This window comes from Pleurodeles waltl, chromosome 10 (assembly GCF_031143425.1).
Source record: "Pleurodeles waltl isolate 20211129_DDA chromosome 10, aPleWal1.hap1.20221129, whole genome shotgun sequence".
Lineage (NCBI taxonomy): Eukaryota > Metazoa > Chordata > Amphibia > Caudata > Salamandridae > Pleurodeles > Pleurodeles waltl.
Genome location: NC_090449.1, coordinates 87,856,140 through 87,928,228, shown reverse-complemented (window position 1 = coordinate 87,928,228; position 72,089 = coordinate 87,856,140).

Sequence of the window (72,089 nt, the reverse complement as noted above, 5' to 3'; positions counted from 1 at the left end):
GTAAAAGTTTACTTCAGGTCTTTTTATACAATGTTACAAAATATTTTAAAATAAATTTGATATAATTACATTAATCAAACATTTATTATTTTAATATTTGTTGCAAAGACAGCTTAGATGTACTGTAGCATTTTTATTATTTTGTTCTACATTAAAAATAAACACTTATACTGAAATATTTAATAAACCTTTTTTAACTTTTCCCGAGAATTTAATATAGGGGATTCTCCGCTCTGGTGGCAGAGATCAGTCTATGTGTGAAAAATTACTAATAGTAACTTTACACTCATAAATTATACTCAAGCCCTTAATTCAGTGGGTGGATACAGCTAATCCACATTTTCTAGTAAATATACACTCATAAATGGTGAATAGCCAAAAGCAGTAATTTACTGCAAAGTGTAAAAGTGAATTTAAACTTGTGGATATACACCCACATAAATATACCTTTGCGATTAGGACCCTGAATGTATGGATGCATGCTGGTGGGTCTGGGTATATAAGTAGGGCTGAGTAGTTGCCTGACAAGGAATATGACAGTGTTTACTGGTGGTTATTAGGCATGTAAACTACGGAAGCGTGGTTATATATTTAATTTGGATGAGAGAATTTATTATGTTGGGTTTGTTTGAAAAGGTTGGTGATTAGAAACTGTGATGGGCTTGTTGACAAAAGTTGTTGGCTGTGTGGACATATATAAGCTAGTGATTGTGTTGTTGTGGGATGCTGTTAAGGTTTTGCATTCATTGCATAGTGTATTATTTATTTGTTTAAAATGGTGTATATCATTGTAGTGACTGAAAGTTGGGTTAGAAGTTTAAGGCCCAGATTTAAGAGGGCCTAGCACCTCCTTGCGCCACATTAGCGTCATTTCTTTTACGCTAATGTGGCCCAACGAGGCCAAAATCGCTGCACCAGATTTACAAAGTGGCACAATACATGCATGGCACCACTTTGTAACCCCTTGCGCCACATTATACCTGTGCCAGGCATAATGTATGCAAGGGGGGACATTCCCCTTTTAGGGGAGGGGGCGAATGGCACAAAGAAATCTAAAAGATTTCTTTGTGCCATTTTTTGGGGCATTTTAATGTTAAAAGGAGGCAAACCATTTTTTTAATGGGCCCCTATGTGCTGTTCAGGGTTAGCAGCCAAAATGTTGGCGCTAACCCTGAACAGTACATCAATAGCGTAAAAAATGCTGATGTTAATGTCCAGGGGATTCAATAAATAGGTACATTTTTCAGATTGCAGAGAGAATGCAATAGACTGACCAAAAATAGAATAGAAAAATAACAAAATTAATTGTTTGCAATCCCTGTGCACAGAATACAATAAGCAGAAAAACACATTTAATTACAGAAGCAGAGTAAATTAAACAGGACGTGGTGTGATTTTGAGCTACTCTGTGTTGCTTCTAGTTTGTGCTGTTTTCATAGGTTCGGAGAATAAAATAGGCACTGACGAACACAAGATTCACTACAGCTACTTTTTTTGCTGATAGAGAGCGTCATTAAAGTTTGTTATAGCGCTACACGTTTCTATCTACTCCCATTTAACTTATTCCTCTGACTTGCCTCCACTTTTAAAATGAATTGATCTTGCGGGGTCATGGGTCAAGTATGGTACATCTTGGTGAACAAGAAGAGGTACGGATGCAAAGAGGCATCTTTCTTTCATGTGACGCACGTGCTTTGTCAACAAGTCGATGTCATATCCTGTTTGAACAGGCTCACAGAGGCCCATCGATCTTTCTAGTCCATTCTTTTCGGCCTCGGCCTCCGGCGCCATGACGACTATCCGCGCGGTGTCACATGTCCACCACACCTGTCTGGTTTTATCTCTGAAGCTACAACCTAACAACTTCCTAAGAGTACATTTTTTTATGACTGACTTGTCAAAACTCGTCGCCATTTACCAAAGGGCCTTTGTTTGAAAAAACTTCTATAATAAGATAAGATCTGTTTTCGGTTTGCCCGTGACCATCTGCTGCAGATAGCAAGGCATCCCCCAGCCAAATGCCACCTTATTCTTTCAGGACGAATCTGGCAGTGTACAGCGTTCTGTACGCTTTGTACCTCTACACATTTACTTCATCGAGTGGAAACTTCCTCTGGAAAAAAAATCCATAAATCAATAAAGAGCTTAGCTGAACTTTTTAAAGGCGTACGCGGCAAAGGCCAGGTTTCATGTCTGTGTTAAAAATAGACTCGCATTACATTGTAATATTTTAATATTTAAAATATGCATTGAGTTCATAACATTTAAACAAATTTTTTTTATCTACTAATAAATGTTACACAGGATGTCATAAGATAAGAAAGTACATTATGGTGTAGAGATGGTTTATGATTTATGCCATGTAATTTTTACAAATTCAATTTTTTAAAGAAAATACATTTAACCAGCAATAGGATGTAGGAGCTTAAATTTAGGATGAATCGGGATATCACGTTGATGTGAGCATCTGATGATTAGGAGAGTTGGCCTACCTGTAAGGTAATTGCAATATGTAATCTGAACGGCGGTAAACAGTGCTTTTCTCTTGTGAAGTTCACTCTATCGCGGTTCTAAATTGAAGTTTGACCTTTGCACTGTAATAATGTTTGAAAGTGCATTTATAGCTCTGAAAAACGCATATTATTAGGCCACATGTAGGGCCAGATTTCATAGAAAATGAGGGTGCACTGCACTGCACCAAATTTGACAGGGTCACGCATAACGCTGGGATGCTCTGTATTTACTAGAATACAGGGCACCCCTGTGTTTCCCCCTGCGCCGGGGCTAAATTAGCTGCCTTGCCCCAATGCAGCAACCATTGCACCATAGTGCAAGGATGGGTTAGTTGAGGGGGATATTATTGTGCAGGAAGGAACACCTTCCGGCACAAAAACAATCTTAAATGGTGATTTGCTCTTTCTATGTGTGTGAAAGCATTTCTCCTCGTTGTGCCATGCTAACGCCACCCATGGGGTGTTAGATTTTGGCACTGCTTCAGGTTTATGAAAACAGGTAAATCTGAGGCGCGTCAAAATGCGATGGGTGTTGCTGTGGCACGGCCACAGCAACACCCATTGCACACCCTTCCATGCAAAGTGCTGCGTGTGAAGGGGCCATATTTACAAGGTGGCATTCAGTCACCGAAAGTGGCTTAACGCCACTTAGTAAATACAGCTCAGGGCATAGCACCACCGGAGCATCACGAAAAGTGACACTTGAGTAGCTTTAGGGGCTCTTAAATGTGCCCCACAAATTCACTGCCATTGTATGTATATATATATATATATATATATATATATATATATATATATATATATACACACACACACACACACACACAAATACACACAATATGTGTATATACTCACTCCCCGCCATGCACAGTTTTCACCTCAGTAATGTTACTAATGTTACTGCAAATGTTACATTGATATCAATGATGTTATGAAAGAAGTCACAAGTGCTGTAATATCTGGTGTAAAAAGCAAGGCATGGTGAGGGCATGAATTAGAGTCACCTTAGGGCATGGGTTATAGTTATTTGAAATAACTCTAATAGCTGAAGTTCTATGGTTTTGTACGTTTAAAATGTGAGCCTATTGATAACGTCCCTGTAACCTTTGATTTTTAAGTGAATTTGTATGTTTTTTTTTTTTTTATTCTATTTCCTATCTTTAATGCCCCTGTAACCTTTGGTCTTTGCAGTAAATTTCTATAGATTTTTTAACTTAAAGTAATTTTAATGACCTTACGTTAATCCAGCCACTACCGTGCATGGCCTATAGCTGTGTCCAGCAGGATTTGGCCTCAGGGCATTATCCTCAGATAACTATTTGAGATGCAACTGCAGAGAAAACACCAAAGAGTGTTTTCTCTGCAGTTGCGCATCAAAAGGTTATCTTTTCATTCATGTCGGCTTCCTGCCTCCTGCGGTAGCCGGTACTGCTCCTGCATGCAGGGAGCTGCTGGTAAAGCAGCTCCCTGCTTGCGGGAGCAGTACTTTCATCTCTGCGGGCAGGGAAAGTGATGAAAACTCCACTTCCAACAAGTGGGAGCATTTTGAAAGCTCCCGCTTGCTGGAAGCGGAGTGTTTGCTTTCACAATTCCCGCAAAGCAAAAGCAAACAGCTTTCTCCAGACGGTGGGCACCTCAGGAGATAGCAGGAGCTGGTCCTGGGTGGTGGCGGTCCCCATGGCCATATATGGCTCCAGAAAGGAGGTTGTGCAGCCCCTGTCCCGTCTTTAAAAATGTAAAATGCCCCTGGGGATGTGGTCATCGTTGGTGCATGGGTGGGGTCCTTTTGAACCCCCACAATAATGTTGTATTTGCCCGCGAAGGTGGTGGTCTCTGGGGCTTCGGGGGTCCCCGTGCACCCCTATTATTTTTTAAGCATTTTTTGCCCTGGTGGGGCCCCACAGGGATTTTTCTTTTTTGGGGGCATTTTCTTTGAGACCTGAAATCGAGTCCCAAAATGACTGTCAACATTTCCTGGTTGGAGTGTCCTAATTTTTTGAACACAATCCACCCTTCCCTGTAGGCCTTTAGGGCCTAACTTCGGGGTGCTTTACATATATTAAAAATGAAGGTTTAGGCTGGACAAAGGGTTTATTTTACCAAGTGGAAATGGCAGTTTACAAAAATTGCGCTACAGGCTGCAGTGGCTGGCCTGAGCATGCTTTCAATGGCTACTTCAGAGGGTGGCATAATGAGATCTAGCTTACTGCCACATTTGGCGTAATACTGTCCAGACGTTCGGGCTATTGGCGTTTCTAAAGACCCAATGGGAATTAACATGGGAAACATACTTTTTTTACCTCCTTTTTCTCTGCCCCCCATTTTAGAGATCACCCGAAACCTTCCATGTGCAACAAAGACCCTAGAGGACACTTTTTTTTGGAACATTTCATGAAGATTCGTCAAATGATGCCAAAAATATAGCCAAGTCAAAACACGCTTTTCCTATGAAAACTAGGTCCTCACTACAACTACCTATTAGCGACCATCAGTACATAATATATATATGTGTGCTCATCACTGGGGAGTTATAGTTAGGATCATGTTTCCATAGGAAATGCATTTTTTCGTATTGCTAATAACTTTGGCACCATTTGCTGAATCTCCACAAAACTTTCCAAAAATGTGTCTTCCTATTTGCTTAGATTGGGCATGGAAAGTTTTGAGGTGATCTGTCAGGTGGGGGCCAAGAAAGAAAGGATCCCAAAACATATTTTCCCCATTCATTTTTCCCACAGGAACCTTAGACACAGTTACAGCCTAAACAGCTAAATGAATTTGCACCACATTTGGCAGAAAGCTAGATCTAGGTCCTGAATGAGTGCTTTTTGTGTTTTGGTGTAAACCTGTTCAGTAGTTTCTGAATTATTAGAAAAAAGCCAACTTGGTATATATGGGGATGCTGGGACTCTGCGGATTCCTACAGATCTCAAATTGAGATCCGATTGGCTGCCACTACCTCAATAAGGAATTTGTGGTAGCCATCATATGACCCGGGATTCGGTCCTGAGTTCTAAAAGAAAGTAAAAAAATAACACCAGGGGGTAGAGTAAGAATACCCTGACGCCCTAGGCCTGGTGGTGGGGACCCAGAAGGACCCCACCTAGAGCCAATAATATCTATTTTTCAAATGTTGCTGAAAATTCAAGGAGGACATGTGAATCTGTGAATTTAAAAAAAAAAAAAGTGTGGTCTCATCTGCTTATATTTTTAAGCCCTCCAGATGGGCTGGGTCACCGGGCTGGGGGAATTTGTCCCCGGGACTCGTCCCTGGGAGCTGGCCACATAGTAAAGGGGGAGGGTCAAATGCCCCCAGGGACATTTTTGGCCCTGACACCCCAGCCCCAGGGCCTGGCCACATAGTAAAGGGAAGTGAGGCACACAGCCCTCTTCCCAGGCCTGATTTCAGCCCCAGGGGTCCCATCCATCAGGGCCCAACTGTAATCAGAAAGGCGGGCATGCAGCTCTCTTTCCTGGGCCACTTCTGGCCCTGGGGACCCCATCCTCACGGAAAGGCAGTGTAATAAAGGGCAGGGGCCACATGGCCCCTCTCACCTGGCTGATTTTGTCCCAAGTACCCCATTCCCTGGGATTCAACTGTAATCAGAAAGTGGGAGGAGGCATGCAACTGCTATCAATGAGCTGTTTTGGGCCCAGGGACCCTATACCCCAGGGCTCTGCCATATACCATAATGGCGAGAAGAGAAATGGACCCCGTCCCCTGGCTGTCTTTGGCACCGCAGATCCCATCCCCCCAGGCCGGCCGTATTTGTATAGGGGAGGGGGGCTGCCTGACCCATCTCCCTGAGCCATTGTTGGCCCTCGGAGACCCCCATTCCCCAGGGCCAGCTCATGTTCTATGTGCTGGGGTGCCCACACCGAACATAGTAGTTTCTCTGCTTGCACTGGTGTGAGGAGGGAAACCTGTGTTCGCTCTCACTTGGTGGGAAAAAGTTTAATCTCCTGCAAAGAGGGAACAAACACAATGTCCACTCTCAGCAGGTGGGAGCTTGACAAATGCTCCCACCTGCTGGGAGCATACTTGTAATCTGTTTCCCTGCCTGTAGTGAAGCAGGGAGGGAAATAGATAAAAAGATTGCTCCTGTATGCAGGGAGGAGCATTTTTAGCTACACCCTATGACCAGGAGCGATGCCAGCTCCTGCTGGATGTCGAGAGACAGAAGGGCTGTGGGGCATTGGGGCACCCACTGCAGAGCGCAACGAAAGTGTGGTGATTGCCCTGGGTGGCACCATGGCACCCACCCTTTGTTAGCCAGGCCCCAGGGCATGGAGTGCCCAGGGCAAAAATCTGCCTGGGGAGTGGGGCAGGGTGCCCCCCAACCCATTCAATATGTGACCGGGCCCAGTGGATGGTGTCCCCAGGGCAAAAATGAGCCTGACGAGGGGAACAACTTGTCCTGGTCCCACTCAAATGTGTTGGTAAGGATTGGGGGCCCTGAGGCCAAAAGCAGCCCAGGGATGGGATGGGTTGGCATGCCTCCCTCCCTCTCAAAGATGCTGTTGGTCCTGGGTGATGGGGCCCACAGGGACAAAAGCAGCCTTGGGAGGGAGGCCATCTGCTCCCTCCTCAATCACACCTGCAGCTAGGCCCTGGTGGATGGGGTCCCATTGGCTGTGCTCATTTGGGGGTTGGCTGCATGTGGGGTGTTGGATAAAGAGTCTGGCCACAAGCCAGGCCCTGTGGACAAACCCACTGTGCACAGTCAAAGGCTGTGCGCTGTCTGGGGTCGGCTGTATATAGGGGAGGGGACGCAGGGCCTGGCCGGAGTCCAAGCCCAATGCCCAATCCCTGCCATGCATGACCAAATGCCCTGTACAGCATGGGGTTGGCTGCATGTGTGTGTTTGGCTACAGGGCCTGCCCAATATATGTATGGTAACTGAATGTTACTACATGTAAAAAAAAACCTAGAAATTCAATGAAAAAAGCAAAGGTTAAAGCAACGTGATTCGTGAACTGTTCAGTTTTACACTCTAAAAACCACTAAAGTTCATCAGTTACAGTTAATCTAAGTTATCTTAAATAACTATAACTTGTGCGCTAAAGTAACTATAACTCGTGCCTTTGCCATGCAATGCGAATTTCCTGAGACGTTACATCACTCATGACATCTTCTTTAACATCATTGTTATCACTGTGCATGGTGGGGGAATGAGTTAAAGTTATCTTAGGGCACGATATATAGTTACTTGAGATAACTATACCTGGTGAATTTCAGGGGTTTTAATATTGTAACAGGATTTTCCACTTCCCTAAACAAACAAAAAAGTTAAATACAACATTTCTCATTCCTTCAGTGCTGGATAAAAAACACAATGATAATGCTGCTCCTAGGTTACTAATCAGCACACGTGATCATCTTGCCTTTCATAAACATCCTTGCTTCAAGGATCCACCAATGAATCCTTCCAAGTGTGTGAAAAGAAATGCAGTAAATGCAGAACTCTCTCAGCAAAAAGTTACATTTTACATTTTACTGCTGATGTAACATTGATTATGAATTATGTTATCAAAGTTGTAAAAAGTGATGTAATATGTTAGGTAAATAGCTGTGAACGGCGAGGGGGAAAGTTATAGTTACCTTAGGGCATGAGTTATAGTTATGTCAGCTACCCATAACTGCTGAATTTCTGTGGGTTTGTGCGAGTTAAATGTGAACCTACCTATAACGTCCCTGAAACCTTTGACTTTTATGCGAATTTCTATGTTTAAAAAAAAATCAATGACCTAACTATAACGTCCCTATAACTTTCGTTTTTTTTCTGTAAATTTCTTCATTATTTAACATTAGGTAATTTTACTTACATTATGTTAATTCAACCATCGCTACTCACGACCTTCGGCCCTGTGTGGCAAGGGTTGGTCGCAAGGCCAGGCCTTACAGCCAAACCCAGAGCCACTCACGGCCTTCGGCTGTTCACCGCACAGGTTGGCCTCCAGACATGGGTTGCTGCCAGGTCCTGCAGCCAGCCCCCTATAAGAACCAACCCCTGCCCCACGGAAGACCTTCAGCTGTGCACAGCAATGGTTGGCCACAGGCACTGGCCTGTGGCTAGGCCCTGCAGACTACCCCCCTATAAGTAACCAACTCCACGCCACAAACAGCCTTATTCCATGTGTGCTGAGGTTGGCCTCAGGACTTGGCCTGCTGCCAGGACCTGCAGCCTCTCCCCTATATGCAACAAATCCTGCATCCAGCAAGGCCTTCGGCCACACATGAGCCACAGGTCTGTGATTGTGTGCATGGTCTGAGTGGGTATGTGAGTGTGTCAGTGTCTGTATAGGTGCATTAGTGTCTGAATGAGTATGCAAGTTTTTTGTTGTTGTTTTATTTGGCAGTATTTGTGAATTTGTTGTGACTTTACATGGGAGGCCGCACTCAGCATCATGACGAAGTCACGAATATCACTTCTGGGAGAAAAAAAACCTGTTTTGGTGCGTATTATGCATATGGGGGTCTCTCCAACGCTTCTATATTTCAAACACCCTTATATTTCAGCCGTAGGGCCACAGTACCTCTACCCTTACCCCTCATGCCCCTAAGGCCATTCCCAGATGTCTACAATGGCAGCTACAACTTTCTGCTCTGGTTGTGGACAGACAATCACGGCATTTCTGTTGGCATGAGCATTCGCAACTTATTGCAAATTCGTCGCAAATTTGTTGTGACCCTAGATATGGACATTTGGATTTCCTTTAATATCTCCAAAACTACTGAACAGATTTACAACAAAGTACAAAATGCTTGCTTTATGGACCAAGAGCTACCTTTCTGTGAAATTTGGTGTAATTCCGTCAAGTGGGTCGGGCTGTAGTCATGTTCAAAATCCCTCTCCGAATTAACATGAGAAACATTTTTGACCATCACCTTTTTTTCTGGCCCCGCTTGACCGATCTCCCTGAAGCATTCCTTGTACAACAAGACCCTAGAGGACACTTTTTTTAGAAATGTTCATGAAGATTCGTCAAACAGCGCCAAACATATAACCAAGTCAAAAAACCAAACTAACTATAACTACCTAATAGCGACCAGAGATATGAATTTCTAAAGATGAAATTATAGAAATGTGCTTCCTATCGCATAAAAGTAAAAAGCACCACCCGTGACTATCTGGTCACACTGGACCCAGACAAAGTCAAAGTTTCAGGCTGCCCGTGATGGAGTCGGCTACAATGAAAGGTAGGGCCCAGTGAAGTTTTTACCTTCTGACTTAGTCACTTTTATAGATCTTTTTCTGTCAGCATCTAGTGGGTGGGTCCTCGGATCCAGACTTTGGTTTGACTGTGCCGGCCTCCTGCAGCGCAATGGCTCGGTGCTTCCTGGAGGTCTTTGACTTCAATGTAGAGTGCTTCAGAGCTTTCAGCAGGGCAAACCTGCACATTGCTGGCTTGACTCTTGTCTTTGATGTCGCTCTGCTTGTGGAGATTTTTCACAAAAGTTCACCAAAAGTTTCCAAACTTTCAGGAGTTCTTCTCTGAGACTTCTTAATGCAAGAAAGCCACCCACAACACCAGCCAACGGTTCAGAACTCTGGTTTGCCTCTTAGGATCTGGGACTACAACTCCCACTATGCACCTGGTCAATCCAAGTAAAATCCACATGAAGCTGGTCAGCTGAAGTTGTCATTGTTGTTGCAGGTAGCTCTTTTTTTTGTACCTGTTGCTGACCAGGGAGTCCACTCCTGAGTCCTTTAAGCCAGGCAAATTTATTTTGTTGTGAAGCCTTGTGAATGCAACAGGTGTAGGCCTTATGAGTGCAATCCTCTCTTGTGCAGTCCAAGGGTCCAGCAGGACAGTCCTTCTTCTCTAGATGCTTCCAAGTGCTCTGCAGCTCTCCCATATTGATTTCACATTTTGGGCTAGCAAGGAGGGTGCCCTCACCTACCAATGGGGGTTCTAGATTGCCCCCCTCTGAGTATGGCATATTTTTGTCCTAGAATGCTCATCTCTGCAAAAATCAAAATGGAACAAATCTTTCCTTGGAGTTCAGGTCTGGATAATCCAACCCACAGATGTAATTAACCTGTCACTACACTCCCCTTCCAGGCCCTCTCATTATCTAGCTGGAGAGGCTCCTATCTGGCAGGGGGTGCAGGAAGGGACAGATGGGCCTGGTTCTTGTACTATCTGTGATTCTCTCTTTGAAGACCAGTTTTGCTACACAAGCACCCTACCTGTTTTGGCATATACAGGAAACAGATCTCCACCCACCAGATGTTTCTATTGTTTCAGCCCAAGGTCTCTTCACACCTCATCAGGGAGCAGCTTAGCTCAGGCTGACAAAGGATTGCCAATCAGAAGAGGCTGCTATAGGGCTGGCAAAGGCAACTTCAGGAAAACAAGTTCCAAAACTAGTTTCCTGGAATAATGATAATAAATCAGACCTTGACTAGTTGTTGGATTTATTGTAACTATTATTTTAATACTTTGGATGACGTTGCTAGCTTACTCCTGTCAAAAGTTGATTTTATTAAACTTTAATAAAGAGTTTCTATGTTAGCAAATGGAGCTAGCAGCACTACAATGGAGAAAAATGATTTTGGCTGTTTGTTCCCTACCAGGGCATAAAAAACATATTCTATGCACTCACACAGCCCAGTCCCACGCTGTGCTCCTGATACACAGTGAAAGACTGCTTTTAGGCACATTACTCACCCTGCACTCAGACAGGCATGAGGCCCACACTCTGTTCAAGCAGGCACACCTTTCATTCTGCAGTCATACAGCACAGTCCTTGCCCTACACTCACACACTGAAACCCTACAATACTCACACCATGAACTCACACATGGTCACCTGTCACCCTGCACCCATATATAAGTGCAGCTCATCATACACTCTCACGGGTGTACCCATTACTGTACCCTTACACTGCACTCAGATACATGCCTCACTCTGTACTCACACAAGCATGAAGCTTACCCTACCCTCACACTGGCATATCTCTCATTGTACAGTTCACACAGGCACACAAACACTCCCCTTCCTCCGCCCTCCTAATAGATACTAAGACCTTGCACTCAGAAACAATACTCATTCCGCACTCACATTTGCATGCCTTTTGCACTATTTTCATGGGTACACCCCTCATTCTGTTGAAAATGGCAACATAAAAGTGCATAGAATACCTGTTTGCTCATTTTAAAATTCAGTTTCAACCATATTCAGCTTTACATCTCTCCTTGTGTTATTATTGCCTGCCTCTGCTGCAATAGTTAACAGAAATGCCATCCCTTCGGTGTATGAGAAAACCAATGTACTGAACTGAACATTTCTCCATCCAAGCACCAGCACCATGATCCATCCAACTTCATTTGCTAAATTTGAATGTGTTGCAAAATTAATTGTGGCATCTCACAAAGAATGGGGGACTTTCTTTACCTTATACCTGTAGTTCTAGTGGAAACATGACCGCATGCCTACACCAATGAAGCTGGTCTACCCCGTACCTGTTAAACCGTTGCCTCAAAATTCTTGAGAAGGTAGATGTTTAAGAAATTGATCATATTAAGGTAAATGGGAAATTAACACTTTTTTTGGAGAGAAGTAGGTTCAAAAAGCGAGTGACTCCATTACCATGAATGGATGCATATTTTTGTCAGGCAAGTCAATAGAAGTAAAAAGTGTGTGATACCCACTAAACATGGGTGAGTTCACCTGTATGCTATCCCAATGGCCCTTGGAGAGATTCGACTCATAAGAGGCCTAACTCTGGTAATGTGTGAGCCATCGACTAAACATGTATGTTCTCCTTACTCTTTTTTTACGCTCCCACCATGACAATGTAAGCCAAACCCTGCTGTCATTTATGCACTCACAGTGGACAAAGCACTCCGGATATCCTCTCCTTATAAAAAAGTCTAAAATAATTGGTACCTGGGAATGGTAGATTGGACTACAGCCAACAAAGAGACTGTCTGCCAGCCTCAGAACTCAGGAAGTAAATTAGACCACAAACGGGAGGCAACAAGACAGAAAAAAGGCTAAAAATCAGCATAGTCAAACAATGAGGCAATGAACTGGACACTTGGCCAATGGCTTGACCCAAGAATTGCTTCCTACCCAAAATGCCATTTCCGGCACTATATTCTAAGAGATTGTACATGTTATCATCTCTCGGAAGCAGCATTCCCTCTGTCACCCAGGTCAGCACGCCCCAGGGCTTGGATGGCAGAGATCTGGGCACAACCTTGTTCTTTTAGGCGAAGAGTGATTTCCTATGGCATACCAGTTATTTGCTCATTGATTTTTGTGCCCTCTTGGCCCTTTACATTACTGAAGGGCACGGATCTTGCTTGTGCAAAAAGTGTGCTAGTGCAGTCTCAAGGATGCAGTCCCAAATATGCATGGGTGTGTAGTCCATGCATATAAGGAAAGATATTTGCCCTTGTGTCCACCCATATTACAAATGTGGGTACAGGAACTTGTCAGTAATCTTGCTTATGGTGCACCACATATGAGGTGGGTCATGGTTAGTTCACCCCCTGACAGTGCCAATTGGGACAGGAGTACTGGGACCCTGGGGGCATCCAACCATTCCCCTGCAGGCGGATGCAGTCACTCACTAAACCCTCCTGTTTTGGGATACTCACCCTCTCCTCAAAGAAGTGCAGGTCCTTCATAATTAAAAACAGACCAGTTATTTCACATTGCACTCAGTGCTGTGCCTAGTCAGTGCATGCATAAACAAGCGCCTGCCCGGGACAGCGATTTCTTTTCTCCATAATTAAAGGTTATGTCCTGGTCTATGGTGGGCATGCCCACTAAAGGATACGCTGTGTCCATTCTGCATATGGACACCAGGATGGGTCAAAAATAATGTCCTTTACATCATTAGCACCACAGTGCACCTAGGCCCAGATGTAGCAAAGGTTTTTACCCATTCTGTGTCTATGGGAAAAAGTGTTCGTACATATGGCCCTAAGTGTACAAAAAACAGAGTTGAATGCAAGAGCAGCATGAGTAGTGGTGACGTATGAATTTGCAATTCAGAAATATGGAGAAAATGAAGAATGAATCATGAGAAAAGTTCAAGCCTAAAATACTTTGCTTAATGGTTACTGTGCAGTAATGGTCTCTTCAAGTGTGAGAATGTATAAATAATGCAGTACATAACATATCCATTAACTATAAGTATACACTTTGTATAAAACCATTCATGTCAATCTACTTGTTTGTCACTGTAGAGCACTAAGGGCCAGATGTAGCAAAAATTTGCGAGTCGCAATTGGCCCGAATCGCAATTTGCGACTCCCGCAAAATCGGAAATGGGATGCAGAAAACCCATTTCCGAAGTGCAAATTGCGATGCGAGCCATTACCGACTCGCAAAAATTGCGACCCCATTGTGCGACCCGCAAACAGGTAGACGCAATTTGCGAGTCGCAAACCATATGAAAAAGCCAGTTGCAAATTGCGACTAGTTGCAAAAAGCCCATTTTGCACACCCAAATTGCCACTAAGTCAGAGCAGGTGGTAACCAGAACCAAAGTATAAAAGGAGACCCAGAAGGCATCTGTGTTACTCAAAATGTCTGAAATATATGTGATAGCAAGGAAGAGGAGAGTCCACGCCGCACAGCAGAGGAGGAGGAGCCAGAGACAGGAGAGGATAAACAGAACCAGACAGACACTTTTCCAACAAACTGAGGAGGAGATATATGACAAAAAACAGACTCAGCAGTGCAGCAATATTAGAATTAATTGATCTACTCAATCCGCAGCGTCAACGACAGACTGTGCGCGGCAGTGCCTTCCCCACACATGTGCAAGTGCTATGCTCACTGCACCTCTTGGCCTCTGGTAGCCATCAGGGGGTCATTGCAGTGGCAGGTGGGGTATCCCAAAGTGCACTCTCACGGTTCTTCAGATGTTTCCTAGATGCCATACTCACACACATGTCCAGATACATATACCTACCCAGGAATGAGGCAGAAATCAACAGCACCAAGTTGGAATTCTACAGAATTGCCAACTTCCCACATGTGATAGGGTGTGTAGACGGGACACATATACAAATATGCCCTCCTGCAAATCTGGAATATCTGTTCCGCAATCGGAAGTGTACACACTCACTGAACATCCAGGTGGTATGTGATGCCCATTATGTCATCACTGACATGGTAGCCAAATTTCCAGGGAGTACACATGACTCTTACATTTTCAGGCACAGTGGGATACACCAACGCCTAGAACGTGGGGAGTTTGGAGATGGATATCTATTAGGTATTGCTGCAGACACCCTGAAGCCATACACACAGGTCACTGTAGAAACCATCCATGCCCTGCTAACATTGTTAATTTTTGCCAAACAGGTGACAGTGCATATGCGCTACGACCATGGATACTTACCCCATACCTAACACCCAGCAATGCGAATGAGAGGCGATTTAACAGTGCACATAGGCGGACCAGAAATGTCATAGAGAGGACCTTTGGACTGTTAAAGGCAAGATTCCGATGCCTCCACAGAAGTGGAGGTGCGCTCCAGTATGCCCCAATAACAGCTTTCAAGATAGTTGGCGCATGCGCCATACTTCACAACATTGCCACCAGACGTGGGCTACATCTCACCCCTGAAGACCCAGATTCGGAGGATGACGAGCAAGAGCTACCACATCGCCAGCCTGGGGATAGAAGCATTACAAATCAAGGCAGACAGAGACGGGACCACATTGCAAACCAATACTTTGGAAGGTACGTGGTAAGTGTCACCACACACACTAATGTCACACACAAAGAGCCCAGTTCTGAAGTGGATCAAACAAAACATTTTAATAAGTGAACTTAATAACAAAATAACTGAACTGTTGGTAAGGGGATGCACATGTCCACCCTCAATGAGGACACATTAACTGCATGTGCCTCATGAGTCCTGCAGTGTTTGGGCCTAACACCTCCTCCTGGTACGCCCAGCATGGCTCGTGCAAGGTGGGTCAGCAGACCCCTGACGTGCACTGCCACTCCACAAGACACGTGTGTCTGTGGCAGATGCGCTGCTGGTGGTGGGCCCCTCCTCACTGTCCTGAGGTGTCTCAGCCGTGCCCCTTGTCACCTGCCTGGCCTCCAGCATGTCCACAGCGTGGCTAATGCGGCCCAGTCCCCGCGCCACATCCCCTGCAAAGTGGCCCAGGTCCACCTGCAGGATCACCGTACGTCGTGACAGCTTTGTGGTGTTCACTGAAAGACGGACAATGGATGCTGCCATGCGGTCTAGTCTCTGCACTAGTTGGCGCTCATGGCACCTTGCACTTTGTCTCTCTGCCACCAGTTCCATCACCAGTTGGCGTATGGATAGTGCTAGGTCACTGACTTTGTCATTCAGTCTTGTGAACTGTGTGTTCACTTCTGCCAGGCCATGTGTAAAATTGTGCTCCATCCTCTGCATTGCCCCAGAAATAATCCTCAACTGCCTTGTTTGCAGGCGCTGACCAGATAGGAGGGATGCCTCAACTGCAGACATGGATGCGTCCCCTATATCCTTCTGGGACACTGCCTGGACTTGGAGTCTGCGTCTGCGACGCAGTGGTGCTTCTGGCTCTTGCTGTCTCACGCTGTGACTGGGACCAGGTGTTGTGTCTCTTTCCTCCATGTCCACTTCTTCATCTGGAGGGAACTGTGGTGGTGTGGTGCTGGGCCCTGTAGTGTCTGCTGCAGACTCCTGCCCTGCCTGTGGCCAGCTTTCTTCACCCTGGATGGTGTGGCTGTTGGGGGTGTATTGTGGGAGACCTGTGGGACATGGGGAACACACTGTCAGTATCTAACATCTGTTGTATGCCTCCTAATAAACAGTTCCCTAAATGCTGCCTACTGTACTACATTGCCCATAATGCACCATTCTGGTGGTTGCTAGTCTAGAATAGAGCTAGTCTGGTTGTGCCTGCTGCTCTGTACTGGGTGAGTGCGGGTATAGCATTTATAGGTGTACATGCATGTTTCATTTCATGGTACTCACTTTTTGATGTCCCTTGCGCTGACGTGTCCAGTGCTCCCATTCCTGACACTGCCTCAGGCTCCAGGGTCTGCTAAACCAATTCCTCCATGGCTGTGGGTGGTGGGATGGTGGATGGGCCTCCTCCTGTGCCCCTCATCTCCCTGAGGTGCCCTGCCACCCTCTCCTTTGTCCTGGAGCGCAGGTCATACCACGTTTTTTTATTTATTCGATGCTCCTGTGGCTGACCCTATGTCATTGATCCTCTCCTGGATGTCCTGCCAGATCCTCCTCTTTTCAGTGTCTGGGACGCTCAGGGATGCCTTTCTAAAAAGCTGGTCATGGTGCTGGCAGCATTCCTCTGTCAGCACCTCAAGTTCCTTTTCAGAGAATTTCAATTTCCTCTTCCTTCCTGCACTGCCTGTGTCTTCCATTGTTGCAGCTGTTCCTCCAGGTAGTTGCTCAGCAGTTTGAAAAGGGTGTGGTCCTCCCTCCTCCCAGGTGTATTTGATGTCTTCCTGGCTCTGATGTCATCAGCAAGAGCCAGGAAGTGTTTTTCCAACTGTATTGCTGCACCTGCATGCAATTTGCGGCACAGTCGCAATTTTTGTTACCCGACTCGCAAATTGCGAGTTCGTTTTTAGCGAGGTCGCAAAAAGCGACCTCGCTAATAGCGGACTCGCAATCTGCGGTGCAACATCATTTGCGAGTCGTAAATTGATGTCGCTTTTTTTTGTTGGATCCCATTTTGCGAGTCGGAAATTGCGAGTCGCAATGACTCGCAATTTCCGACTCACAAATCTTTTCCTTCCTACATCTGGCCCTTAGACTTATATTTATACTTTTTTTGTGCCACATTTGCGTCATTTTTTGATGCACAAGTGGCGCAAACTTACAAAATACAATTGTACTTTGTAATTTTGCACCACTTTTGCATTAAAAAGCAGCACTAAAAAAGTATAAATATGGGCCTTAATGTTTGAAGCAACAACATACATGGTTAGAAACGCTCAGGCAATTCCATAGCATGATAAACAAACACATTCAGACCTCAAATATAAGCTCATAGTTCAGTATCCTTTAAAGAGTGTTCCAGATGAAAGTATAAAGGACCTCAAACTACCATCTACAGCATGTGGAGTGCTTCATCCTCAGGTTTGCCCCAAAGTATGAATCGACATCTACTGGTACTAGCAGAATATGTACAGTGGTTTTTTCACTTATATGTGTGTAAGTATGCGGTTTGTTACTGTCAAACAAATTCCCTGTACCACCCTGAGTCTCACTGGAAAATGTAAGCTCCCCCTCAGACTACACTATGGGCATGTAATGTAAAAGTGGGCATGTCAATGTTATAACAAGTATCCTGCCATAAACCTACAAATAAAGATCAGGAACTTTATTTGCCCACACTGTGAGGTTATGTCAACATGTTTCTGCGCTTCTCGGCTGTTCTTATGGATCATGAGCATTCATCTGGACAAAAACAAGTGGCTCAAGGGGGAATTTTGCTTTCATCACAAAGTAGGATGAACAACTCCAGGCTTTTTTAAAAGTATTCCATACTGGTTCCACCCATTCAGTATACAAATTGGATGCTCGGTACCTGAAAAACACAGTTACACCCGTTGTCTGGACGCACTTCCCTGCTGTCGATTGTTTCCATTTTGTAATACTGAATTTAATAAGGTGTTATTTAAAAAATATAGCAAAACTGTTGATTGCCTTTATTAAATTGTAAAGCTAAGTTGAACAATAGAACATTCGAAAGAATGAATAAAATAGAGACGTTATTGCCATGGAAAAGGAATCTGTTTTAAATAATTGGGTTGGAGAAGGGGATATTTTCTTGCCTTTAAGTTCCGTGTATTCGTTCTTAAGGCATCTCTTATTGAAACTGTTATTTAGAGTTGAATGAAGAGGGTTCTGCATTCCGCAATCTAATTTTCCGCTTCATTTGATCATCTACTAATTCAATTACGTTATAAAATTACATGTTATAAAATTCATTGGGAAGGCAATGGGTGCCAGAACTTCAAAATCTCCGAATGCACCTGGAAATAATTATCGTTAGAGAAAAGGCCTTTGTCCTCTTCTAAGTCCAAAGGCAGCTTTTGCTAAGAATATTTGGGTAGGTAAAAAAGATTCTAATTTTAACTTTTGCCTTTATAGGTATATATATTGTCGTTTTAAAAGTATGTTTTTGTTCTACTCATTTATTTGCTATGCAAAATGTTTGCTTTTGTGTTTTGTTTATATAGGCAGTTTGCTGTAATATACTTTATTGAGATCGCTATGCACTGTAATAACTAATTGAATTATTCGTATGCTTTCCTATCTCAATGAATTTGATCTTTGAAAAAGTGAAAAACTTTCAGACGGATAACTATAAAAATCAGGTAAAATGAACTTAGTAATTCATAAGGAAGATATTTTCACGTTTATATAGTACATTTACAAACATGAGGACCTCAAAATAAACAATGTTTCATGAGGCCTTCTTGGGCCGGTGTTGCTGCCGTCCATTTTAGGAACAACATTTACACAATTTCGCTTGCACTATATTATTTCTAGAATACACTGCATATGCTACTTATTTTTACTTAGCCTTTCTCTGTATGTAAGCTGTTGTCAAAGCCCAGCTCACCTGAGTCCTTGTTCAGTTCTGATGGAGGTTGAAGACAATCCGACCCCACCCTGAAACTGCTTGTTCCAGCACACTAGTTTTTAAAACAGTGCACTAAGAACAGAAGCTCAAGGGAAGGGGGGAAGTGGATAAAATAAAATAAAGAGACAACACCGTTCTTGCGTTTCCACTGTTGAAGTGCTGCACAAATCTGCGGCCATCTCTGACTTCTGTAGAAACTGGTGCCTAATGAAACATAAACAAAGAACAGATAAGTACATCCTATTCCTAACTGGGTTCCTGACTATCCCTTTATTTATTAGAAATTTTCTTCTAAAAGTACCTCTTGGATCCTGGTCTCTAGTTTCCAGGTTTGGAATGTGTTACTGCTCTGGGATGTGCTTTCTATTACTCTAAAGCTTCTAAAACATTAAACAAATACCGTTATCAGAATTACCAATATCAAACATTCATCTTAATATAACTAAAGCCTAAATTGCCAATAGCAGACTCACTTTTCCCATATTTCCAGAATCTTTTATAAAACAAATACTGTACTTTTACGTCAAAATACAGCATGTAATTTGTGCAAGTCCTTGATTTACTGTTAGCCTTGCTGTTAATGGTTTCCACGGTTCGATTCTTAAAAGTTCCATAAAAAAATGTTTGCTTCACAAAGTTCCGCAAAGTATTCTTGTAACAAAGAGTTTGAATCACAATGTTCGTGGAAGATATCTTGTTTCAAATTGTCTATACACGAATCCAGAAATTGTTGTCAAAGTTCTTTCAGGTAATAAAAGTTTTGCACTTACTTGTTGCTGGCAAGAGATACTGATCAGTCTAACCTTGTCTTCTTTCTCTTTTGCAGGTTGCTTGTAGGAGAGAGGCTGAGGCAAGGAGGAACCGGAAACCGGAAGAAGGAAGAGCCAGCAGCTGCGCCCATTGAAGCCAATGAAAGTCTGTAGAGAGCAGGAGTGCCAGCGCCGAGGGATCTGTCCTCAGGTAAGCGGGAGGTAGACGAGCATAAGCACTGGGTGAGGCTCGGAGGCTGCCTTTTATAGACAGGGCTGGGTGTGGTCCTCACATGCTGCACATGTTCTTGAAAGGTGTGCAGAGCTGGGTGTGGTTTGAAGAGCTGGGTGTGGTCCTCACATGCTGCACATGTTCTTGAAAGGTGTGCAGAGTTTCAGTTATTATGCAATGAGTTAAATTAACACATGGCCTAGAGAGGAGTGTTTTAAAAAAGCCTTGGTAAAAGCAAGGCCCAATGTGTAAACAAAACAGCACATTAAACAACATACACAGAAGCCTGGGGGGGGGAAGGTGAGATAACAAGAAAGGCTTTCAATAGTAAGTTTAAAAGGGAGCTATTACAGAACCCACTAGTGCAGTGAGAGGGGACATGCTCTTTGCTGTGCACAAACCCTAACAGTTGCCCCCCTCAAAGGCCCTCCTACAGGACGGGGTTTTCCTGGATTTTTTAAATAAAACCGTCTAATCAGCTGTGGGGCATGTACATATGATGCTGGTTCCCATGAATTCTCAGATTCATCATATCCTTTCCATTCTACTAAATAAAACAGACGTCCACTAATTCTTTTTGAGTCTTTTATGCTTTTCACTTCATACTCTAGATTTCCCTTAATTGGTATGGGTGGAGGTGGTGGTTCAGGTCGGGTTTTTGGATTGTACGGCTTAAGCAAGGACACATGGAATGTAGTATGTACTGGATATTCTTTTGGTAAATCTAATTTTACTGTTACCGGGTTTACTATGGCAGTTATACTAAAGGGTGCAATGAAACGTGGTTGCAGCTTTCGGGATCCCTCTATGTTTAGGTTCTTTGTGGAGAGCCATACCTTGTCACCGATTTTATACATTGGGGCCTCAGATCTGTGTTTGTCTGCTTGTATTTTCATGCTTTCCTTGTACTTTAATAAATGTTTCCTGGCTTTGTCTTGTATGTCACCTAACCTTGTTAGTCTATCCGTTACTGCAGGTAACAGAGAATCTTCTAACAAAATGGGTATAGCTCTTGGATGATACCCCTGCAAGAAATAGAATGGTGAGCAAAGTAGAGCTGAATGCTCAGTATTATTATAAACAAACTCCGCTACAGGGAGAGCTTCCAACCATTCACTAGAATAATCAGCCAATAAACAACGTAGCGTTTGAAGTAAGGTTTGGTTCAGTCGTTTAGTCTGTCCATCTGTCTCTGGGTGGAAAGCAGTGGATAATGCCACATCTATTTTCAGTTTTTTACATAATTTTTTCCAAAATTTAGAGTTGAACTGGCTCCCTCGGTCTGACACCACTTTGCTTGGCAAACCATGTAAACGCACAATTTCCCTTATAAAAATATCGGCAAATTATGCCGCGGTGGGTAATTTCCGTAATGGTACAAAATGTGCCATTTTAGATCAAAAATCCACTATAACCAACACTGTTGTGAAAGATTTTACAGGTGGTAAACCTACAATAAAGTCTACGCTCACAGTGTGCCAAGGTTGCTTGGGTGTTGGCATTGGTATTAACAAACCGTCAGGGGCCTTATGAGAAGATTTATGTCTTGCACAAATTGGACAGGTAGTGACAAATTGCTTAATGTCCTTTCTTATAGTGTCCCACCAAAAGTGTTTTTGCACATTTTCCAGGGTTTTTACCCAACCAGGATGACCTGCCAACGGTGAGGCGTGATGCCAAATTATCACCTGTGTTTGTAATTCAGAGGTGGGCACTAACAGCATGTTGTCGTGATACAATAAACCTCGTTGTATTGTGTTATGGGAATCCTTTAACCAATCCTAAGGTGCTATTTGCATGTGTGCATTATATAGATCTGTGATGAAATCCTTCTGTTGTACTGGTGCCAAAAACTTTTGGGGAGGAATAATGGGTTCTCCTATTTTATCTTGTTTCATGTCTGAAGTATGTCCGTATCTAGATAACACATCAGATTGAATTTGTTGTGCACCTGGTCTATAGGTTATAACAAAGTCAAATGTGCTAAAAAAAAATAACCAGCGCATCTGACGTGGTGTTAGTGCTTTAAGTGATCCAAAAAACTGTAGGTTCCTATGGTCAGAAAAGATTGTAACTGGGTACTTGGCTCCCATTAAATGGTGCCTCCATTCTGAAAAGGCTACTTTGATAGCTAGTAGTTCCCTTTCAGCCACAGTGTAATTTTGTTCAGCTGGTAATAACTTTTTGGAATAGAAGGCTATAGGATGTAACTGGCCATCTACTGCATCTCGTTGAGAGAGAACTCCTCCTAAAGCTACTTGTGAAGCATCCGCTTCAACAAAAAAAGGCAAGTCAGGATCAGGATGTTTCAGAATTGGGGCTGAAGTGAACTTTTGTTTTAGGAGTTGAAAGGCGTGTGCCGCCTCATCAGTCCAAAGAAATCGTTGCCCTTTCCGCAACAAGGTAGTTATTGGGGCCGCAATGTTTGCAAAATGTGCAATAAACCTCCTATAAAAATTGGCGAAACCCAGAAATTTCTGAATATCTTTTACAGAGGATGGTTCTGGCCAATCAGCAATAGCACTGATTTTCTTTACATCCATAGTTATTCCTTGAGGTGACAGGCAGTATCCTAAAAAGTCCACCTTGCTGACATTAAAAGTACACTTTTCTAACTTAGCAAAAAGATGATTTTCTTTTAACTTTGATAATACTGCACGAACATGTTGGGTATGTTCTTCTGAGTTCTTAGAGTAAATGAGGATGTCGTCTATGTATACTATGACACAAACGTCCAGGAATTCGTGTAGGACCTCATTTATAAAGAACTGAAAGGCCGCAGGGGCATTACATAACCCAAAGGGCATTACTGTCTACTCAAATAAACCAAACTTTGTCTTGAAAGCTGTCTTCCACTCATCCCCCTCTTTTACTCGGACCAGGTGGTAAGCTCCCCGCAGATCTAGTTTAGTGTATACAGTAGAATGTCTTAATTGATCCAACAACACAGGTATTAGAGGAAGAGGATATTTATTCTTTATTGTAGCCTTATTTAGTCCTCTATAATCGAGACACGCGCGCAGGGATTTATCCGGCTTCGGGATAAAAAAGAGTGGAGATGACACCGGAGATGTGGAATGACGGATGAACCCAGACTGTAGTAGGTCATCTAGGTAGGTTCTTAAGTATTTGGTTTCTTCGTCAGTCAAAGCATATACTCTGTTATTAGGTAAAGGGGCCCCTGGGATAAGATCTATACGACAGTCATAAGACCTATGTGGGGGCAGCACACTAGCCTTTACTGGATCAAAGACGTCTTTAAAGTCAGAATATTCAGGAGGGAGACTTGGTTCATCTTGTATTCTGTCAAAGCCCAGCTCACCTGAGTCCTTGTTCAGTTCTGATGGAGGTTGAAGACAATCCGACCCCACCCTGAAACTGCTTGTTCCAGCACACTAGTTTTTAAAACAGTGCACTAAGAACAGAAGCTCAAGGGAAGGGGGGAAGTGGATAAAATAAAATAAAGAGACAACACCGTTCTTGCGTTTCCACTGTTGAAGTGCTGCACAAATCTGCGGCCCTCTCTGACTTCTGTAGAAACTGGTGCCTAATGAAACATAAACAAAGAACAGATAAGTACATCCTATTCCTAACTGGGTTCCTGACTATCCCTTTATTTATTAGAAATTTTCTTCTAAAAGTACCTCTTGGATCCTGGTCTCTAGTTTCCAGGTTTGGAATGTGTTACTGCTCTGGGATGTGCTTTCTATTACTCTAAAGCTTCTAAAACATTAAACAAATACCGTTATCAGAATTACCAATATCAAACATTCATCTTAATATAACTAAAGCCTAAATTGCCAATAGCAGACTCACTTTTCCCATATTTCCAGAATCTTTTATAAAACAAATACTGTACTTTTACGTCAAAATACAGCATGTAATTTGTGCAAGTCCTTGATTTACTGTTTGCCTTGCTGTTAATGGTTTCCACGGTTCGATTCTTAAAAGTTCCATAAAAAAATGTTTGCTTCACAAAGTTCCGCAAAGTATTCTTGTAACAAAGAGTTTGAATCACAATGTTCGTGGAAGATATCTTGTTTCAAATTGTCTATACACGAATCCAGAAATTGTTGTCAAAGTTCTTTCAGGTAATAAAAGTTTTGCACTTACTTGTTGCTGGCAAGAGATACTGATCAGTCTAACCTTGTCTTCTTTCTCTTTTGCAGGTTGCTTGTAGGAGAGAGGCTGAGGCAAGGAGGAACCGGAAACCGGAAGAAGGAAGAGCCAGCAGCTGCGCCCATTAAAGCCAATGAAAGTCTGTAGAGAGCAGGAGTGCCAGCGCCGAGGGATCTGTCCTCAGGTAAGCGGGAGGTAGATGAGCACAAGCACTGGGTGAGGCTCGGGGGCTGCCTTTTATAGACAGGGCTGGGTGTGGTCCTCACATGCTGCACATGTTCTTGAAAGGTGTGCAGAGCTGGGTGTGGTTTGAAGAGCTGGGTGTGGTCCTCACATGCTGCACATGTTCTTGAAAGGTGTGCAGAGTTTCAGTTATTATGCAAATGAGTTAAATTAACACATGGCCTAGAGAGGAGTGTTTAAAAAAAGCCTTGGTAAAAGCAAGGCCCAATGTGTAAACAAAACAGCACATTAAACAAAATACACAAAAGCCTAGGGGGGGGGAAGGTGAGATAACAAGAAAGGCTTTCAATAGTAAGTTTAAAAGGGAGCTATTACAGAACCCACTAGTGCAGTGAGAGGGGACATGCTCTTTGCTGTGCACAAACCCTAACAGCTGTACACTATTTTTAAAGCTAGGAATACAGTACAAGAAATCCTAGTGCTTGCGTGCGGTTTGGAGACAGCTTCTAACATCTAGACAAATCAGCGCATCAGAGCTTTCCCTTGTTAGCGCATCTGACCGTAATAAGTACATTTACAAGGGGACGCGAATAGGTGGATGAACCTTTTGACTCACAGTTAAGATGTTCTCACCATAGATCCAGTACAGGCAGATCAATAATCAATGACCAATCAGTAACATCAATAATCACTGATAATCAACAGCATTAGTAATCTATGGAGTCAGTAATTGTTACACACCATGACTTTTCAGTCATGAATAACCACTCCTTTTAGTAAAAGTTAGAATCTTTATTTCCCTATATTACCAATGCTAATGTCATGTAAGATAATCTCAAAATCAAATGATACACATACAGAAATAACACTGGCTGTCCAGATCTGCAAAAGAAACACAATCTAATCAAAACTTCAACTGCTACACATGCTAAAGTTACAGTGCAAATTAATAACATGAATAATTGAGCAAACAATGTCACATAAATTTAGATTCAGCAAAGAAAAGACATCACATGTTATTCCCTATGCAATTCCTCATTAGTGAGGATCCTTATCTAACATTAGATTAGCATCAGCATTTTGGGCGTCATGCTAAACACTTTAGTTAACACACATTTGGAAAACATCTAACTTTGGCTCTATCAAAACAGGGCAGTGGGTACCTAGAAAGAAAAAGCAAACAGACATAACAAACAGATGGGCAAAAGAATACCTCTCCTCAATTGGATCGGCAAACTAAGATAGTCTTCATCATCAGGACATCAGTTCGGTCAGCAAGGCATCAGATTCAGCATCAAAGTTCAGAAAAGGCAAAGCCGTTAAGCAAATCAAAAGAATAGAGGTAAACCCTCAAGAAAAATGGAGAGATTGGTAAATGCTGATTTCTTCTCAGTGCAGTCCTGTTAATTCAAATTTCCTAAAACTTTTTCCAAAGTCCCTGTTGGTCAAGGGTTTGCATGTTCACACTTTGTCCAATAAAACAAAAACATAAAATCTATGATTTCTACTAATACTCCGTTCACATGTCGCTGATTGGCTTTTCTTGCAATGTCCTCATCGTCCTGCTTGTCAGGTAACAATATTGTTGCAGCTTATACTCCACTTAGTGTCTCTATTTTTCTTCTGAGAAAGTCAGTCTTACACACATTACACTCATAATGTTACATTTAACAAAAAGAGCATCTTCTAGCAAGTGGTTCTCATGAGAAAGACTTTTAGCTACGGACACATTTGACGGTGAAGTGGAAAATCACAGTTTAATTCTCTAAGACAGCCATTTTATTTAATGTGCAAGAAATGCAGCTTGAAATGAGGCTGTGCAACTAGACCAAGGCCTCCTCTAATTTAAGGCTTTCAATTAAAAAAGCGAATACATAATGCATAACCCTTGATGTGACACATTACTACATTAATCAAACATATGCTTAACATTTCATATTAATAAGCCATTAATACGTAAACTTCATGAACATTGGTGGCCACTCATCGTGATCACATTTTCAAATGTGTACATTATTTTCTCTAGGTTAATACAGTTTCTACACAAATCCATTACTCAGAATACATGAATGCTCATTGATATTTTTATTAAAACTCCTGCGCTAGCCTCCTCAAACACAGTGTGGCTTTGATTATATAAATGATGCACTGACCTGGAGGACTCAGAGGAGCACTCCAGCCGTGACCGTCTTGGGATGAGTGCTGTGTTCCACATGCAGCTCTACTGGTGCTGATCTCTCAGTTTGCAGAGAAGGATTGCCATCTACACTACAGGACGATTTACTGGTAGAGTTCTCCAGGTATGAGGCTAAGACTATCCTCCTGGATCAGGTGACGGTAGAGAGTACACCCACTATGCTTTCAGTTTAGGGTAAGAGATAGGGATATCTAGAAAGTATTTGCCATGGTTGGACTGTTTATTCTTTTCACTGTGCTGGTAACGTTGCTTTGTTTCATCTGCCTTATTATCACAGATCATTCTCTCTATCCAAGACTATGATTGTTTCAATAAATGTATTAAAAACATATCTCATATCTCTTGTGTGTTCCTGTGTTGTTTTCCGCCTGGGCATGCATGACTATGACAACGAAAGGGTAAGATCTGTTTCCACGAGTCCCTTAGGGATCAGAGTGTCATATCCAGGTTGCAATAATCACCTTCCACTCACACTGGTAAGGTTGGGGGTTTGGATGAAGAAGTGTGAGCTAGCCAGGAATTGGGCTGAAAGGTTCTGATGGTGTTGATGGACTCACTCCCCGCATTCTGAAGTTCTGCTGTCCTCATACGCAGTCCTATTATTTTAGCTAGAACCATATAGGATGGTGCCACCAACGTTCATGGGTCAGGTGTTTAATCAACGGATCTCCTGATTAGTTTCCTTGCGTACCCAAGGTCACCTATTCACCTTAAACAGAGACTTCCATGGTGTTAAGGCAAAATCCTCCTCAGCATAATGAGAAGCACCCTTTTTGTCCGTAGGTTGTTCAAGTTTGAACATTTCAAAGGATACCCCACCTTAGTAATCCCCTCTCTGAATTCCATATATTAAAATGGTGAATGCAATTTATATTCTAGCAAACTGCAGGCTTGCTCTTAACGCACATTTAAATGTACATAGGCTACCTAGAGGGGTGGAGATGTTTCCTTTGTGGTTGAGGCTCATGATACATACTAAACTGAAGTATTTTACTCTTGGGTCACTTTCCCTGTACTCAATGCTAATACAAACACATTCCACCCATACACTGAGGCAAATGCACCAGGCCAATACAGAGACTATCATCACTTAGAAATACCATTAACAATTCAGGAACATCAAAATTGTTTCCAAAGCACCCTAACACATGCTTTAGAAACCGTTTGGTTGGGTCTCCTCAGGAATGATGGGCCACTTGGCAAGTTCTAGCTGGCTACACACCACATCCTAATCTACAACAATTTACAGTGGGCGACTTACGCCCCTTATATAAGAAGACTGTACAGACTTTTAACTCAGTTTGTTATGTGCACCATAATAACTGCCCCAGCACGGGCTGTTCAAGCTGTCCAACCACAGTTAGCTACACCTGGGATTAGCCCATTAACTATTAATGCCATTATGGGTAAGATACCCACCGGAAGGAAGGAAATTCCATTATGGATTGTACAAAAACAAATCTGTGTTTCCCCATACGGGACTCCAAGATAAACAAAGAATTCTCCCACTTGGGATGGTTCCCTCCATTGATGACTATGCCACATGAGGTACAGTCTTTACTGCAATTTATACCGTAACTCATGGTCACCTGCTGTTTTGCCAGATGTGTTGAAACAGATTCAGAATGAATAGAGGGCTGCCCCTTCCCTGGACTTTGTGATGAAATTAATTGGCAACTTTGCCGCAGAATCCTCAATTATTTTAAGAAATATTAAATAGGAAGCATCAGCATTGGCAACACACCAGAGACTGGCGCAGTTCACGGTAGCAGACCAATAGCACGAGTTACCAAAAATGATTGCAGACACCTATACATCTATATGCTGAGATAATTTAAATGCAGTCCAAGCAGGCCACAGCTTAAGGGTAGTTCTGACAAGGAGAATACCAAGCAAGCACCTGAGTTTACTAAATAAATGCTGGGATAAACCAAAAAATAAAGATGAAGTGAAATCACTGGAAGAACTGTGACAAATGTTATAATTTACGTAACTGTAATACATTAAAAGAGCCCGATAGGTATCAGTATACTGAAATTTTTTATTTTTGTTCCTTTCAGGAGTCATCTGACAAACGATTAGACGGTGGGGGGGCATTCAGAGCGCAGACAAGAAGCGTATGTGAAACTAAAAAAGGGCTCACAATGCTCGTCTGACATCATAAAAAACTAAGATAAACTTCCACAACAAATACCTCACTTCAAGAAGAAGAAGGTTGCTGGAATTTCACCAAAATATGCCACACATATTGAGAATCTACTTCAAAACAAGACGTGGGCAGTGACTCTGCTAGACAGTGCAACAGAGGTCACAATAGTACGCCAGAATCTTCCAAAGTTTCTGGGTGTGAAAACAACTAATTACTTTATGGATACCAAAACCCCACACCAGCGCGTCAGCAATATTCTGGGAAACTTTAACACTTAGTTATGACATTCTCTTGGTTGAAAAAGATTGGCCACTGAAGTTTCTTAGAACACTCCCAAATGAGGAAGTTGAAATACAACCATCATTCATGGTTCTTGTTCCTGAAGAAGTTAATCAATTGTATGCTGCAGAATGTGCTCTTGCACAAGCCCCAGCATTATACTGCAACTATGGAGGATGGGATAAGGACTCACGTTGTCATGTAATACTCATGCGGTCCAACCTGCAAGTGCAATCCCCAATTAATCATGAAGCGAAAGCTCCATTGAGAGAAATTCTCACACAACTCAAGTATAAGAGAGTGCACAAACGCTGTGTATCTCCTATGAATAACCCATTATTTCCAGTAGCTAAACTGGATCACTCCCATAGAATAGTCTTAGATTATAGACATCTAAACAGTCATACACACGCATTTGCACTTCAAAATTCACACAGTACAGATTTTGGGAGTCATTATGAGTTTGGTTGACAGAAAAGGCCGTCCTCCAAACTCCTGCAGTCTGGTTACCGCCAGTGCAGTCCCCTTCCCGCGAGCCCTATTACAAGTTTCCCGCTGGGTCAGAAGGCGGAAACAGAGTTACCCCCTGCGGGCCCAGCGGGAAACAGCCCACAACATTGACGCTGGCTCATCATAGAGCTGCGGCAATGCTGCGGTGAGTAAGGTGCACAAGCACCCGTTGAGCTTTTCACTAAAAGCAAAACATGGCTGGCCGTGGGGGTGCCTGCACTGCCCATGCCAAGTGCATGGGCAATGCAGCGGCCCCCATTGGGCCCCCTGCACCCAGTCTCCATCAGCCTTTACATGGTGGGGCTATCGCCATGTAATCGCCGGCAGAGAAGGGACTCGTAATCCCCAGAACAGCACTGCTTGCCACGCTGCCGTGGCAGATTAGGGCCACCAGCACCGCCATCCTTTCCAGTGGTGGAGAAGTGGCAGTGCTGGTGGTCTGACCATGGTGCAACTGCCACAGTCGTAATGCGTCTGTCGCACAGCCACAATGACGGCGGTCCGACCACACCTGTGGTCTTAAGACCGCCAGGGTTGTAATGAGGCCCTTAATGATTAGTATTGTCTGTAAAAATATAAAACAACCATGGATATCTCCAATGGTTTCTTCTATCAAAACACAGCACCTGAAAGCAGGAATTTAACCGCTTTTTTTGTACTTGACTCTAAGCGCTGTGTTTGCCGGTTCCCTCAAGGGTTTTAGAACTGTCCTGGACTGTTTGGTGCCTGTGTAACATCAATATTGCATGATATTGATCCCAAAAGCATTGTTCTATGTTGACTGTGATATATCTCATGGAGGACAACTTAAATTCTCACTTAGCCAGCTTAGTTCGCATTGTTTTTGTATTTGCTGAACATAACTATAAATTTAATTTCTAATAAACAAAAATTGCTTTTCTCAGTGTCCTAGTTTTAGGCTACGAATTGTCACTAAGGGAAAGAGCCTTGCAATGCAGTTCTTAGAGATGTGTGCCCTATTACAACCAACAAGCGCTGTTAAAAAATTTCAATCCTTGTCAAGATTTTTCAGTTTTGGCAGACCATTCATACCAGATTATGTACATGCATAAAACCTTTGTACGATTTAATTTGTCCAGATTTTTCAAGTACACATTGGACACCAGAACATGCACAAATACTAAGATCATTACAGAGAGACATGCTTGAAACACAACACTTATATACACGTGTCAACAAAACAAATTTGGTCATCTGTATAAAAACGGGTGTCATTGGTTTCACTTACAAAAAAAATAGGGTGATGTTGGAATGCTTCAATTAATCTCAGCCACTGACATTCGGGCTGCATCCCAGTTAGTCATTTTTTTGCCCACCATGACACCTCAATTTGGACCCAGCCATATTCAAATCAATTTTGACCCTGCTCCCCATGGGATCAGCTATGTCCAGAGAAAGAATATATATTATCCCATCACAACCTCTGATGCACTCTATAGAGCCAGTGGACCTTTTATCTGAGATCTGATGAGCTAGGACCCGCCCAATCTGGTCTCCATACTCGTGTTGAGGGGTCCTATTCCTAGCATAGGTAACCGTCACCCACTCCCTGAATGTTTGACCAAGCTGCAACCTAATAGTAATAAGCTGAATATGTATAATTTGCTCCTCAGATCTGTTATTTTTGACAGCTGTTGCATATAAGGTATCAAGATGAGAGAGCACCTGACCTAATTCCTCATCAGCTTGACATGATTTTCTATTCTGTGCATGGAAGTATTGCAGGGTAATACCGCTGACATACGCTTTCATCACATCCCATACCACAAGGTGGGAGGCTGTGCCCATATTTACCCTTAGAAATTCAGATAGGGTGTTAGTAATAAACTCAAGGTAATCAGAATTAGTAAACAAATGTCATGGAAATGAAAAGTGTTGCAGCAGTCTAACCACTTTAAGTAGTTTAATCAGCAAAAGTCATGGGTTGTGGTTTGACGAGATCTTAGGACATATCTCAATCTCAACACTCCTCTTCCGCCAAAATATCAGATTGATTTGCGAATATTGCATATGTGGGTTAAAGAAGAAGGTATACCCTGAAAGAGTGAGATGCAATGTCCTCGACACATCAACGAGCCCATACAGGTGAGCAAGCTCCTGACTGTATGCCCTAATCCTGGTCACTCAAGGAGAGGCAGAGTGATTTGTTAAATCAATAGCATAATCCCGAACGCAATTGAAGTCTCCTATCAGATGTAAACCCACAGACCACTCCAATATCTCAACGCTCAAAGTGTCCAGATTCTCAGGATCATTGAGTTTTGGGCCATAAATCACAGAGATCACGGGGGCGTGGCCAAGATTGCTGCCGGAGTGGACGCTTAAATGAAGAGCTTCGCTCACAGCCCACCAACACTTTAAGGATCCTGTTCTCTGCCGCATACTAAGCCGTTGACTGATGTGGGCAAAGGTCTCCCTTCCCTGCCGGGAACCGAACTGAGGACTCGAGGCTTGTGAGGGCGGCGCCTGGTCTGGAGTGCTGGGGACGCTGGGGCGGTGGCGCGGCCTATACCTGGATCCACGGGGCTCGCGCTGTGCGCTGGGCGGTGTCGTCGCAGAGCCTGCCTGGTTCCCCTGGGTTTTTCTCCCTTGACGCCGTGGGGACACCCAGGGGCACAAGCTGCGGCGCCGAGGGCTGGCCCCGCTGAGGTGAGCTGCACGCGCTGCACCCCGGCCCGGCTGCACCCCAGCTGGGCGGCCTGAGGGCGTATGCGACACAAGCGAACATACACAGTGCACCGGAGCCAGCTCCTAACTTCACGCACCGGATCGGTGCTTTCCTGAAGGGATCGTGCTGGGCTTTCTCTTGGGATGGAGCGTGGCTCCCGGCCACCACTTGGAACGGGCACAGCGTGCGCCGGGACCTGGGCCGAGTGCGCGGAGGCGCGGACGGGGGCCGACCCCCCTGCAGAGGGCGGAGAACATGGAGACCACCGCAGTTGTGGAGCTAACGGCGTTGCAGGAAAGCGGCGCAATGAGTAACTCAACATAGAGGCAGAATAACTACAAAGGAGGAGAAAGTAAAAAAATAAAACAACCAAAAAAAAAAGAAAAAAGCATGAACAAAGGAAACCAAAGAAACGTACAATACAACAAGCGGACTCCAGATTGATGGAGAGGCTGCAGACATTATCAGTAGTAAAACAGCAGGAGGCACAAGGCACAGCCTGAAAGGGGGACAAAGTTATAGGACACCAGGAAGGACAGGAAGCGGGCAACAAGAAATATGGTGAGCTGGGAGTGGAAGGGGCATACATACTGGATGGCCCAAGGGTGAGCTGGGCTGAGGGCGCGACAGCCCAGACAGGCGCAGGATCGGCAGAGGCCTTGGGCAGACAAACTTTCTGGAGCACTGCCTCCGGCCCACAGACACACAGCACTACCTGCCGCATCATCCGTGCAGAATACATCAGCCCATCTGACAGTTCTGCATCGCCTCCCTGTTGCGAGGGGGCCCCTGCAATCATCCTGCCTGTGCCCCCCGACGACTCCATCCAACTTGGTCCTGATTCGCGGGTCTGGCGAGGCTGCTTCCGGGAAAAACCATGCTTAAACCAAAACACCCCAAACCAGGGATCCACATGGATGGAGACCTCCCCCGTCTGCAGGTCAATCGGACATGCAATCAGCAACACTTATCAACTGAATGAAACACTGAGTGCACATTCCCTCCAGTTTGCCAAAATCACGCAAGCAATAATGGACACTAAATCCTCATTGGAGGGGAAAATCGACGCCGCGGCACTGGAAGTCTCACTGCTTCGCGCTGACCATCGCAAATTAACAGAAAGAGTGCACAATACAGAATCAGCATTAAAAACCATCCAACCAGAAGTGGCAGACATGAGAACCAAAATCCAACAATTGGAAACGGAACTAGCCCAACTGCAACGCAGGGCTGAAGACGCGGAGGGTCGCTCAAGATGTAACAACATCAGATTTCTTGGCATCCCAGAACGTATTGAGTCCCCAAAAGCAGAGGAATTCATAGAGAGTTGGCTGAAAGACACACTGAACATGCAGGACCCCGCCAAAGCTCCAGTGATAGAGAGAGCCCACAGAATTCCAGACAGACCCCCTCGGCCCAGAGCACCACCTCGCCCTTTGATAGCACGGTTCCTAAATTATAGAGAAAGAGACTTGGTCTTCCAACACTTTAGAGCCTCAAACCCAATCAGTTTGGAAAATAGCAATGTAACAGCTTACCCAGACTATACGATGGAAGTACAGCGTAAAAGAGTCGCATATGTTGATCAAACAATTACTGCGTGAACACAATATCACCTACTAACTCATGTCCCCAGCATGCCTGCGCATAGTTATAGATGAAAAAACTCTTACACCTGAAGACGCATGGGCATGGATCCATGCCAAAGGATTAGTAGACCCAGCCAAGGAAGATGCAGTGAACGAAGAATGGACCACCCCTAGTTCCAGAAAGAAGAAAAAATCGAAAGCAACGTCGTGCCCAACAAAATCACAAATGGCAGCAGACCAAGCACAAATCTTAAAGGAAACCAGCTCATTCCCCCGATCATTAATAGACTCCAGAAGTGAAACAGATACTAATGAAACAGCCTCACACGGAAGGGACACCAGCCCATCCCCCTCCCCGCTGTTGGTCGGCGCTGACCTCACTCCGGTGGACGAAATCTAGGGACCCGGAATGGAGGCCCGTGGCACCCCCCAAGCGCTGCGGTAACCGGGACGGGACCTTACCCCCTCAGTAGTCACACGTCAAGGACTGTGGCGGCCATCGGAAGGGAGCCAGCTGACAGCCGCTTTGGAAGCATTAACTGTCTCCTACTAAATGACACGGCCGCACACAGGATCACGCAGGGAAAACAACATCCTGGAGGTGGGCCAACTAAGGGCCCGACCTCAATCAATCCACGTCCCCAACTACCCGAACGGTACCCGAATGGAAATGAACTTTCTGGACGCTAGCGTAGGCACCGGTTGTGCCACTTTGTTTAAAACCAGACATCGCCCGGAATATCCTTTTTGTTGTTGTTCTTTTTCTTTTCCTCATCTTCCCCTTTCCCATTTTGAGTCTATTCCTCCTCTCTTAGGATCAGGGTTGTTTGCGGGCGGGTCCGGGAGGGGTGGGGGGGGAGGACTGGGGCGAGCGCGCAGTGGGCTGGCGGCAAATGACTGACAAGTGTAGGAATGGGATCCCGGGAAAAGTCCACATAGTTCCTCAGAACACCATTCAATACAATGAAGAAGGAACCCGTATATAATATAATAACCTGGAATGTGAAGGGTATGGCGGGAATAAATAAACGAAATAGGATACATGCATATCTAAAATGCCACCATATTCATATAGCAATTCTCCAAGAAACACACATCACACCGGAAGACATCACGTGGCTAGAAAAGAGATGGGCGGAACTAATATATGGCACTGGCAACTCGTCCTTCGCTAGAGGGGTTCTGATTTGGATAGCCCCAGGGGTCCCCTACACGGTACAACGCAGCATAACGGACAAGGATGGCAGGTTTATACAACTAATGGGGCTGTTAGATGGGGAGGTGTTAACGATTGATGGGTTATATGTCCCGAACGTTAGACAAGGTGAATTCCTACAAAAAACGAAATCACAACTTACAAATGACTTAACTACATCCTGCATATGGGGTGGGGACATGAATTGCGTCCCGCAAATACAGTAGAGATGGATAGGTCACATCCCCCTCTGGTGGCTGCCCCAATATCGAAAAACTCACAGACATTACAATCATGGATGACAGATTGCCGCTTGATAGATATATGGAGGCATTTGCATCCGCACAACAGAGAATATTCCTACTACTCCCCAGTGCACCTCCTCCACACCCGTATTGACCTCATTCGTACATCACAGGACTTAACACATAGAATAACGAGTGCAGACTATGCCGCCAGGGTAATCTCGGGCCACTGCCCACTTATTACATATATTAGATGGGGTAGACCTCGTGCCTGTATTCCAACAGGCACCTAAAAACGCAATTACTACATGACCCTCCATTCAGAAGAGAGATAGACACACACATCTCTTCATATTTCACCCAAAATGATGGAACAACAAGCTCCAGAGGTATTGAGTGGGATGCACACAAGACAGTCATAAGGGGGATATGTATATCAACGACAGTGGGAGTACGCCAAACACTGACACGCAAGCTCCGTAAACTAGAACAAGAAGTTCACTCCTCAGAGTGTAACTTTGCAAAAGGCAGTATCACACAAGCGGAGCTCTTTAGCATTCGCACTCAATGGAATGAGACAGATAATCAACTCAGGCACTTTGATCATCGACATTACATGGCCCGCACACCCGCAGAAGGGGACAGATCCTGCAAATTGCTAGCGTGGCTCATAAGCAACGAACGTCGGAACTCCCCTATAGGCGCCATCTGCCTTGATACAGGATTAATAGTTAATACACAAGCAGAAATAAACAGTGCCTTCAGAGAGTACTATGGCTTACTATACAAGGCGCGACCCCCACCTACTGCAACACAATTAAGCGAGTTCTTTAACGGCATTACCCTAAAGTGCCTAGCGGCTAATCAGATAGCGGACCTAGACAGACTGATAGATCTCACAGAAGTGCAACAGGCACTACAACAATTAACACATGGCAAGGCGCCTGGTAGCGATGGTTTACCCATTGAATATTACAGTACGTTCTCATCTCAAACTTTAACCCCATACCTAGCAATGTTAACGGAGGCCCTAAAAAGAGGCCAGCTTCCTGATACTTGCCGTGAGGCGCTGATAGCGGTGTTACCTAAAGCTGGCCGCGATCCATTAGATGTACGCTTATACAGGCCATTATCGTTGTTAAACACAGACTGCAAATTACTTGGTGAAATCCTAGCCAACCGCCTGCTCCCATACATATCAGAACTGGTCCATCAAGACCAATCGGGCTTTATTCCTGGGCGCAATACTTTTAGCAACATTAGGAATTTATTGCACCTAATGGAAAATACCCCTGAGGGCGACTATCATCAGGTAGCAGTATCACCAGACACAGAAAAAACGTTCGACACACTAGGATGGCCCTTTTTGCTTGAAACGCTCCGTCGCATGGGCTTTGGACAGACTTATATTGACTGGGTGAAAGTGCTATACTTTAACCCAACGGCGAGGGTCAAGACAGGAGACACGATCTCCGAGCCACTCAGCATAGAAAGAGGTACCAGGCAGGGATGCCCATTATCCCCGCTCCTGTTTGCTCTTGCCATTGAGCCACTGGCTGCCCGTTTCCGCACAATGGCCCCGTCTTGGGGCGTCCGGGATGGCTGGGCGCATCGGATATTATCTTTGTATGCGGATGATGCATTGATCTTCCTCCGCGATCACACGGAATCCCTGCCTGACCTATTGAAGTTACTGCAACAATTTGGCTTGGTGACCGGATTGAGGGTGAACTGGTCAAAATCATGCATATTTCCCATGCGCCCGGTCCCCGAAAACCATAGGACGCCCTCTAGACCGGGAGACCTGAAGTGGTGCCACGCCACCTTTAAGTACCTAGGAATAAACATATATCATGATAACCAGGACCTAAGAGACGGCAATCTCGGCCAAGCGATTAGATCCATAAGAGACTCCCTGCCCTTTTGGTGCTCGCTCCCACTATCGCCTATGGGCAGAGTGGCCATAGCAAAGATGATAGTATTACCACGCCTCCTGTATTTCTTTATGGCCCTGCCGTTGGTACTACCTGCTTCCTTTTTCAAACCCTTGAACAGTTTACTGACTGCGCTAATATGGGGCAATGGCCGAAGACGCGTAACGTTATCCAAAATATACCAACCACTTACTCTGGGGGGACTAGGGGCCCCCAGATTTGAATTACATTAGGCAGCCACTCAACTGCATTGGATATCCACCTGGATCGGGAACCCCACCAGCGCAGAAACACAGAGGGTTCTATCGGATCTCGACAGTACAGAGGTATTGCATTATCTCATGAACCGCGAGTGTCCTAAGCACGCACGCAATATCCTATTAACTACTGCGCACTGGGCCTGGGGCCGATTCGCACTATTAAACGATAAAACCCCACAGTACTCTCCCAGGATCCCATTGTTGGCTCCTCCGAAACTTGCAAAAATAGCAACCAAGGTGGGTTTGAGCATATGGGGAGACAGAGGCGTACGTACAATCGGTGACTTATATAATGACGGGCAGCTCCAAACATATGAGGCACTGGCCGACAAATATACCCTGGGACAAGGTAGCTTCATAGCCTACGGAGCAGTACGACAAGTAACACGATCACGGTGGAAATGTGGCAGCGCTGAACCTAATGTTTCTCCCATACTTCACGACTTGTTAGAAAGTATAACCGCCCCAATAAGCGTATTAAACATATATAAAACCCTCACTACTCATATCGAACAAACACAGGAACAAGCAAAAAAACAAATGGGACTGTGTACTATCAGAACCCCTAACACAACACGCATGGAACCAAGCTATGAAAATGATTTATGAAGTATCCCGTAACCCCCGCTTCCGGTACACACAGTTCAATTATGTGCACCAAACATACCTGTCGCCACACCGCATAACGCGCATGTTCCCCCGGTCGCCGCAATCGTGCCCCAGATGCGGAACCGCAGAAGCCACTTTCTTCCATATGACATGGACTGTCCCCCAATACGAAATACATGGAATGACATAATAACCTTGCTAGCCGAATGGACAGACACTACACTAACTCCCAGCCCCGAACTATGCTTACTAGGAAAAGGGCCGTGCTACAAAAAACGCAAGCAAACACTTTGATGTATTGCCCTAGCACTGGTGATGTACAGGCGCCTTATAGCCATGCAATGGAAAGCGCTGTGCGCTCCAAGATTGTCCAGTGGTGGGCTGAGCTGCTACGGTGGGCTAAAGCTGAAGCGCAGACACTGCAACTCCTCTTGGACAGAGGAATCCTGGTCAAGGGCCTGGACACTTGGAACTCTTTTGTGATTGCTGTAGAAACTAAGGATGATGAGCGTCCTACCTGAAAATAGTAAATAACAGACGACACCTGACACTTAAACGATGACTCCAAGACACAAACACAACTGTTCATTGTCATACACATTACAAGTCGTAAACCAACACACGCACCGTGATATGGCTTATGAGGACAGCCCAGGTATATTATTAGGGGACCGGAGCACTTAATTACACGGCCTGCCCTAATGGGTCTAGCCGCAGTGGGTGCTTCTTTTGCTCCGGGACTGCCACACCATTGCCTTCTCCCCAAATGGGGGCTGGGTCCCCAGTCCCTCCCTGAATTACTCCTGGGCTGCAGGAGCGGCCGTGCGGCCCTGGCCTGGGTGCTGGCTTGTCAGACCTAGAGGGGGGGGCTGCACTCCCGCCGCACCTTACTCTTCTCCTCTGCATTCCCCTCTGCCCCCCTCACCGGCGGTGCCCGCTCAACCCGCTCCAGCTTTTTTCTCTGTGTCCTTCCTCTGTATCCTTAATTCCTTTTACTGCCATCTCATATGGTGCACCAATTATGTATCTCAAATGTACATTATCTCATCGCCCCTTTGCCCTCGGAGCGTGGTTCCCGCACTTCCGTGTGCACACGGGGAGGGAGACTACCGCACAGGAATAGGAAATGTGGCAAACCAAGAAAATTTCATTGCACCTATTCCCTGGAGCAAATTGTAAGCACCTGTATTTTCTTTAGTGTTGCCTGTTGGCCGTTATAATATTAAAAACATATTTAAAAAAAAAAAACAATCACAGAGATCACTTACTTCTGACCAAACACAATAACGTGAGGCACTACCCATCTACCCCTGACATCAGAAGCAGTCTGCAGGACCTCATGTGCAAGGTTCTTAGCGCTCAAGATAGCCACCTCTCTTTTAGGGGCTTTATAAAAGGTGCTAATAATCAGCTCACATCCCAGCTGCTTAAACAAATGGTGATCTTTATAAGCAAGGTGTGTTACCATTAGAGATATGAGATGTGGGACATAAAATGTAACCTCTTCCCAAACTAACTTTCATTTCTTAAAGGAATTTAGACCGGATACATTCCAACACATACAACTTAAACCAAAGGTACTCATCTAAGAAAGCCCTCCACCCCAAAAATAACAAGACAAGAAACCACATGAATTGCTCTGCCTGGATAACCCCCCCCCAAAATAAGATCTGATGCTGCTGAACTGATCTGATTTGTTTGAACAAATTTACCCTCAAAGACCCTCGCCCTTAGTTGTGAAAATAGTAAGCCCCTAAATACCTGCCATTCATTCCACTCTGGCTGGCCTCTGCCAACAGTTCTAAACTATCCCACCCCCATCACCCAAAGAGGGAATCCTGTCCACCCTTGGCTGAAAAGACTGCACAGCCCTAGGAGTCTGCTCCCTCCCCAGCCTCCCTGGGGCACCCACCGACTATCAGTGATAAACTTAAAGAAATAAGAGCTCTAAGCATTAGCCGCCTGCCCAGAGAAGTCCACCTTTGACAACCATAGTATGGAATAAAAATGTTTACCCCCAGTGGCCAACTTAGAAGAGACTCCCTCCTTAAATCTCCAACAAAACATCTCCAAACAACTGCTGCCTCTATGGGTTGCATACTATGTCGTATGTAAAGTCCTTAATGTTGCTAACTACAGCACTAGCATCCCCTTCTGTGAGACAAAACTGGGTTCTCCCATTGTAAGTAATTTTTAGTCTTGCAGGTTCTTGATGAAAAACTTGGGGGTCAGCAGCTTTCAAGGGATCAATCATTTGACGAATCCTCCATATACTGTCCACTGTAACTTTACTCAAATCTGAGCGGATGAAGATCAATAATGAATCCACGGCAACAGGAGCCACTGATCTAGCCTTAGCAAAAATTGCCTGCCTCAACAAATAGTTACCCATATAGATCAAGATAGGGCCTGAGTAATTCAAGCGGGTCTTAGCTTTATCCTGACAGAGAGGGATCTGGTGAGCCCTCTGGATCGGTGAGTCCATATCTCAATTCATCAGTTCGGGAAAAGCCTGCCCAAAGAGCTGAACGATGTACTGTTGAGGGTCATCCCCTTCCTTCCCTTCAGGTATTCCAAAAACAGGCAGATTATTCCTCTGCTGATGATTTTCCAGGTCCTCAAGTTTAGTTTGCACCAATGTCAGTTGGTGATCATGCAGTGCAACGGATTCTGCAGTGGCCACACCCACTTCCTCGAATCCAGCCACCCATTGGAAGGGCCTTGTTGGTGACCTCAGATATTGACTGCTGTATAGCTGCGTTATCCACCCGGACCTGCTCATAATGACACTTGGCATCTGCTTGCTGGGTCAGCAGCAGCGATATTACCATTTGCAAGATAGGTTCTTGAGGACCCTGGAGCAATCCTGTATCGCCCACACCCCAGAAGGAGAAGTATCTAAGAGATGACCACTGCATGAAGAGGAGTTAACATTAGGATTAGCATTGGAAGATGGGCAGCTGTCTCTTGAACCCCTTGCATAAGATGATTGTAATGCCTGCAGGGTCGCCGCCTTTTCAGATATTCGCCCCTCCCTGTCAGTATCTTTATTAACAGTCACAGAAAAAAATGCATCGCTCTTCTTTTGATTTTTGCCCCTAGACCCCCCCTTTGGCCAGAGCCAAGCCTTGCAATAGGACACCTTTACAGTTGCTGCCCTTTCCCTGTTTTGTCCCCTGTATGGTAGAGCTGCCGTTAGATGACATCCCCTTCAACACTGTGTTCTGTCTGCAGGGAGTGGAGCTGGCTAGACCACTAAGTGACCTAGTCCACTTTAAAGACGTCTTCTGTTTAACATTTGCAGTTCCAGCCTTGCTTAGATCTGGTACGGTTATTGAAGAGGAGGCAGGGCTGTGGATCAAGCCAGAGCTGATAACTACTGACTTAGCATCAGAGGGACAGGAGACAGACGTGGTGGTCAAAACTGGGGTCACAGTCAGTGGGGGGGGAGGGGCATCATTAGTAACAGTACACTCTAGGTCACCTGGCCCGGTATGCCCGATTTGCCAGAGTTGATCAGTCTGAACAGGTTGTCCCATTTGTGCAATTTGTACAACCAGCTCAAAACAACAGGAATCGGCTTCAACAGAAGTCCCCTCAGCCATTTGATTTAATATATCCACACAGAGGTGCTGTATACTTACAGTCAGTGAATTCAGGATATTAAAATCCGTAAGGCAAGGCGGGATCAGAATTGGTGTTTATCAATGTTTGACACATCCTCAGCAGACAGCCGAGCAAGAGAAAAACAGGGCACAAGGGATGGAGTGTCAGAGCCGAAGTCACCACATTGTTGCACTGAACCAACACCCTCCCATCTAGAGCTACATTGAAGCTCTGTCACAAGTTACCAACGGCTGCTGAGAAATCAGGTGAGCCAATTCTTACAGGGAAGACAGCCGCCGCAGCCTCCATCAGAGCCTCCGCTGTAGATTCCTCACCGGCAGCAAGGGTTTTCTTCCTGCAGGCATGCAGCAGAGTAGAAACAGCACTTGTCCCTATCAGCCGCAGCATAGGACGTCCGACCGCCGGCACTGGCATCTGTTATTTCTTTCGTGGTTTCTGCTTTGGGCTGTGCTGTTGACACAAGTCAGCGAGGCTGAGTTTGGCATCTTCCAATCAGTAAGCTGCTTGCCCGGCCCGTGCTGAGCTACCAACTCCTCGCGTGCCTTGTAAGGCACCGGAACACAGCAGTGCCATACTAGAGCCAACTACCATCCACCACAGCCAATTGTTTAGCCAGAAAAATCGTTGGGGCCAGAGCAATAAAATACGCAGATCGGGGACAGTCTGTTGCCACATGGAGGTTCCTAAGTAGCTTTGAAACCGCTCTTCAGCTCATGTTTCTCACTGAGCACGAACTGCATGACCAGCGTGGGAGTGTGAGGGTGCAAGGGAGGCGGGTCTCTGAATGTGGGATCAATCCTCCCATTTTCCTCCATCCAATAAGCATATATATCTAGTGTCTGAATTGCACAATGTAAAACCAACAGCTTGGGAATAATTTCGGCTTCTTCACTTAACCAAATTGTGTGATCCTAGGCAATCGTTTTTTCCATTCACCTCCTTTTTCTTCATTTTCACATACATGACTTCAGGATGGGTGGTGTACAAAACCTTCCACTTTGATTTACTAAACTATGATGTTCATGTATAATAGAACCCAGGATACCCAAAGAGTTCACAAAACAACTGACTTGCCGCTTAGTTCACTGTTAGCATTGTTGTCAGGGTACAGGGACCAATAAATGTTTCTAAATTCATGTTTGTAAATTATCACTTTAAATAAAATACTTCTCAGTGCACTGATATAATCTGATGTGCTGATAAATGCTTCGATATGTTAATGAAATACACTTTTTGAATTTTGAACAAACTAGCATACCTTTACACTTTTGCTGTAAGATGTATTTAAACATGAAGTTGTTTCTAAGGCTTAGCGGTGTAGACACCCTCCTTACTTCCTTTCCTTAACTTCAATAGCCCTTAAAGAAAATCTTGCCTGTCTATTTAACATTTTTATTTTAGTGCTTAGTAGAGTAAACAGAAGCCGAGTGATGCTGTTGGCCCGGGGGCGCATTGAAAGGTTAGGAGGGCCGCATGCGGCCCCCGGGCTGTACTTTGAGGATCACTGCTATAAGTTTACACCTGTCTCCAGGCTTCCCTCTATTTCTGCACCTATTATAGCTACAACAACCTCTGCATCCTTCTCCACCTCTACACCTACGTCTCCTTCTATGTCTACCTCTGCACTGACATTTACTGCTTCACCTGCATCCAACCTTACAGCCACATCTTCAAGAAGCGCGTCAACTGCCTCCATAGCTCCGTTTTCATCTACCTCTAATTACTACTAGAGCGACAACTGTCTCTACGCCAGTGCTTAATTTGTGCTTGTTGTTTCCGGTGCTGAGCACGGCACTTCTTTTTGAGGGTCGGGGCTTATTCTTCTGCCTCAAGCATTTGCTGCGAGCAAAAGACACGTATGGGAAAGACGGATGAAGGGAAAAACGAAAAAGGGTCACAAAGGTAGAATGTAGAAAGCTGCAAGAGTGAGCTGAAGGGGCACCGAGTGGCTTTATATGGATTGAAGAGGCCTGAGATGGCTTCAGGATTATGCCGCCTCAGTATTCCATGTTCACACATTTAATTGCAGCGGCCCTGAGTTTAAGAGGAGGGCTTTGGGCACCGGCACCTTTTTAAGTACAAATTAAGCACTGCTCTACACCAACCGCTACACCTAGATCTGCACCTAACCATATGCTTTCTTTTTTTCCACATAATATTCATTAATTACACTCGAATTTATTGCAATGGCATATACTTTCTTCGTTCAGTCAAAATGAAGACCAAGTTCCAATGACTGCAAAATCGTGTGACCTGATTGCTTCCCTCATGAAACGATTGGACCATCTTTCGTCAAAAATGTAGATATTTGATTGTCTCCCAAACAAAGAGTAGGCCTGAAGATTTCCTTTCTGATTTATGTGGCCCTACATAACCTGGGGCCTCGAGACCTCACCATCATAATGTCTTACCAGTCCACAAGATGCCTTCGTTCGGCTATCCGAAGTGGAATCTCAATCTAGCCACCGAAAGGTTCTAGATCTGCAAAAACAAGTCTTCTTTGTCTGCAACCCCAGCCTCAACTTCTTTACATGAAAGCAGAATTGGCAAAATACATGAAAGACCTAAAAACCTACCTGTTCCTGTGCGTAGCTGGTCTCCGTTCCCACCATCTACCTCACAAACCTGTGACTGATAACATTAACAGACTGAGCCAAATCTGACTTAAACACTGCTATCTGTGATAACACATATGCAGTAGCAAAACAATAAAATGAAATATATACTGATGTAAGAAATGAGGATGCCCTTACGAGCATATGAACCACAAACCTAACCCACAACAACATACAACAGGAATTAATTTCTATCAGTCATAGATTGCATTTTGGCTTGCAAGCACTTGTAATAGGACTCCACATTTAAGCACCTATTCGGAAAGACTACTTTGGCACCTTCATATAAAATAACATGAGTCTGGCTCCAGGTGTGTATTCCATAGGTGGAACATCTCATTTCAAGTGGAATGTTGTTAACCTAGTAGCACATAAAATCCAATATTAAGGCCACCATAATGTTCTTAAAAGCATACATAAATGAAAATACCACATGCACATCTATAATAGATTGGCACTAACAATTTGATTTTACTCCTTTAAGCCTTGGGTAGAATCACAGATTTAATCACTATATACACCAATGGTGATGTCAAAAATATGTCCGTAAATGACAGAATTGTCACTGTAAGCAATCCAAATGTAGTTGATGATCTATGACATTTTCTTTTGCGACTCACAATTTGCAATCCATTTGGGAATCACAAATTGCAAATCGCAAAAGAAAATGTACAACAGTGTCAAGCACACTGTTTGCGATTCTCAGTGGGGTTGTGTTAGAAATGGGGTCTCTAGTTGACAGTCGGTTTGCACCCTGTCCAAGTAGGTACCCTCACTCTAGTCAGGATAAGGGAGATACCCGCTCAGATAACCCCTGCTCATCCCCTTGGTAGTTTGGCACGAGCAGTCAGGCTTATCTCAGAAGCAATGTGTGAAGCATTTGTACATAACACACAGTAATTAGTGAAAACACTACAAAAGGACACCACACCAGTTTTAGAAAAATAGCCAATATTTATCTATATAAACAAGACCAAATACGATAAAAATCCAACATACAGTAAGAAAAATATTAATTCTGCAGGAATTACTCAAAATTACAGGTCCTTGAAGTCAATAGCACCACCTGGGGCTATAACGGCGTTGTGATCAACAAACCCAACAGTTCAGGCTGGCCGCGGTGTTGCGGGCCAGCTACGGTGTCGGGAAGACCCGCAAACAGTACCTTGGATTTGCAGGGCATCGTGATCCTCGTGGTGAGCTCCGGAGAGCGGCGTCGCTGGTGTCGGTTCCGGAGTCGTTGCAGGAGTCATCAGGCCCTTGAAGTCACGCACCTCGGGGATCGAACTCCGGGCTGAGGAAATCAGGTGCGCTGGCGTGGATGGCATCGGGGCTGTGGTGCGAAGCGGGACGGTGTGACGTGTGGTGCCCACAGGTCACTGTGCAGGCAGCGGCTCGGTGACGGCGTCCAGCGGCGTCGGTGAGACCAGGGCTGCGGTGTGAAGCTGGGCGGTGCAATGGGCGGTATCCACAGCTCACGGTGCAGGCAGCGGCGTGGTCATTGCGGAAGCGCTGTCGTCGGTAGGCCCTGAAGAACCAGAACCTTTTGGGCCTGGCGGCGCAGGGTACGCCTAAAATCTCCTTGGATTCACCTGCCTCAACTAACAGAGACACGGGACACTCTGTCAGGCGTAAAAGATCAGATTTTATTAGCTGCAGCTAGTACAGTTGTCCAAGAAGTACACAAGGTATGTTCTCAGGAGACTGCCACTTTACTTTGTGGCGCACAATCTTATATACCGTATAAAAACCATTTATTAACTACATACACTCCCAGAACACATAGAAAGGAGCCAGTAAGAATAACGTAAAGATAGAACAGAGCCAATAGAAATGTCGGAAAACAAGACAGCACCAATAGAAGGAATTGGAAAACAAAGTATCAAGTGACTTAAGGTTGCCTCCCCTCCAGCTGTGTTTGTCACCCCTCCCTTGAACTAATTCATTAACCGATCCACAACGAAGTTGCATGTGGTGCGATAAGTTTGTGTGCGTTTGGAGGACAGTTGTGAAATGAGAGAATACTAGCAAAGGACAGCGAAGGCCAGACGATAAGATAAGATCGGCGGAGAATAGTGTGAGCCTACAGATAGTTGAAACAAGGATTAGAAAACCAGACAGGGATTAGTGTACTCGGTCAGACCTTAATACCAGCCTTGTAAAGATAGAGGCAGAAGGCTGTTTTGAACACCATGTTGCAGAATAAGCAGAAAAGGCAGAATGGACTTCGTTCGCTGTGCTGCCTGAGTGAAGGCAACATAAAATGGCGGCGGGCCACAAAATGGCGGGTCGATACGATCGTATTAAAAATCGAATTTCCTCAGACCCTCCTTTTGCCAGAACTCAGGCAAGATACACAAACTCATGTTAATCTGAGTCGATGTTTATGGCCATGAGGTCATCAAGCTGTTGCTGTACCATCATTTTGATATTCTCTGCTCTTTGTGACTTGGGTTTGGGAATACATGCAGTAGCACATAGGTTGCAGATGGCAGGACCGCAGTGCATACAAAGACAACAAGAGAATATAAAAGCTAAAATTACTCCAAAGAATGTCAATACCTTCCAACCCCATTTGGACAGTAATCCCCAAAACCACTCTGAAAAGGACCAATCTCCTTCGTCCTGATGAATCGATTCGGAGATTATGTGTAACTTAGAGATAGCTTGGTATACTGTCGGAGCGTCATTAGGTATGAAAATACAGCAACTTGATCCGATCAATTTGCATACTCCACCACGGTCCGCAAGAACAAAGTCTAAGGCAACACGGTTCTGCAAGGTCATAAGACGATCAGCCTGTAGTTCAGCTGTAATGTTACTTAAAGCTCCTACAGTGATGTCTATGGTGGTTTCTACGACACAAACCAATTGCCTTATATTTCTGCTGTTGGCCATTGGACCCCAGAAGGGAAGAAATCCTTTGAGGAAATCTCCTCCCTCTTGTCCTGCTGTGTCTTTCGAATCCACAATCCCTCTGCCATATCTATTTTTATGATGGTTCGCAGGAGCGGTGTATGTAGGGGGAAGAAGAAAGGCTATATAACAAGTACCAGAGAAATCAGCTGGCAACCATGTATAAGCCCTATCGTGGCAAACGAAGTATGTACCTTGAGATGGTACTAACGGCGGTGAATTCAGGGCTGAATAAACATATGTATGGGAACATAAACTTTCTCTTTGTCCGGTGTTTGGAGTTCTATCATTTATTTGCAGACAGAAATTTCCTTGTTGGGGTATGACCCGTATCGGAGGAGATTTTCCTTGCTTAACCTTATCATTGAGGCTGGAAATGTAATTAGTTATGTTCCAATTGGTATATGCTTTTCTTTCATCTATGGAAGCTTCACTTTTTTTCCATGATTTTAGCCATAGCTACCATTCCCTTTATCAATAAACTATGACTGAAATCTGAACCAACACTATGTGAACTGACAGGTTGTTTAATTTTACTTTGATATGCATTATTGAAAATGACAAAATAAGCCCAAGCGGAACCTTCATAGGAGAATGGAAGAACTAAATATGGCATTCCTTTTTCTACCGTATGTGGTATGAGTCCACACACCCAACAGTCAGTTGTATTGATCACTAACTGATGTTGATGTAACAACTGGACGAAGGAATTGTTAAAGTATTCAGTTCTTCTGATGAGTTCATGCTGGGGAAGAGTGTGAAATAGGTGCGGAGAGATAGTAGAAGAAGATGTAGAGATAGGAGAAGAGACAACTTTTTGCTGCAGAGTAATAATGATCCAGTTTACAGATGCCAAAAGAATACACGACAATATAATGACGCATAGAGCAATACTACAACGACTATATATTTCTTTACAATTATTCTTTACATTTTTACTTTCTCTTTTATCTAATGTAGCCTCCATCTTTCTAAGTGGATGCTCACGGCAATCTTCCTCAATCACTGTAGTCACGATTATCTACCGTCCTATGACACTGTGAGGTCCTGCAGGCCTATTGCCACTTACTCAGGTCGTAACTAAGACTCCTACCGTGACCCTGCAACCGGGATAGAGTACTACATAGGAGAGAAATTTACAAGTTCTTTGGTCTTGGTCTCAAATTATAGCGTTCCTGTCCAGAGGCAGTCTGGTTTTGAAACAATGTTCCTGGATTTGTCGTGTTCAAGCGACGATGCGATGGTATTGCTTCTTGAAGGATGTCGTCGTCCTCTTTCTCAGAAAGTGTTCCAATTAGAAGCGCATCACTGAATGGTACAAATTGCGGAACTTTCTCACTTTCAGAGTCACTGATGCCTCTACGGACCCACTGATCGAAAGGCAAGGGCAAAGGCACTTTCTTGCAGTGCACGGCATGCACCCAGTTTTTCTTTCCTTCGACTTTAACTGCTGTTCTTGTGGTCAAAAGAACCAGGCGTGGCTCTCTCCATCTGGGCTCCAAATTTCTCTGTCGTTGGAAATTTTTCGTGCAGACCCAGTCACCTGGTCGGATGGAATGACCTGGGTCTGTGGAAGCCTCTGGTAGAGCACTCTGAACCTGTTGATGAAGAACACGCAATTTAGTTGTAAGGTCATGCAAGTAGTCAATCAACATCGGGTATGGCAAGTCTGAGTATTTCTTAGGGCGAGGAACTCCCCATACATTAGCTGGGCGACCAAATATCACTTCGTAAGGGCTAAGCCCCAAACGAGAGTGTACTGCTGTTCTGGTGGACAGAAGAGCCAATGGTAAAGCATCAGGCCAATTAAGTCCTGTGCTAGCTTGCACCTTAGCAATTTTAAGCTTCAAGGTTCCATTGTAGCATTCTAATAAACCAGCCGACTGTGGGTGATTCGCCGCGTGGAACTTCTGTTTTATGCCAAGACCTGCACAAACTTTTTGCATGACTTGACCCACAAATTCGCTCCCATTGTCACTCCAGACAATGCGCGGCAAACCAAACCTAGGGAAGAATTCTTTCAAAAGTATTTTGGCAGTTGATAAAGCAGTATTGTCCTTCAGAGGGTAGGCTTCTACCCATCTAGAAAAAGCACATACTACCACCAGAACATATTTGAGGTTGTTGCATCGTTCCATGTGAATATAATCGATCTGCAACACCTCAAATGGATATGTTGGAGGAGCAAAATGACCTGCTGGAGTTGGGGTTCCCTTTCCCGGATTGTACATCAAGCAAACAATACAATGTTTTACTACATTATTTGCACACTTTGGGATCCTCTCATTTTGCCACACTGGAGCCAGAAGTTTACATATTCCTTTTGCACTTAGGTGAGCTGGACCATGTGCCATAGTAACTACAGGTAGTACATAAGCATCTGGTAACAACCAACGTTGATGTTCTGATAATTCAACCCAACATCCCATCTCATCTAACATTCCTGTACTTTCCTTCCACTTTCTCAACTCATTCTCCGTAGCCTCTCCTTGAATTGATTTCACACTCTCTACTGTATCTTCACACATTCCCTTTTCTCTTACGCAGTTTGCGGGACCTGCAACATACATTCGACTTGTGTTGTCTCTGGCTGTCTTTTTCGCTACCTCATCTGCAAATGCATTTCCTCGACCAACATCGTCCACAATCTTTTTGTGTGCACTACACTTCACGATCGCTATCTGAGTAGGCATTGTAAGTGACTCAAGAAGTTCAGTCACTAATTGACCATGTTGTATCTTAGTACCATGGGAAGTAAAGAATCCTCTTTCCTTCCATAAACGCCCAAAGTTAAACGCTACACCAAAAGCGTATTGGCTATCAGTGTACACGTTTACTCTTTTTCCTTCGGATAACACACACGCTCTAGTTAAGGCTATCAATTCAGCTGCCTGAGCTGAATTATGTCTAATGCGTGCTGTCTCCACAATCGTATGCAAAGTAGTAATAGCGTAGGCTGAAACTGTATCTCCATTCGGGAGCTTGAAACAAGAACCATCTACCCTTAGTGTTCCATCTGGATTCACTAATGGCGTGTCTTTTAGGTCAATTCTACCCTTAGTCTCTTCTTCAGTACGGAGAAAACAATCATGCTGTTCAGAGACATCTCTCTCTTCTGGAAGAGGCAACAAAGTAGCTGGATTCAGGGTATTACATCGTTTGATGTGTATGTGACTAGCCAAAAGCGTCAGCTCATATCCGGACAACCGAGCACTCGTAAGATGCTGCGTTTTTGTCCTATTTAGTAAAATATCCACTGCATGTGGCACCATAACAATGAGAGTATTATCTAGTACTACTCCAGCAGACTGTCGAATAGAAATTGCTGCTGCCGCTGTCGCCTTAAGACAACTAGGCAATGCTTTAGCTACTGGATCTAACGTAGCTGAGAAATATGCGCATGGTCGCTGTTGATCTCCAAAACGCTGCGTTAAGACTGACAATGCACAACCCTCTCTTTCGTGGACATAGAGCGTAAAGGGCTTACTGTAATCAGGAGTACCCAATACAGGAGCAGAACACAAAGCAATACGCAAATCAGTAAAACTCTTCTGACATTCGTCAGTCCACGGAAGAGGCTGAGGCGTATCTTTTAAAGTTAGCGCCAACAGCGGTTTAGCCAATAAAGAGAAACTCGGAATCCACTGTCTACAATAAGAAGTAATGCCCAAAAAGGCACGTACCTCTCTTTGTGTGGATGGCACTGACATTTGTGCAATTGCCTGAATTCGTTCGGGGGTCAATCGTCGTCCCTCCTTTGACAAGAGATGACCCAAATAAGTCACCTCGCGACAGACATATTGTAATTTAGAAGGAGAAACCTTGTGATTCAGATCAAACAAATGACGCAACAGTGCAACGGTCACGTTTTTGCAAATCTCCTCTGAATCAGCGGCAACTAATAAGTCATCCATGTACTGAATGAGAGCGGCACCGGACGGTAAGGAAAAGGCATCAAGATGACATTTTAGAGCTTGACTGTAAACAGAGGGACTTTCACAATAACCTTGAGGTGCGCGTTTAAACCGGAAGCTTCGGCCTCCGAGGGAAAAACCAAAAATATCTCTACTCTCTTCGGCGATGGGAATACTAAAGAAAGCATTCTTTAAATCAACAACTGAAAACCAAGTCGCTGTAGAAGGTATCATCGTCAACAGAGCAGTGATATCTGGGACTACAGGAAACTGCGGTACGACAATCTTGTTTACCTCCCGAAGATCAATTACAAAACGATAAACAGGAGGCTGAGAAGGATCAGTGCGTTTAAGAACCGGAAGAACAGGACTGTTACATGTATTTCCTCTCGTTTCCTCAACCACACCCTTCTGAATCAAATCATGGACAATTTCCAGAAGTGCTTTCTCACCTTCAGTAGAGATTCTGTATTGCGGAATACGTGGCATTTCAGCATTGGGCTTAAGAGTAACAACATAAGGTGGGATCTCAAGACAACCAACGTCATTCGGACCCGTAGCCCAAAGCGTTTCGGGAAGAGAAAGCAATTCAGGTGGGAATTGATCTTTTGATAAGTACATTGGACTAGTCATTTTCTGTCCTAGAGTGAGGTATACACCAGAAGGTGAACAATATATCGTAGCATGCATTCTTTTTAATAGATCTAAACCCAACAGATTTTCACCACAACCATTCGTCAGAAGAAGCGAAGCTTCTAAATCATAAGGGCCTATTGAAACAGGCAAAGGGCAAGAAACTGGATTGCGAACAGGGGCGCCAGAAAATCCTACAGATACATTCGTTAAGCCAGACAAAGGTGCGCCAGGGAGTTTAGAATGAATGATAGAGCTTCTCATGGCACCAGTATCTAAAAGAAATGGCTCTGAAACTCCCATTGTAGTGACATTAACATAAGGTCCATTCTGATCCACTGGAATTGACGTAACCCCCTTACTTTGTCCATGGCTGTCCTATTCAAAATGAAGACTTTCATTCCCTCCTTCAATATACTGATCCTCACTGTAATACTGTGTAGACCTAACATTTTGCTGGTCAAAGTAATTTCCGGAATTTGGAGGAACAAAAGAACGCTGCCCTTGGGTTAACACACCTCGACCTCTACCTCTATTTGCTGACTGAAGACCACCACGACCTCGTGAAGCAGATGTTGCTCCATTACGCTGCAACAATGCCGGACAATTGTTCTTAAAATGACCTTCCTCCCTACAATAAGCACATTGATTGGGACCTAGCAAAGGTCTTGGAATGAATGGTTCAGGCTTTTGATACAACCTCTGAAACTGCGGAGGCTGTTGAAACTGAGGCTGAACATAACGAGGAGGATAAGCCTGTTGCAAGAGAACTTTAGTTTTTAATTCTTTCGTCTTTTTCTCTTGTTTTTCCCTTTCTTCTTTGTCTCTATTTTCATAATATTGTGCAGTAGCCAATATCTGGGCGGAAGAAGAAACTGCCCATGAACTCTCGGAGTCTTTTAGCTTGTGTGATAGTTCAGGAAGCAAGTTATATACGAACTTATCCACAAATAATCGCTGTCCCCCTTCTGTAGCCATAATAATCCTACCAGGGAGTTCTGAGATCAAAGCGTCGGGCTTTGCACCACCTACTTGACCTCTATCTGCGGCAATAATAGCGTTCCAATCGCCGCCTAATTCTTGAGCGTGATCCTCTCTACGAATTTTAGCCCATATTGTCTGTGGAACTACATTTCCCATCAACATGTCAATATCTGCTAGATTCATAGTACATGCATCAACTGTTTGCGACAACTCTTTATAGTAACCAGCAGGATTTTTGCGTGGATCTGGTAGTGACTGTTTAAGTGCTAAAACTTCAGACCTTTTCCAGGGGACATGTATCCATATGCGCTGAAAATGCGCAGGAATAGCTGGATTAGCACCTGCTGCTGCAACTTCTTCCTTCCATATTGGAGAAACCTCTCTCATGGGATAGTTTTTCAGTGCTGTCCTATCTGAAGGATCAGAATCAGGAAAAGTCTGTGAGAACAATAGGGATCTGAAAGAAATAAGTGTTCTGACAGCGTTTTCAACCTTAGGACCCACAATAAGTCCTTTGTCAAAGTCAGCCTGAACATCTAACAGATCCTGTGGGACCGAACCCAAATTCATATCCTCCCATTCTTTAGCGAGAGTATCGCACATAACTTTAAAAACATATCTCTGCGTAGGTGCATTCCATTGCAGAAAGGTGGACATAATATCAGACGTACTATATTGGGGACCCTTCTTGATCCATCTACAAGCAAGTGAGTCCAATTTTTCTCGCTCTTAGGAGTCTGGGAATTGACTACGAGACTGTCTTCGAGAAAAAGCTGGAGACACATTTAAAGCTTCAAAGAAAGGTGATAAGAGACCAGAGACAGTATCGGTAAATCGCTTACGCATAGATGGAGAATTTGACATAAGGATAGGGGACAAGGTATTAGGTGAATTAACTAAAGGAGCATTAGGAATTGCCAAAGGAGCAGAAGGCAAAGGAGTTAAAGGCAAAGCTGGCATAGGCAATACTTGAGGAGGCAAATGTGGAAAAGCTGGAGCAGGCGGAAGCACAACTGGCGGCTGAACAGGCTGTAACATCGGGGGTGCATTAGCACCTTGTACATAGGGCGGAGGCAATTTCAATAAGTGGGACATTAAGGAATCTTCCTCAAAATCTTTTCTCTTATCAAGGGAAGAGATAGGCAACGTCGGATAGCATTTATCTATTGCCATTCGATGCTGTCTGTCTGAAATTTCCATTGCATTATCTATTTCATCATCTTTGAATTGCTGAGCAGCCTGTATAATCGTCATTCCCTGTGTTTTCCTATCTCGTTTCGCTTGTTTAATTTCTCTCTGTTTGGCTTCCTTACGCCAATGGCGAAAAGAGTCAAACATTGCCGGCCGGGCTTTTCTTTTAAATAACGTTGCTTCTAAATTATCTAGCACATCAGTTTCGAAACTACCATTTTCTGGCCATTTTAAAACACCATCTTTCTTTGTATATCGGGTCCATGTCTTATTAAAGGCAATAGGACCAACACCATGTTTAGAATAGAGCTCATATGTGGGAGTTCCAACCGAAGGAATCGGACAGGAGTCCTCAAGCTGGGAGTCCCTATTACAACCAAAGCAACAAAGTTTTCCAAACTTAGTCAGACCAGACATCTCACGATTTTTACTGGCTGTTCACAAACATCAAGGGGGTAAAGCTTTCAGTTTACACAGCACAAATGCACTTACCCCTCGGCTTTGGCCAGTGCAATGGCCAAATCTAAGGACCTAAGGACAAAACAAAGACCAAAATTTGTGGGCGCGACCCACCAAATACTTAACTAAGGATGTCTTCTTACACCAACAGAGGCCCGTCTATCGTCTCGCTTTACCATACATCATCAAAGAAAGGGCCAAGGCAGGGCGGCAGTCAGGGCAGCAGTCGTCAGTAGCCGTCAGGAAGGAGTAACCGCGCTGAAAAAGACCTTCGGACCACTTCGACATACAGGGGTCGCTTGACGTGGCTCGCGATTCCTCCAGAATTTTCTTGCGGTGTTCCTCACGACGTTCAGGCAGAACCGGTACCGCTGAAGCCGCCCCACGTTGGGCGCCAGTTGAAGAACCAGAACCTTTTGGGCCTGGCGGCGCAGGGTACGCCTAAAATCTCCTTGGATTCACCTGCCTCAACTAACAGAGACACGGGACACTCTGTCAGGCGTAAAAGATCAGATTTTATTAGCTGCAGCTAGTACAGTTGTCCAAGAAGTACACAAGGTATGTTCTCAGGAGACTGCCACTTTACTTTGTGGCGCACAATCTTATATACCGTATAAAAACCATTTATTAACTACATACACTCCCAGAACACATAGAAAGGAGCCAGTAAGAATAACGTAAAGATAGAACAGAGCCAATAGAAATGTCGGAAAACAAGACAGCACCAATAGAAGGAATTGGAAAACAAAGTATCAAGTGACTTAAGGTTGCCTCCCCTCCAGCTGTGTTTGTCACCCCTCCCTTGAACTAATTCATTAACCGATCCACAACGAAGTTGCATGTGGTGCGATAAGTTTGTGTGCGTTTGGAGGACAGTTGTGAAATGAGAGAATACTAGCAAAGGACAGCGAAGGCCAGACGATAAGATAAGATCGGCGGAGAATAGTGTGAGCCTACAGATAGTTGAAACAAGGATTAGAAAACCAGACAGGGATTAGTGTACTCGGTCAGACCTTAATACCAGCCTTGTAAAGATAGAGGCAGAAGGCTGTTTTGAACACCATGTTGCAGAATAAGCAGAAAAGGCAGAATGGACTTCGTTCGCTGTGCTGCCTGAGTGAAGGCAACATAAAATGGCGGCGGGCCACAAAATGGCGGGTCGATACGATCGTATTAAAAATCGAATTTCCTCAGACCCTCCTTTTGCCAGAACTCAGGCAAGATACACAAAGTCATGTTAATCTGAGTCGATGTTTATGGCCATGAGGTCATCAAGCTGTTGCTGTACCATCATTTTGATATTCTCTGCTCTTTGTGACTTGGGTTTGGGAATACATGCAGTAGCACATAGGTTGCAGATGGCAGGACCGCAGTGCATACAAAGACAACAAGAGAATATAAAAGCTAAAATTACTCCAAAGAATGTCAATACCTTCCAACCCCATTTGGACAGTAATCCCCAAAACCACTCTAAAATGGCGGCGGGCCACAAAATGGCGGGTCGATACGATCGTATTAAAAATCGAATTTCCTCAGCCCAAGCCAGTGGTGCGGGACAGGATGGTGCTTCGTGACCCTCACGAGCGGTGTCCACAGGCCACGGTGCAGGCAGCGGCACCGGTGTCAGCAGGAGCGACGTCATCTAGGAGGCCCAGGCTGCGGTGTGTGCAGGTGACATCAGAATGCGGGGCCCACAGGTCGCGGTGCGGACAGCGGCTCGTTTAAGTCGTCCGATGACGGCGTCGGTGAGACCAGGGTCGTGGTGCGAAGCTGGGCAAAGCGACTCCGTGTGGCGTCAGCAACTCACGGTGCAGGCCAGCGGCGTCGTTGGCGGCGTCACAATGGTTTCTCCTCTTGAGCAGCACAAAACACACAGTTCCCAGTGCTGCAGGTTGAGGAAACTGAAGTCTTTGGTGTCCCTGAGACTTCCAACAGGAGGCAAGCTCTACTCCAAGCCCTTGGAGAACTTTCTCAAGCAGGACACACAGCAAAGTTCACCCTTTGCACTCTTTTCAGGCAGAAGCAGCAACTGCAGGCCAGTCCAGCACAGCAACACAGCAAAGGGACAGTACTCCTCCTTCAGCTCTTCAGCTCTTCTCCTGGGCAGAGGTTCCTCATGAGTCCAGAAAGATTCTAAATTCTTTGATTTTGGGTGCCCTTCTTATACCAATTTTGCCCTTTGAAGCAGGCTTAATTCAAAGAAAAGTCTCTCTTGTTTGTGAAATCCTGCCTTGCCCAGGCCAGGGCCCAGACGCACACCAGGGGGTCGGAGACTGCATTGTGAGAGGGCAGGCACAGTCCTTTCAGGTGTGAACGACCACTCCTCCCTCCCTTCCAGCACAGATGGCTAATCAAGATATGCAGTCTACACCCCAGCCCCCTTTGTGTCACTGTCTAGAGGAGAGGTGGGAAGAGCCCAACTGTCAAACTGACCCAGACGGGGAATCCACAAACAGGCAGAGTCACAGAATGGTTTAAGCAAGAAAGTGTCTACTTTCTAAAAGTGGCATTTTCAAACACACAATCTCAAAACCAACTTCACTAAAAGATGTATTTTTAAATTGTGATCTCAGAGCCCCCAAACTCCACATGTCTATCTGCTCCCAAAGGGAATCTATGCTTTAATCATATTTAAAGGCAGCCCCACGTTAACTTATGAAAGAGATAGGCCTTGCAACAGTGAAAAACGAATTTGGCAGTATTTCACTGGCAGGACATATAAAACACATTAGTATATGTCCTACCTTAACCATACACTGCACCCTACCCATGGGGCTACTTAGGGCCTCCCTTAGGGGTGACTTATATGCAAGAAAAGGGAAGGTTTAGGCTTGGCAAGTGGGTATACTTGCCAAGTCGAATTGGCAGTTTAAAACTGCACACACAGACACTACAGTGGCAGGTCTGAGACATGATTACAGGGCTACTAATGTGAGTGGCACAACCAGTGCTGCTGGCCCACTAGTAGCATTTGATTTACAGGCCCTGGGCACCTCTTGTGCACTGTACTAAGGACTTACCAGTAAATCAAATATGCCAGTCATTGAAAACCAATCAACATTACAATTTCTACAGAGAGCAAATGCACTTTAGCACTGGTTAGAAGTGGTAAAGTGCCCAGAGTCCTAAAGCCAACAAAAACAGGTCAGAAAAAATAGGAGGCAGGAGGCAAACATATTGGAGATGACCCTGCAAAAAGGGTCAGGTGCAACAGGTTGCAAATGACCTACCTCATTTAGGGCCACATGTACAAAGCATTTTCCTAGTCGCAAACAGGCCAATTCGCAAATGCTTTTTGGGATGTACAAAGTCCAAATTGCGATTCAGTAGCTTGCTACTGAATCGAAATTTGGGTTTTGTGATTCAGTATTAGGAAGGGAGGTGTTCAGGATGTCCCTTTCTAATACTGAATCTGAATGGTATGCATGATTGTTTTGCGACCGTGGATGTAGTTGCAAAACAATTGCAGTTAACACCAATTTGAAATTGGTGTTAATTCATTCGCAAACAGGAAACTGTCCCCAAAGCACCCCTTCCCCTTTGTGAATGGAAGCGCAAATATTTTTTCATAGCAGGTAGTGGTCCCATGGACCACTGCCTACTCTGAAAAAATTAAAAGAAAACTTTTAATTTTTTTGTTTGAAATGCATCCCATTTTCTTTTAAGGAAAACGGGCTGCATTTAAAAAAACTGTTTTATTTAAAAAGCAGTCACAGACATGGTGGTCTTCTGTCCTCAGTAGGCCACCATCCCTGTGAGTGCGGCCATTCCCAATGGTGTCGCATATTGCGACCTACCTCATAAATATTGATGAGGCAGGTCATTTGCGACCCTGTTGGGAATCACAGTGTACTTAACAATGTTGTACATTTTGTTTTGCAACCCGCAATTTGCAATTCCCAAACTGATCGCAAATTGTGAGTCACAAAACAAAAGGTTATACATTTGTCCCCTCCATTCACAAAGAGGAAGGGGTCCCTTGCGGAATCCTTCCCTTTTGCAAATAGGTTACCACCAACTTGAATTCAGTGGTAACTGTGATTGTTTTGCGACCGCATTCAAGGTCACAAAACAATCTCACATACCACTGCGACTCTCTGTTTGAAAGGGATGCCCTTGGCCGCCTCCTCCAAATCCCAACTCGCAAACCTATTTTGCGATTCATTAAACAGATTACCGAATTGCAAAATAGGGTTTGCACATACCAAAATGCTTTTTACTTGTCTGCGGATCAGGCCATTTGAGACAAGAAAAAAGCCAAATACAACTGGTCCCACATGTCCCTCGTCAGACCTTAAGTTCTTGCTCAACACATTCAATCAAGTTGGTCAGTTGTGGTAAATGAAAAGCGACACACAGATGTACATTAAACAGATATGTAGCAGCAGGATCCATAATTTGAAAGGCTTGACATGTCGTGCATAAAACTCTGCTGCAATTGCAGGGTATCATTACACTTAAAATACACACTTAATAACCATATTGAAAGCCCCCAAATCAACATTTACCACAAAGAGGGACGACTCGCCAGAGCACTACCCAGTAAAAACAGTTTCACCAGCAACACTCATACTCTACAATGTGCTGAACATTTCCTTCTAGTGCACCAAGTCCTCACTCTGTTAGCACATGCCCTGCAGCTGGAGGAGAATGAGCAGCCTCCATAGCAAGAGCCAAAGCACTGCACCGTGGGAGAAATCCCTGGCCATGCAGGACTCAGAGAAACCTCCTCCAATTGACGGATCGTCAGGTCATCACCATGCACTGCAGCAACACGAAAATTATCAATCAAACCATTACCATACAGACAGGACCCACAGCCCATCTTCAACATGCACACTGCAGTCCACCATTGGTGACATTAATTACTATTCTATATTTCTTCGCCAATGAGTCCTTCCAGTACAAGCAGGAGGAGCGGACTTAATCTCCCAGATTCAGGCACAGGTCATGGATGGACTGCTTGGCATGTTGCCCAGCATTTCATTATCCAGAGAGAGTTAATGCAGTGAAGGCTATATTGTATGACCCTCATCCATGTTCGTACCAATCCTGTTCCTAAAGGTCATAAGCCAAGCACACAGGACTCAACAATATGACATGCTTTGAGCAAACAGATGGCAAGTCGTGATAATTTATGAATAAAGCATTGCGGTCAGTTTCCTTGGTTACAGCCAAAATATGAAGACCCTTTGAAGTCTGGATACTGCACACTATGGAAATTGAGCATATTTCCATTACTTGGCTTCTAGCTACAGAAGGCGCAATGCCAGCAAATCTTTCCCTTGCAAATCATACAGTGATTTCAGCACTTAAATGGCCAACGGGTACCAGTATATAAAGTGATAAAGTGTGACTGGTGCTAATGCATGGCTCATGATCATTGCACTCAAACCGTATTGGCACGCCCCATCACGCCAAAGAGAAGATGGGATGTAATCAATTCATGTTTTTACATGATATCCCTCCAGGTCAGGGGGACGGCCTGAACCTGCCCTCCAACCTAGCGTCTGCACTTTAGCACTGGATAGCAGTGGTTAAGTGCCCAGAGTCCTAAAGCCAACAAAAACAGGTCAGAAAAAGTAGGAGGAAGGGGGTACAAAGTTTAGGGATGACCCTGCAAAAAGGGACAGGTCCAAAAGTTGATATGCTTACATGATATCATAGATGTGCCATCTGAACAAGTGTGTAACTTTATCCAGACATTCAAAGTTCTCTAGTCCTGCCGATAGCTCTGTTGCTCCTGTGATGTTTTAGGTGAGAGGGACTTCTCCAGCTATGATTCTTGTAACATCTCCTTTGTGCTACTAGTCTCCAATTCTTCTTCTCATGTATTTCTTAGCTTGGTTATTCCGTCATTCTCTTACTGTAATCACTCATTTTATTTTATGCATTTGTTCAGTAATATGGGAAACCCATAAACACCCCTGGTTACCAGTGCTCTTTAGAGGAATGTTAAATAAATAAATAAACACATAAATAAATATTGTCTTAAGTGTAATAATGATGTGCCAAACATATGGATCAGAGAGAACATAGACTCACAACATATGGGAGACATGGCATAGGGTTAGGAACGATCAACGATGAAGGGTGAGGCACATTATGATGTGAGGAGACCCCGAGGCACAAGGTGGATTAGTGAGGGGACCGAGACACAATGGAGTAATGAGAGGCTACAGAACAAAAAGAATGGCAAACTAGTTCCTCATCCAATCAAGAGCAACCAAAGCTGCCTGCCACAGACAAATTTCTAGGGTATCCCTAGTCAGTGGGTTATTACCCAGACAACTGAGGGCTGGGGCCTACAAAGTGTTAAAAGGAATATTAGGAGTAATGGGTCATTGGTTATGTGATGGTGCAGACTAGACTGCATCTATGTATGTGAGGTGTCCTTACACTGAGGAGGTGTGTATAGCTCAAGATCTGCCTTCAAGTGCCCAGATAATTTCTTCCTTTTTGAGGACAGCAAAACACAAACATGTGCTTTGTGATAATTTGAGGGAGAAGAAATCAGGAACACCTTGTCTACAAAATGAAGGGTAAGTAGGATCAGCGCTAGTCAATGAATGTGTTTCTTGGGCAGACCTATTCAAGAGTGACATTTAGTGGTTTTGATGTTGCACAAAGGTGGATATCTGTGACCAAAGGACAGGTGCTGCAAACCAATCTTTCTGTTTCACTGATCATTGACATTTTCTGTATGCCATGCCTCTTCTTTACCACCCTCTGTACTCTCGGTCCACTCAAAATCCAGGCTTGCCTCCTTTAATCACTCAGGAAGCTGAGGCCAATGTACATGGCTTGAAATAGATGTTATGTATTTGTAAGGCTCACGATCACACTTGAGGGTATCCTGGCGATGAGTAGGTGTGTGCAGCTAGCCCTACTTATGGTATGTTGGGTAATTGAAAAGCCTGGTCTTCAGCATTTTGCAATTGCTTTAAAATTCCATCAACAAACCCCAATTTGTAGAACACAGAACAGAATTGGCAAGTTTTGAAAAATGTGTAGGATCTCTGAAAATCTTGATTTTGCGTAAGGTCATCTGGCTGGCCAATCGCCAATCAGGGTGTAAGAGAGCATTTGTCACCCATATCTCCCTGTGAGTTTGGGAAATATGGTTGGACATGTTTCCTATTCCCTATGCTGCTTGGCCTTCAAAGGAGACTAATCCACAACAGCATTTGTGCAGCATTTCACTTTCTCATTTCATGCCAGGATACTTTGGGGAGCCCAAAGCCATAGAAAATATGCATTAATCAGGTACCACTGAGCTTGTAAGACCAGTGGGAAAATATAGCTGAATGCTTCTTGACCAGTGGTATGTTCCAGTGTCACAGAGACAGTTTTCCATTTTGCATATGGTTTATTGGCATCCTAGTCATGTCCAGGGTTGGCTGCACCCCGCTGACAGGCCACCCTACAGCTTACAGAGTATGCAAAAATAAAGACATGACATGTTTCGCTGTGGTCCTGGAATGTATATTGGTCCTAAAAGAAGACATCCCCGAACAAGCATTTCAGCATAATGTAGATCTCAAATTTCCTGGCAGGCTTCTACCTGACATTGAGTCTGTGAAGAACCAGACCCATGGAAAACCTACACATATCTGAAATTCTCATCCTCTACGTCTCACTCAATTACATGTTCCTCTGTGAAGGTGATGAAAAATAATTTCCATCAAAATTCTCACATTAGTCATATTGAATGAGGTCTTTGATTCAGCAAGAAGGAACTGGGAGGATACCATACACTTAACATTTTCAGAGTGTGCAGAGGTGAAAGAACAGTATGATTTGGGTTGATTTGACTATATACCCTCAAGAGAGACTTTCCAAAACAGGCACTTTTGCAACATATTACTGTGAATGATCTTGTAGGGTCCATGTCTAATTTGCTTCAATTTGAAGCCAAAAACCATGGAAAAAATACTAATTCCTGGTATTCCCATGCTTGAAAGATGATCTTTCAATTTCAGTCAAATGGAAATGTTGTGTGAAGTCACTTGGCCAGCCTAAGCAGGAAAAAGGAGGTCTGATAACTTCCTAGGATGTCCACAGTTTGGAAGCATGTATTTTTGGTATGTTTGCATAGATCCTTTGGATGTAGCTTAGCATCTAAAGCACTCTGCCAAAAAAACTACCACTTGGACCACATTTATTAGTTAAATTTCATGCTGGTTTGTCTCCTTTGGGGAACCACCAGCCACTGAAAGGTACACTTGGTGGCACACTAGCATTTGGGAATAAATGTATTTTCCCACATGTGATCTGCATGAGGAAGCTGGATGGGATGTGGGTTATGATTGGAAGTCATTTGAAAAACTTTCTCAGCATCTTCAAGGTATGGAAGCTTGAGTCGATGACAGCATTGACATGGGCGGTTATGTTGAGTTTGCTGTCAATGATGACCCTGAGGCCTTGGCGTGGGTATTGGGCGTAGCTGTCATCCTATCTCTGTTGACCACCGGATGAAGTCCCATGGTGCTATGATTTTCCCAAATATCACAATTTCGAACTTGTTGCTGGTCAGCTTTAGACAGCTGAACTTCATGAAGTTGGTGATTTCAGTCATGAAGGCATGGAACTTGATCTAGGTACAGGGCATTTTCTCTGTGAGGGAGAGAATAAGTTGTGTGTCATCAGCATGGGTGATGTTCATACCGTGAGAATGGATGATGCTGGCTAGAGAGATCATGCATGCATTGAATAGGTTCGGGCTCAGGTAAGATCCTTGAAGAATTCCTCAGATGAGATCACTGGTGTCTGAGGTGTATGGTGCCAGGCTGACCGACTGGGACCTTCCAGTCAGGAAGGAGCAGATTCATCGGATTGCTTGTCCTTGGGCTCTGATGATGTGAAGGCTTGGAACGATGGGGGTGGGGAGATTGTTTCAAATGCTGCAGAGAGTTCCAGGAGGATGAAGGCCACTGTGTCTCCTCTGTCCAGAGTGAATGGATTTCATGGTGGTACCTGTTTCTTCTTGGCTTATGATGGGTTAAGTGGTTAGCACTGGTTTGTGGATAAGATTGGGTGGCGTTTGGCGAGGTCTGTCAGGGTCAGTTGCGGGCTGAAGTGGCAGTAAATGGATGGTGATTTTAGTGCTGAATAATTGAGTGAGATTGTTGCAGAGGTTCTTCAAGGGGGGATGGAGTTAGAGGCAGCCAATTGTGAGGTGAAATCTTTCACAATTGCAAAGATTTCTATGCTTCTTATTGGTGCTGGTATCATTGCAGTCCACCAGAGTGGAGGGTATGGTGGCTCGGGTCATTTGATAGGCCTGGCCATAACTTGTGGAGTTTTGCCACAGAACTACAAAACAACTCCGCAAAATTCCTTGGAACTCCGCAAACTGGCAGAAAAATACTCATCCAGTTCTTTGTGCAGCTTTTTTCACACCACTGGCACGTTTCACATTGAAATTCATTGTTGGGTCCATTTTGTTTTACCTGCTTTCTCTGTTGTTCTGTGCATAGTGCTGGGCCTATGTTTGAATCTGATTTAATCTATGACAATGCTTCCCCTATCCCACTCATCCACCCCTCTTATACTTATTTTTAATCAGTGTGTGTTTTACTGTGTGTGTAATGTATGTTTTTGTCTTTTTTACTTGACTTTTTGTTATTTTATTTTGTTTTCCCTTTCCTTGGGATTCACTTCCTTCAGTTCTGCTTTTCTGCTTTGTGTTGTCCTACTCCTACTACTGATATGGAGGTTGCTGCTGTGTTTTTTTGGGTCTAGTGTATCCTCCCCTCCAGCGACAGGCCTTGGAGAGGGTACACCCTGCAGGAGTGTCAGCTGTTGTGGGGGAGAGTGCATCATTGCACAGTGGTGCAGTGTTCCACAAAGCAGCTGACGCACAGCTGGGTGGACATAATCAATAGGAAACAGGACCTGCTCAACCTGCAGGGTGTCAAGGGTGCGGGCTCGGTGAGTAGCTAATAATTATTTTTTGTTTTCTAAAAATGCAATAAAAAAATTCGAATAGCGTGCTGCTCACACTGAGAGGTTAGTTAAGACTATGGTACAAATAATATCTGATCCAGTCAGCTAGACAGGTGCTCAGCGCTACCTACGCAGTGGGCTGATTATTTAAGAATTGATGCAGGCTCCTCTGTCCTGTCAGTAAGATACTAGTATCAGGGAGTTAGTGTTCTGTGTGCCTTTCTTCATGTAGCTCATTCCTCAGTGATGTGAAGTATGCACTGAAATGGGAGACTTAGTTGGCCCATCAAATTGGGTGGAGAAGCGAAAATCATTTGTTGCATTGTGTTAAAAATTTTGTTTAGATTTAGGTAATTAGGAATGGGGCTTACATTTAGAAATTCAGGAATAGGGAAAAAGGATACCTGTTTTAGAAAAGTACAATGCTACTGCGTCTGCCTGTCAAAATAATTTTTAAAGATTAACTTTCCCACAAATCTTTTTTATCGTTTTAATTTCTTACAGCCCCACCCAAGAGCATGAGGGCATCATCAAAGCAGGGAGAAGGGGCTTCCGCTGCCGATGCCACAGTGGGTTGACCCACCACCACCAGTGACACAGCCGTACAGATGGTTCTGCTGGCCCCAGTGAGTCCTGTTTCATTATTAACCTCTCCCTACTAGTAAAATACTTTTGCATTGTTTATTGTTTTTAAGCTGTCTTCTTTTTTCAGCTCCTCTATCTAATGTTTTTTATATTCATGTTATCCCTGCATTATTCTTTTTTCTTTATTCTTATATCTGTAGGTGACTTCTTCCTGTCTGTAGCTTTCTTCTCCTCCTTTAGTAAGCTTTCCCTCTCCTTTTATAAGTCTTGTGGCTCTGTAAGACTAAAAGAACCGATTTTTGGTACTGTGAAAATTGCATGCCTAAGTAAGCTAATGTTCACCACACGTTTGTTGAGAAGGCTATATTGCTCATGCTGACACAGTCAAAACGAAAGCATGACCATGGACCCACCCAATGTTGTGTTATCACTCATTTATACAGTATACCAGCAGTTTCTATGATAGTGTAGCATGGCATGAAAGTAATGAGATCCCATTGCAGTTGCCTTCCAAAACCATATGTCCTTCATTAAACATCACACCCCTTTATTACGCTTTAATGACTCATCATAGTTCTGTCACTCCATTACGAGAAAAAAAAAATTGTTGGCTTGACTGCCTGGCTTTTGTAACATGTTGACTAACAAACCTCCCAAAGTGATAGTTTTGAAAGAAGACACTGCTAACTGAACTGTGGTACTGTGGTGAGGTATTGCTGTTGCATTTTGTTCAAAATAATAATAATAATTACTTAGGAGACAAATCGGGTATCTAAAATGTTTTTTTTTCTAGCTGCCCAGACAACCAGTGCCGGGGCCAGCCTCAGCACCAGTGTGATGGGAAAGGCCCAGGAAGTTTGGAGAGGGAGGAGACCCAGTGGTGGCAAGGACTAGTGGTGGTAAGTCACATTGCTTGCTTATTGACAAATTGAGTACACTGTATTTGTTAAGCGAGGCAGATATCCCACCCATCATCATCATCACCTGTGACCGAAATGCAGCATCGTTCAATTCGGCACTGCAGGGTTGGCTGTGCAATGTGTGTCTGCTTCAGTTAATGCAGCATTACGAAGTTTTGAATGCACTACAGACTGAAAACAAGGTGTGTTTCCCAGTGCCCACTCAATCACCTCATACTACTGCCTCACTACATTATTCTTTCCTACGTTCTGTCCAGCCTACTAAAAAATAAAAAATCCATTCTTGGCATGTGCCACATTTGTCTGGCCAATGTTTCATGGCTTTCGTGACAGATTTATGCCTGTTCAATTGTTCCCAATCATCATTTGTCAACTACTGTCTCTGACTAAGCAAAAGCCTAGCACATGATTATCAGTGACACACCAGTTTTCTATAGCAAAACCTCTACCTAGCTTAATCACTCTAACTTACGCTGAAGTACAGTAACTTTCCTTACTGCCAAGCATAGGTATTTGCAGAAAATAATTTGTGGTAGAGGGCGAGGCCAGGGAGTAAAGTGGGACTAAGTGACTGATTTGGAGTTTGGTGGATGGGATACCCTGTGGAGAATGTGCCAATTAAAATATATATCCCAATTGCTTCTCTGTACTGCAGCACATCATTTTGTCGACTGTCTCCTTACAGGACATCCACGTTATGCCTGATGTTTGTGACGTAGTATTAACATTATTCATCTGACTCTTTGGAGTCAGGGTAGAATTGAAAGGCAGTCGGAGAAGAGCAGGGCCATTGAATTTAAAGTGAGATAATGAATTGTCCATTACAACTTCCCCAAAAATATGTTGCAGACTGCAGAGAGAAGCAGACCTGATGCTAGCATGCCTCCATTTATGTTGCACAACAAGAATACTAAACTGTCTTTTTACACACAAAGTGCCTGCTTAGGTTTTACTATGAAAGTGTTTAAATGAAAACAAGCACTCTTATTCTGGTGGTATTCTGTCTTAATTTGTTGCAGTCAATGCTTAATGTGATGCATTTCTGGTGAAAGCTTGTCCCTGTGACTAATCACATCAAAAATACCAATGGCCCAGGGGAACAGCAATGTTCACCTACTGTGCCACTATGTAACCAAGTGTTTGCACTAAGCATCATTTACAATTTGCCTATGTCATGTTTCATCTTTCTTCATAAAGCTGCTCATGCTGGTCCACCACCATGCAGGAGATTGCTGTGGCACCACTGGATGGAAACCATTCAGGTTAAATATCACTGGCTGGTGGCTTTGGAGGTGGAGGCGGCGGAGGCACTTGCAACTGCCTCCAGTCCCTCCAGCCAGTTGCCAGCACCTCCATCCTGGCCCCACCGTTGCTAGTGCCACTGGCAGCAGGGATTTACCACTGCTGTCTTCCCTCATTATCATCCAGAGACCGACTCCTCCACCGTGTCCCACAGGAGATGGTGCTGCTTCACCAAGGGGTGGCATGCCTTTATGCATGGCTAGTTGTCCTTTAAAACCTTTTTTTATTCTACTTTCTCTTGGTGGGAGAAGAGGGTGGAATGTGGGAAGAGCATTTGGGGAAAGGATGAGTTTTATGGATTTGGAAATTGAGGTGATTTATTTTCTTTGTTTGGGGAGAGAGCTGTGCCTGTAGTAGTAAAAAAATAAATAAATGGAAATTGTTTCTTCATATAACGGCAATCTGTCTTTTGTCTTTGCACTGCTTTTAATGCAGCCTCTTTTTTTAATTGACAAAAGCTGTACTCAGAACAGTCTCATACTGTTCATCCACTGTTCCCCCTAGACGTTTCCTAGCTGAATCTGAAGTCCCTTGCCATATAATTATTTATTATATGGTTACTTACAATACCCCACTACTAGAGTGAGAGCAACGCAGACTAGGTCTGTCTTATTGCATGAGGATGCAAAATGTTGCCACTTTTGCAACACCCCAACACTGTAACTATATTGACCACGAGGGAGCTATGCATATGCCTATTGCCTACTACATATGTACAAATAATCTTAATCTTCAGTAGAAGTTACTGATTAAACTAGTTCCCTTCGCTTCTTAGTTTTCTTAACTGAATGGGTGAAGCGATGGCTGTTATCTCTCTCAATCTTCCAAAATGTTATTGCAGGGATTGTCACCGTGCCTTTTTAAAGGCAGTGGTAGTAGTAGCAGGCTAGTGCACTAACAGGGAAGATATCACAAACAAGGTCCCACTCCCTCCTAGGGGAACTCCAACTGTAGGATTATGCAGGATTATCCATCACAGGCAACTAGATGGAAAGAAAAGACGGGGATACTGGGTTATTTATATCATAACTTATCAAAGACCAAGACCAGACTATCACCATGACACAAATACCTAATATTATAACAAAAACTAACTAGAAGTAGTAAATTCTGATCAATGGGGTGCTGATATCTAATCAATTTATTAAAACAATTAAAACTAAACTTACAAAATACTTGTGTCGTAAGAAGCTGACTGAGGAGAAGGTTAAGCGTTTAAGAAACACAGGTCTAATGATGATGTTGATGAATGATGTTATATATGTAAATTATGTCTCCCTTATATGCGTGGGTTGGTAAGTGGGGCTAATGTGGGCTACTTCTCAGGTAAGAGAAGCTCCTGCAGTGAGTCTGCCCCACAAAGTGTGTGATCCATTTATGGTGTAAATTCATAAGTCACACCTCAATATATCACACAGGCTGTGGGAAAAGGGATAGGGGTTTGATGAATGGATGGGAGCAGGTAGTTGAGAGAGGTGTGACATAGACAAACATTACACAACAACAATATTCACCAGGTCGATGAGTAGCACATCAACATCATCAAATCTGTTGTGGAAGGAAATAAAAGAATGACAGTTCAATCAAATGCATTGCAATACCCCTTCAGCCCAAGAGACCCAATTTATTAAATATGTTAGGGGCAGATTTATGAAAAGTGGCTATACACCTAGTGCAGCGCCACTTTTCTTGCGTCCCTTAGCACCCATCTACCACCAACATGTGTGTCCCATATTTAAAATACTGTGCACCATGGCGGTAGTGAGGGGCACTAGCGTCAAAACTTTTGACATTAGTCCGGCACTTTTCAGGATTAGTGTCAAAAAATTTGACGCTAACTCTGCAAAGCACCCAGAGGCCCATTGAAAACAATGGGAGCCTCCCCTCAAATGCTTGCTCTTAGCAGGCAATAAAAATGCCAATAAAAATGATGCAAAGCAATCTTTTAGATTCCTTTGCACCATTTGTTCGGCTTCCCTAGTGCCGGAACGCCACTGTTGTATACATTATGCCTGGTGTAGGCATAATGTGGCGCAAGGCGTTACAAAATGGCACAATGCAAGCATTGCGCCAGTTTCTAAATATGGTGCAGCGTTTTTGGCCTTCCAACGCCACATTAGCATACACAAAAATTACGTTAATGTGGCGTTGGAATGGCCCTAGGCCCTCTGATATCTGGGTGTAAATGTTCTGTCATCTAGGTTTGAAAAATAAAATTTTATGGAGGTGTGAGCCCGCACAGTTCTAAAATGTATGGTTGTTAAAAGAAAAGTGATACTGTATGAAAATGTCAAATTGACTTATGCATATGCACTCTCCTCTGAATGTCTGTTTTGCGTGCCTGGCTGAATCGGTGTACTGTGGATCGAGTATTGTGGCACAGATGTACTCTTTGGAGCACAATGTCTCTCTTTGCAGCCTTAGATTACAACCAAGTGAAGGACGGAGTTTTTCTCTGAGGAATACTGTGGGGTCACATAAAAACTCTGCATTATTCAGTGGAGTTCCACTCACCCCTGCTTCAAAGGGCCCTTTGGAGCTTGTGGAGATACAGACTCAATAAGTGGCGCGCCCTCTGCCAGGGCCCCCGAAAGATGGACAAGTGAGGAAAGAGTCAGGCCATTGCCACCAGTGACTAAGGCCCATTGGGTGCCTGTAACATTTGCCACCATTAGCTTACACTTGCAAACTAGTCTGCACAATGAGTAATTCTTAAATTTTATGAATGCCCTTGACTGCGTCAGTTAAAGAACAGACCAGTGACAGCTTGGACTCCATGCAGCTCAGTTCACCGTGAGGGAAGGTTTTTTTTGGCAAGCCTCTTGTTTATGTTGGGTTGAGCAACTCAGGGATGAAGGTGTTCTGCAAACTTACATGGCAGGAAATAAAAAAAAGGCGTGGGTGTTTTAGTGCACAGAGGAAGGACAGAAATCTTTCAAAATGCTGACCATTTTCATGGGAGAGAAAGTCAAACATCTCTTATGGCCATATTCACAAGGTCCGACTCCTTCCTAGGGGTGGATATCGGTAAACTCTGCGATGTGGTGGTATGCAGAGCTTTTGCCAAACTCCGCGCTCCACTTGGAGTGCTGAGTGGGCAAACTCTGCGAATTCCACCAGTGTAGCGAACACCCAGCCCTACTTCGCAACCAATTTGTGTATTTCTCTGTTGCTGTTCACACCGGAAACACTTTGCAACACCTCTTTTAACTGATCCTGTAGCAATTGCGACAAAGGGGTAGTTTGGCTTATCATGTTCTCCTCCATGCTGACATCCCATATGAAAACCTCAGAAGGCAGTAGCATTTCTGTCAGGCATTTGACTATGGTCTATTTGTCCATCTCCATAGTCATGCTTTTCCCAGTTGCCTCCTCTCCTCTTGAAGGACATGGTCGGTGATTGGCCTGTACTGCTCAATCAGAAGTTGCAACATGTAGTAGGTAGTGTTCCTACATGTTGGTACCTCCTGTATGAGGGCGTTAAGTGGTACTATATTAACATGCTGAATGATCCCTAATTGCTTCAGTGCTTTAAAAGAATGGCTGAAATGAGTGTAGATTTATCGGCAGGTGGCTAGTATGTTGCTGACTGTGGGCCTGATTTAGATCTCGGAGGGCGGGTTAATCCATCACAATAATGACGGATATCCAGTCCCCCGAAATCTATATCCCATAGGATACAATAGTATTTAGTTTTCGGTGGATGGGATATCCATCACTGTTGTGGTGGAGTAAACCCTCCATCGAGACTTAAATCAGGCCCAAGTCTTCTTTTTTGATAAAGTCTTTCACAATCAGGTTGATGTAATGCGCTAAAAACAGGACCCTGAATTATCCACCATCTGCAATGGCAATGGCATTGAGTATATTACTGCCATTGTCTATGGCAATAAATCAAATTAGAGACCACTGGGTCGCAGCCATTCAAACACTTTGCTGTTAAAGTCTTCCAACACGTTTGCCTCTGTATGGGATTCCTCCATGGTGAACCTTGCTACTGTTGCATGCTTCCAAACGCCCTTAAAAGTTTCTTCAGTGCTAAGACCTGCAGATAGCTGTTCCTTAACTCCCCTTATGATACACATGTAATTTGTTGCTTGACAACTGGAAAACTTGTCTGTCATCAGGTTGATAATGTGAACAGTAATCTGATTCAAAGCTTCTCCAACCTTTTGCAGCACATCATGATGGAGAGGTGTAACAAGAACTTTATCAAAATAGGTATGGCTGGTAAACATCAATTTCAGGCAGATGACCACCACAAATTCTAAAACTCCTTCCCCAAAAGACAAATGGAGGAGGTTCTGCACTAACATTTTAGAGAGCTTCCCATTTTACAATTGTGCTATTGGATGGTTGCATTCACAGGCTCCCCCCGCCTAAACATGCTCGTAATTATAGCTTGCTTTTTCTTTGGTGGTGCCACCGATGCAGGCAATTTCCAAAGAGAACTACGAGGTAGAAGACTCAATGGGGTAGTCACTGTATGTGGTGGTGTTGCCATCTGGCTCTTTTGTTTCTCAGAGGTTGCTGATGTGGGTAATGATGCCGGGGCACTGCTGGGGACAGGGCTACTTTGTGTAAAGCTGTCACCCTTTTCTTCCTTATCACCTCCCACTATGATGTGAAATGATTTCCCTCAGTCATCATCACCACTACCTGCAGCAATACTTTTACGCTGCTCCTCCCACCGGATTGCGTGTTTTTTTCATATGGGTTATTTGGACTCCAATACCATAGTATGAACCAGGCTTACCACAATGAAAACTCGTGTGCAAATGGAGCATATTGCAACGTTATCCTCATGCTTGCTAAATATAACGAAGTCCCAAACTCAACAGGAAAACCTTTTAGTGTGTCACTGGTACCACTGCCAATTCCCAAAGAACTGGAGGTCGGTGGGTGTATCAACAATTGCCTCTCTGC